The sequence below is a fragment of the Choristoneura fumiferana genome, chromosome 10 (genome assembly GCF_025370935.1).
Source record: "Choristoneura fumiferana chromosome 10, NRCan_CFum_1, whole genome shotgun sequence".
Lineage (NCBI taxonomy): Eukaryota > Metazoa > Arthropoda > Insecta > Lepidoptera > Tortricidae > Choristoneura > Choristoneura fumiferana.
In genome coordinates this window covers 5,328,209-5,398,693 of record NC_133481.1, presented here as the reverse complement: position 1 = coordinate 5,398,693, position 70,485 = coordinate 5,328,209, and the positions used below count along the sequence as shown (strand labels likewise).

The following is a 70,485-nucleotide window of genomic DNA, read 5'->3' as shown; positions in this document are numbered from 1 at the left end:
CGGACGATCGACTGATCAGTTTTTTCTTGCATGACTGCATTTGTTATTGTAACAATATAAGTACAGCCAAATTAAGCGTTAGCAACGTGTCGTTAGATTGGCTTATTGACACGGGCGCATCTATATGTGCCGTGAAACATGAGACGTTGGCGCACTTACATATAAATTATAAGCCCGAAGTGATAGAAATAAAAGGTATTGGTGGCAGTATTTTTTCGGAAGGATCCGTTTACTTAAAATTAGAAATTGGCCAACATAGTTTTTTACATAAATTTTACGTGTTTAAAAATATGCCTTGTAGAGCAGACGGCATTATAGGACAAGATTTTATGTGTAAATTTAAATGTAATTTGAATTACGAGAAAAATACGTTTACTTTAAATACGGCGCATGACTCGGTCGTGCTACCTTTGCAGTTGGGAAGTATAGGTAGTAACAGTTATTTAACTCTACCACCTAGGACAGAATCAATACACTTTATTTCGACGGGATTAGTAGACGACTTATTAGTTCGAGCAAAAGAGTTATGTAAAGGTGTGTTTTTAGCAAGTGTAATTGTAACGCCAGAAAATGGGAAAATACCAATAAAAATTTTAAATACCAGAGATGAGGAAGTGCGACTTAGCTTTTTTACGCCGGAACTTAGTTCTTTACACGATTATTTAATTTGTACATTTGAGAAACCAGGTGTGAATGCGGAAAGAGTAAAAAACCTCTTTTCATTGCTAAATTTAGATCATTTAAATGACGAAGAGAAAATGTCCATTAAAAGTTTATGTGCAAAATTTTCCGATATATTTTGTTTGCCAAATGATAAGCTAGGAGTCAGTAATATTTATGAAACGGCAATTCATCTAAAAAATGACGCAGTGCCAGTATATACCAAGCCGTACCGCCTTCCGAAATCTCAAAATGAGGAGATTAAAAAACAGATCGCCAAAATGTTGCAGGACGACATTATTGAGGAAACTCAAAGCAAGTGGTCGTCCCCTCTTCTTTTAGTTCCAAAAAAGTCAAATAGCACTGGTGAAAAGCAATGGAGAGTAGTTATAGATTACAGAAAATTGAATGAAAGATTGAAGGATGACAAGTTCCCTCTTCCAAACATAACCGATATTTTAGACTCATTATCAGGGTCCATGTATTATTCACATTTAGATTTAAGTCAAGGGTACTATCAGTTGTCCTTGACCCCAGAGAGTCGGCAATATACAGCCTTCACTAGTGATAAACAGTACCAAATGAAAAGATTGCCTATGGGTTTAAAAATCAGCCCTAGTACTTTCAGTAGAGCCATGACAGTTGCGTTATCAGGATTGACAAATGAAAAATGTTTAGTTTATTTAGATGATTTGGTTTGTTTTGGTCGTAATCTTGAAGGTCATAACAAAATTTATTAGATATTTTTGCTAGATTACGAAAAGTTAACTTAAAATTAAATCCAGGGAAATGTCAATTTTTGAAAAAAGAGCTTTTATATTTAGGACACGTTATCTCAGAGAAAGGTGTTCTGCCTGATCCAGCCAAAACTAGTATCTTACAAAATTATCCCCGACCTACAAACAGTGATGAAGTAAAAAGATTTGTCGCATTTTCAAATTATTACCGAAAATTCATACCACAATTTGCACATATTACAATACCATTAAATAAGTTAACTCGGAAAAGCGCGATATTTCAATGGACCAACGAATGTGAAAAATCCTTTTTACAACTTAAGAAATTATTAACAAATCCCCCTATTCTACAATATCCCGATTTTTCACAAGAAAATGAATTTATTTTGCATACTGACGCTTCAGGCCTGGCCATAGGGTCAATGCTATGTAACAAAAATGATATGCCGATAGCGTATGCAAGCCGTTCTCTGAATAAGGCAGAATTAAATTACCCGACCATTGAAAAAGAATTGTTGTCAATAGTGTGGTCAGTGAAATATTTTAGGCCTTATTTATTCGGAAAAACATTTAAAATTATGACTGATCACAGACCCTTAATTTATTTATTCAATATGAATAATCCGTCGAGTCGTTTGCTAAAGTTTCGATTATCTTTGGAAGAGTACGATTACAAGGTTGAGTATGTAAAAGGAGCGAATAATGTGGCGGCCGACGCATTATCTCGCATTGTGTTGACATCGCAAGATTTGAAAGAAATGAATGCACACGTCGTAAGCGTGATGACTAGAAGCATGCATAAAAGGTATAACACTCAGGCGAACAATTCTTCGGTCGATAAGTCTTGCACCAACAATTGGTCTGATCAGCCAAAAGTTGTGGAAGTTCTTAAAAAACCAAAAAATTGTACGGAGTTAATATTTTCAAAAGAAATGTACAACAAATTTAAGAATAGCGGACACAGATGTATGAATGGTCTAATCTATGTAGAAAATGAATTAAAAGTTATAATTAATCCTACATCTCGAGCATGTTCGACGCGAGACGTCTTCGTGAGGGATTTAGGAACATTTTGCGCAAAAATAAAGGTTGATGAGATATATGTAATAAAGAATAGTGATAATATAATATTTATAGAGTGGATAAAAAGTGAGATAAAGAATAATCGTAACTGGCCAGGACCAAGGTTGTGTGTCATAAGAGGAGTTGTTAAAGTAGACAATGACGATGACAAAAGAGTAATCATCAATGACTTTCATATACTTCCACAAGTGGGCATGCGGGCGTACGACGCATGATCAACAATATAAAGCGGTACTATTTTTGGCCAAAAATAGAAGAGGACGTAAGAAGGTTCGTAAAGAGGTGCAACAAATGTCAAAAACAAAAGCACTCTTTACCGACAAAAGAGCCTATGGCATTAACGACTACAGCGAAGTCAGCATTAGATAAGATATTTTTAGACATAGTTGGGCCCTTAGTTAAGGATTATTATAATAATACATATATTTTAACAGTACAATGTGAGCTGAGTAAATATGTGGAAGCGTATCCGTTAGAGTCAAAAGAAAGCGCATCAGTAGCAAAATGTTTCGTTCAAAATTTTATACTACGATATGGCGTGCCGAGAGAAATTGCAAGTGATAAAGGAACTGAATTCATCTCATCCATAATGACACAAGTCTGTAAATTATTGCAAATTAATCAAATTTCATCTTCTGCTTATCACCATCAGAGTGTGGGTTCGTTAGAAAATACCCATAAATCATTAAACGCATTTTTACGCATCCAAACTGATAATAATCCGAGGTACTGGAGTACGTGGGTGCCATTTTGGGTATTTTCTTACAATACTACAGTTCATACGGAAACAAAATATACACCTTTCGAACTAGTGTTTGGGAAAAAATGTCAATTACCAAGTAACCTTCTTTGTAATACAGTAGAACCATTATACAATAGTGATAACTATGCAGCTGAGTTGAAGTTCCGATTACAACAATCACATGTCGACGCTAGGAATAATTTACTGGATAGCAAGCACAAAAGAAAATTATGTACGATAGATATGTAAATCCTATCATTTATAAAAAGGATGATTTGATTCTTGTCAAAAATGAAACCGGAAATAAATTTTCGGATGTTTACTTAGGTCCTTTTACTGTTTTAGAAGATGTAGAACCTAATGTTAAGATTTTGAAAAATGGAAAGGAGGAAATTATTCATAAGAACAGGACAAAAATGTACTTTTGTTAAAACAATAATAATCATAGACCTTATTACTATATTTTTTAATTACAGTGCTAAATAAAATAAAAAAATAAAAAATGTACTTAAGTAATTTTTTTTTTTCAAATTGCCAGGGGAGGTATAGTGTGAGACTACGTCACACTCCCTTATATGTTTAGCGTAAGGTATATATGTAACATGCACTAAGTAAATGAGAGCTGTTATTAAACGCGTGTATTGGAAACAACTCGTCTTATCTGTTACTACCCGATTCCCACATCATAAGGTAATAAGTTTCAATACTAGAATTTGACTATGTAAACCATGGCTATTAAGCTGGATCCGCCCTCAATCACAGGGCCGGCCTTTGACGCTCTGGTCGATTCGTCCTTTTAAATACAAACGTCAAAATGAGTAGTCGTTTTCCCAACTCACGTTTCCCAAATTATGTTTCATTTGCCAGCTCGGGATTTTCTCTGAAACTATATTTTTTTCGGAACTTTTATAAAACAAACCTAACCTAACCTACACTGTAGTCTAGACTTGTGAGAGTTGGGAAATGAAACATTTGGCAAACAATAATTATTCTGCGGGAAGGCGGAACCCATAGTTCATTAAAATGCATTGTTTACAGACTCAACAAGGTCAACTAGTGCGGCTGACCGGCGGAGGCGCGGGCTCGTCCCCGGCCTTCCGGGCTCTTACTACGGCGGTTACGGCCGCTGCTTCCGGTGTGGCGCCCGCGGCCACTGGGCGCCCGGCTGCCCCGCCGCCGCCCGGTAACCCCCGCCCCTAAGCCATTACTACCTCCAAATACTTGTTGGCACGCCCAAGACGCCCGAAATAAAGTCGCTACGGGGAGCCACCAACGCTGCTTCACGACAGCGGCTATGGGCGTCTGGCTGCTCCACCGGCGCCCGGTAACTCCCGCCCCTAAACTATTACAACCTCCTAATGCTTGAGTTGGGAAGCCCAAGATGCCCGAAGTAAAGAGTCGCTACTGGGAGCCACCTACGCTGCTTCACGGCGCTTTTACTTATTCACGATGGCGACTATGGGCGTCTGGCTGCTCTGCCGACGCCCGGTAACCCCCGCCCGTAAATTATTACAGCCTCCGACTGCTCGAGTTAGGACGCCCAAGATGCCTGAAGAAAACAGTCGCTACGAGGAGCCACCAACGCTGCTTCACGACAGCGGCTATGGGCGTCTTATCTGCTCTACCGGCGTCCGGTAACCCCCGCCCCTAAACTATTACAATTTCCGAATGCTTGAATTGGCAAGACGCCTGAAGTAAAGAGTCTCTACAAGGGGGAGCCACCAACGCTGCTTCACGACGCTTTTACAAGTTCACGATGGCGACTAAGGGATTCTGGCTGCTCTACCGGCGCCCGGTAAGCCGGCCCCTAAACTATTACAACCCCCGAACGCTTGAGTTGGGATGCCCAAGATGCCCGAAGTAGAGTCGCTACGGGGAGCCACCAATGCTGCTTCACGACAGTTTTCAAATTTACGATGGCGGCTATGGGCGTCTCGCTGTTCCACCGGCGCCCGGTAACCTCCGCCCCTAAACTATTACAACCTCCTAATGCTTGAGTGAGTTGGGTCGCCCAAGACGCCCGAAGTAAACAGTCGCTACGGAGCCACCAACGCTGCTTCACGACGCTTTTACTAGTTCACGATGACGGCTATTGTCATCTAGCTGCTTTACCAGCGCCTGGACAACCCCAGCCCCCAGCCCTAAACTTACAATCTGCGCTAGTTCCAGCCATAACAGCTCGGCTACGACCAAGAGCGTCGCTAAGTGGGGGCAGAGAGGGGCAGCTGCCCTCCCCTAGAAATTCTAAAAAAGTTGCCAAATGTAAAGCAACCTATGAACTTTGAAATTGAGCCTGACCCTAACGTAGCTTTAGACGCCATCATTTTCTCCACCGCATCCATTGCACCTGTAAATTTGTAAGTACCAATAGTGTCACGTCACTGTTGTGATCGTTTTAGATAGATAGTTTGTACGACTGTGATATTAAATGATAACGATGTTCGATACCAGATAGCACCTTCTTTTAAAATAGCAGGATATTCTTGTTGAAAGTTAAAAAACCACAACATTTAACAATTAACCAGGCTAAAGGTTATATTATTGTTACCCATATAAATCGATTCAAAAGTAAACTTTATTTTACTGGTTACGATGCAAATTTTATATACCTACATAATAATAAAAGCGGCCTGGTTAAGGTTTATGTCGGAACTATAACCCTTGAATAATTGCTTAGAAATTACCTACAAGGTATTTCCGTTGACGATGATCATACGTTTAGAGTACGACCAGCGAACTGGGCAGCATGAAATGACGGCAATAGAATTGGCAACACATTGCACAATTACAAAAATATGGATCACAAATACATTGATTCTAATTAATGAAGATTGACGTAGGACAAAATCCAAAACCTAATAACCTAGCCTAACCCAACCAAAAATTGGAAAACCCCCGACTTTGTCACGTCAAAGTTCAATATCTCAAAAACTGCTAAACCGATTTTGATAAAACATGTCTAATACCTAGACACCTACGTGTACCTTTGCTAGAAAACCTGCTTTCAAATAAAAAAACCGCATTCAAATCGGTCCACCCGTTTAAGAGCTACGATGCCACAGACAGACACGCAGACACACATAGCGGTTATAGCATATAAATTTTATTGTTTTTTTTTTCAAATCTGTTGGTCTCTTTATAAGATGACTTTCTTTATGCAGTAAGTATTGTGCTACTCTCGTGTCACGTCACAAGCTGGTAAGCCTTTCTCTGTCTAATCTTGAATTTTAATCGTTTACAACTCTGTCATAAAAATGTTATAATAGGTACCTAAGTTGTCTTTCTGTTCGTTTACAAGCTTTGATTTATAAAAATAAAAGTCAAATACGTCGATTTGATTTTTAGGGTTGCCAGAACGAGGTTTGCTTTAAATAGCAACTGCCAAGATGCGCTGGTCCTACTCTAGCGCACAATTTTGTGTACAGACTCTTCTCTTTTTTTTGTGTCTTTTCTTGGGATCAGTTACAATTTTGCATTGCATGAGAATAAGTTCCACGTAACACCGAGTTAAACTGCATTTACAAAGCTGTACGCAAATCTGTACACATATATTGTTGTTGTTTACCAAGAATACTCTTTACTGCTAAATTACACATCGCATCGCCGCGTGCCATTATTACATAATTAACCCGTCGAGCGATTTAGGCACACACGTGTGTGCCTAAGGAAACCTGTCGGAATATGCGCCAGGTGCACTCAGTGAGAGTGTCTATCGCAGTTACGGACAAATTTCGCTAGGCGCTTTTTGCACCCCCAAATCGCTCGACGGGTTAAGCTAGTTATTAGGATTAATTTCGTGGTAAAAATGTGATTACAAGTCTTTTGGAAATTAGCTATTTTGATACTAAGATAATTTTTATTGTTAAATTTTTAGTATGGTCAAGGATTTTAATTCATAGCCCATCATGGAACCATTTCACAGTAAACGTCATAGTGACATCGTGTTAATTAACAAAGAAAATCGTAATGACTTTTCCTTTGAAAGGTTCCATAGTGGCTCATAAATTAAAGTCCTTGGCCGTACCTCGTTTAGATTAGCTACTTTAGATGAGACTATCCATATAATGTTATGAATGTAGAAATATACTCTGTATTAGTAAACTTTGTCAAGGAGTTAGTTTGTATAGGTACGCCGTGTTTTTCTTGATTTCCGTTAACTTCGACGGTCTGCTCAGTTCATTGTTGGGACTATCGATTCTATATTTTTTCATAATAATATCACTTCACAGTCATTGTTAAAGGTCAAATTATAAAATTCACAAGCCTGAAGAGTGACATTAAGTTGACGCGTAAGAAAGACTTAATAGCCAAAATGGAAAAAACGGAACCCTTATACTTTCGCCATGTCTCTCTGTCCGTCCGCGGCTTTGCTTATCATGATCAGTGCTAGAAGGCTGTAATTTTGCACGGATTATTTATGTAGCAACTATGCCAACAAAATGGTAAAACAATAATTTTAACAAACATATGTTTAGGGTACCTCCCATATACGTATTACAGTGGGGGTGATTTTTTTCTTGTGTAAGTAACCCTATAATGTGGGGTATCGTCGAATAGGTCTTTTAATCTATCTTGGCCGTGTCCGGCACGCTCTTGACCGGTTTTTAAACTTAGTGTCTTGGAGAAATCAACTTTATTTGACCTGTTGAATGTTCCCTTTTAAGTTAACGGAAATCAAAAATAAGACGTGGTGTACATTGAGGATTAAATTATGGAAAGCAATTTATGTCGCGAACCACAATGTCGGCGAGGCGGCGGCAGGGCCGGATTGACCATTAGGCACAATAGGCAACTGCCCAGGGGCCCCGCTTCAGCTAGGGACCCCGCAAGCGCACTAAAGAAATTTAAAATGTCTTATGAAGTAAAAATTCTATTGTAAAAAAATATGCATCCTTTCGACGCATTTGACTGATCTTGAAGAGCTGATGATCATCAAATGGCTGAAAAGGGGCCGTGAGAAGTTGCATTGCCTAGGGGCCCCGACATGTTGATCCGGTCCTTGTCGGCGACTTCGGTGTGTACAGCATTTAGAATCATAATTTTACGTTGACAGATCATCTGCCATGACGTTCAAGCCGCGCGGGATTAACTAAACTACCTACGTCATTTCTCCATTTATGAAACTGTAAAGTGTTCTGAATATCAATAACAACTACACAGACAGATAATTCAATATCCTAACTTATCCTAATATATCCTAATTCGCTGTGTTACGGCAATAATCTCGATTTATTGGTATTCGAGAGCATTGTGTTGTCTAGTACTTAGAATTTAATTTGATAATTTTAATTTTCAAGATTTGCCTCGTCATTTTTAATGCAAAGTTAATTAAAAAATATATAAATGATTATTTTTAACTATCTTGTTTTCTTGCCTGTTTGAACCGGGTACTCGTTTTTATTATTTTATAATTTAGTCATTAAATCGTTAAGAAGCCATTAGCTTTATCGAAAATGACCAATTAAATTAAAAATATATCAGGGAGAATGAAAGGATTCATTACGTACACGTTTATAGTATAACTGCTGCAAAGAACTAAAGTCGCAGGGTCAGGCAAATCCACAATAACGCCTAGTAAACGAAATTAGTTGGTTAACTTATCGCACTCTTATTCCCATACCTGACTCGTTCTTCGCCGTGGCTATACCCATTTATTTCCACAGTAAACAGCTTTGAATACATTCAATTGTAACAACAAAATTTATAAGATAAAATGAGATAAAAATACAAAGATCAACGAATACTGAAAGAAGTAAATTCAGTAACATTATAATGAAGAGTTTGATCTATAACAATTCAAATGAAATTAGCCTAGAATAAATAGGTAATAAAGATGCAATCCGCATGAAATTATCCCTTTCAGAAACCGCCAGATTATTCTTAAAATGCAGCGCTGCAACTATGCATAGGTATGCATTAAGAATAGATATTGCGCTGTTCACCTTGTTTCACATTAACTTGTAACAAATAAAAGGTCATGTAAAGTAGACCTTTCAGCCAGTAACGTTGTATACCCTTGCCTTTACCCTAATATTCACTAATGCACAGATATCATTCTGATGCTAGGTACTTTTATTATCAGTGTTTAGGTAGCTTTCGAATGGACACTTCATAACTATAAGATTGCTTCATAGTCTAATTTTGTACTTGGGAGACAATCTTCTATTTGCATTTTTAGTTTTATCAAACTGCAAACAACGGTGGTGTTAACTGCTGAATGTGGTTAAACTTATTTATCTAATCGGGACACGCAGTTATTAACATCCATCAAATTGTAAATGGTATTCTAATTAGTGATTTCCGGTTTGGCTCGTCGAATCAATTAGGCTGTTTGGCCAGTGTCAATAGAAACTCTTATCAAAATAGTTCCGTTTTAGAATCTCGTAAAATAAAATAAGTATGATTTTATTGATCACCTACATTGGTACCTACCTAAATATTATTTAAAAATTAATCGGAAATAATATTGATCATCAAATAATTAAGTATATTGGGTTCTAAAATAATAGATGTGTCACTAAAACTGAATCACAATATAGAAATAACTTCCTAAAAATTAATTATAATCACTGGAAAATAATATTGATCATCAAATAATTGAACTGAAATTTGACGATAATGATATACAATGAATGAAATAATAATATCTTCTCACAAATTAAACCAATTGACCCAGCCCCAAACTAAGCAAAGTTTGTTCTATGGGTGCTAAACAACGGGTAGACATACATACATATATACTCAACAACATACAAACATCCAAGACTCAAGTACCTACTACAAACATTTATATTCATAATTTATTGAATCAGGCATTACTTTGCGGAGGTCCATATCAATGAACTAAAAGAATTTCCTTCAACTTGGCTCGGATCTAATTTCAGCAATGATAGTTAATAAAACATGCCTTGACAGTAAATAAATAAAAATCAAGGTAGTTTTGAAGGACGGTTAAAATTTATTAACAATTTGTGGGTAGTTTTTTTTTTGTTTCATAAAATGTATGTGGGTACTTGGGGAGTTACAGTGACAAATTAAAACGGTGGTTGTGGTTTGTTAGTCTAACCATAGATGAGAGCGAGTCTAACAACTGGTAGCATGGTGTACGGTTGTGTTACTCTGAAGATGAGCTCTGGTTGAGTTCGAAACGCGTCAGTGTAGTGTGGTGGTGGTGATAGATGTGTTTGTGTGATTTGTGTGTGTTCTTACAGTGTGGAGGTAGAGGACTTGCATGAACACACATATTTTGCATAAGCTTAACTATCGTAAGGTCACGGGTGAGCAAGTAAATTAGTTTAGTTCAATTTTATATTCAAAAGTATTAGCAAAAAATGGTCGGTTTTGGAACTTCGCTGGCCGCAGCCGCGGCACGCTCGCTTCGCTAGCTCAGCTCGAGTACTGAGTGTCGCAGTTCTACCTAACACTCTTCCTCGCTTCGCTCGTCGTCGTACCTAACCAGACCTGCCTTAGAATAAATAAATAGAATAGGAACCTATATGAATCCCTATATCCTATATGAATAGGTAAAAGCATCGAATTGAGGAACTGATCTATTTATTACGTGACAGATCTATTATTATGGTGATCGAATTTTGATGATCAAACTATAATTTAGGATACAGATTTACATTAATCTGATGACTCATACTTAAGAGACGGATTTGATTAATTTGATGACCAATATATTTCTTAGGGATAGATATAATAATTAGGGTATCGCAGATAAGTGACAAATCTAAATTTAAGTGACAGAAAATATAGTTCCCAAATAAAATGTCCTGCACTATATTTTAAGTTATCATCTTCATTTGTTCCTATTTAATTATAATAAAATATATTTATCTAGGTTGGTAGGTAGATAGATAACTCTCCAGTAGAAATCCTTTAGGACAACTATACACCAACCAGAAATTCGGGCGGCCATGTGTAAGCAGTATTCCGTAGTTCGTACCACAGCGCGGTACTGCAGGGCTACTACGAAACTCGAAGTTCGTGTAGTGCGGTCCCTCTCGCTCTCGTATTAAATAGTATAAGTGTCTGTCAGAGGGACCGGACGACACGAACTTTTGAGTTTCGAGTTTCGTAATAGCCCTGCTGGATTATGACTCCAGGATTCGGCATAATTTTGGCTAATAGGAATGACAAGTCCAACACAGTCGATACGAACTGAAGTGGACCGAAAACCATACTCATTAAGGTCGTGTACCTATACATATTTTTATTACTTAGGCCGTGTCGATATCTTTGCACTTGACTGCACTTGTACATCCAAAACACATCAATAATTTGTCCAATAAATAATTCAGATGGAATATCTTTCACAAATCACTTCTTATTTTTAGAAATATAAGAATATCTAATAACTTGAACTTAACATTTTAAGTAAGTAAAAATTTTAAGTTCATAAATTCGAAATATTAACGTAGCGGGCTGCATTACCCTGGAAAGTAACTAAGTAAATGTACGAGTACACTGTTCGGCATAACATGACGAGTACCATTCCAAAAAGCACCTTATTTAGTTTGCTTTAGGGTTTTCATCATAAATTAAGAGCGTTTATACCTGTTAAGCTGGCAACGTTGCATTTTTGTTAGTTTTTCTCGATTATTCCATAAAAATTTAATGAAAATTAATAATGTTGTATGATAGAACACTTCTTAATATATTAGTTAATGTGTCTACTCCAATAATTATTTGTGAAAGACTTTTATTTTCTTTAAAAACCGTTAATAATCATGAATTCGTTTTTAAAGAATATAAAAGTCTATCACGAATAATTATTGGAGTAGACACATTAACTTATATATTAATTGTTCTATCAGACAACATTTTTAATTTTCATTCAATATTTATGGAATAATCAAGAAAAACTAACAAAAAGGCAACATTGCCAGCTCAGCAGGTATAAACACTCTTAAAGTACTAATCGACTGGCTCAGGCTATTCTTTGTACAGTGAATGACAACAAGTGCAATTAGCACTTATCAAGTGAAACATGATAACTTTAATTATCTTGGATATTTATTATGTTTGATGTCATCGAACCAGACAGTATAAAAAATCACTTCGATCTTAATGTGAAACAAAGTGAAATTGCGAGAATACAGGCAACTCATCAAGTTATACATGTACTATTTCAACTTTAAAGTTTTTAGTGCAACAAACACATTATACTGAATAAAATTGAATACTAATGAAAATAGTTAAGTGCAAAAATCTTTGGTAGACTTACTAAACTTTTGTATGTAGGTATGCAATCACAAGACACAGTTAAATACTTCACTTCAATATTAATTTAATTACAACATCAGGATATAGTTTCACCCTAACACATGTCATCTCATACAATCAATGTAAATCAAAATAGCAATAACATGGTCATAGCCATGTAAAACAATATGCACCAATTATTTGTACAACAACCCTTATTAAGCAACAAGGAAATCAAAATCTTATACTTTAATTTAACCAACTAAGACTGTTTAGTTAATTTTTCTGTTTCAATTATTCTGTTAAAAATATTATGTTCACCCCATTTATGTTTACAATGAGGATAGATAATCTAACAACAATATTTTGTAAGAATGACCAAAAGTCTTAATCATTCTTCTTATCTGCTGGCTGTTCACCTTCTGCTATAGCAGGTGTGCCATTCTGATCCTGATTCTGTTGCAACTCCATTTCACCCGAAAAGCCAAACTCATTCACGCGCTTGTGATCAACCTTGTAGATCCAACGCTGGTACAGGAATATAAAGAACACAATATCTGTAATCAAAAAATAATATTAACGCAAAAATGAAAATTACCTTATAGCATTAACTATGACATTAAAAATACGCACCATCTCTGAAGCACCCAATACGATACATTGTTGGCATTTTTATCACAAATGCAAATATATCATCTATGAATGTGTTGAGGAATTTGTACGTCATCATTCGCCAGGGAAGATGGGCCACTGATTTAAGTTTGTAGTTAATGAATAACTGTGGTGTCATCATGATGAATCCGAATGTCAACAGGTATCCATACATCATGTTGAGAACAAAGGAATACCATCCTTTGTGTTCTTGATATAGCAGGGAGTATACTCCATAGCCAATTAGCAGAGGGAAACAGGCCCAGCTGAGGTAGCGGAACGCTAACATGTCATATTGTCTGGTACTAGATTCCACATAAGACCCTTTGTCTTTGAAGCTTAATGTCGGTATCCCCAATATTCTCTTCTCTCTGTTGATTTTTACATCCATCACCTTGTTAATTTTCCATATCTCAATCAATAAACCTATGAAACATGAAATTCTGACCATAACATTGGTCTCGTTGTCTAAAACATACAACAGCACAACAGTTGATTGGAACACATTGAAAAATACTGATCTAACAGACAGTCCTTCGAGAGATTGCCTGTTGTTCCAAAATTGAATATCATTCTTAAAAGCAAGCAATTCAAATATGGAGTGCAAAATTGAGATAGATATGGTAAGACCCAGCAAGTATGGTGAGGTGTCTAGCAGCAGCTCCTTCACAGTGTCCTGTTCCTCATCCTGTTCCTCAGCTCCCAAAGCAGAGAACATACTCAGCTTGTCTCTCATGGCTTGTGCGGTGTATAACTGCCACTTAAATAAGCTCAATGGCTGGTAAGTCAGCTGTAGATCAAGAGTAGTAGTGGAAACATTTATAGGCACATAATCCCGCATCATATTCCAATAGTCGTTCAGGAACACTGCTGGCTTGTATTGCTTACCATCAGGCAAAAAATAAATAAACTCATCAAGTGGTGGAGGCACACTGCCCTGCATCCAGTTAGTTTGATCTGTCACCAAATTGATAGTCAAGTTAGGATGCCAATGAGAAACTATTTCTTCTTTCATGGTCTCTGCTTTCTTTTGTTCCTCTTCAGATTTTTCCGTTTGGCCAGTAAGTAAGTTGTGCGTCTTCATGTATCGTAATTTTTTATACTTGTTAACCATTTTTTTGCCATATGATATAAAGTCTCCAGCATAAATCTCTTTATCTCTAGGGTCAGGTGATTTTCCTGTCCGAACTACAAAGACATGAAGATAAATGGACCCATTATTTTTTAGAGCATTTGTAGGTTCAATAGTAGTAGAAAATGTATAAGACCCATCATAGTCTGGACCAGCACTCCAGTCTCCATAAACAAGCCCCTCATGTTTCCAAATTAACCTGCCTTCTTCAAATTTTCCTAAAAATTCCTTCTCCGACAAGTAACAATACATATCTAATACAGTCCCATTGGTAAACATATTTATGGCAGGGACGCGAGGAGCCCCTGTGGGGGAGTTCACTTCAGGTTTGGGAGCTTGTGGTTGACGGAACATTGAAGTAATAAAATACACAACCAATGCCCGAATTATCAAAGACTTTGTTATGGCGAAGAAGGATTCCAATTTTGTCGGCTGCATTCTTGCGCGTTGTTCGTCGATCTGAGCGTTTATCTGAAAAAAATTCGTGACGAAAGAAATGGTTAAATAAAATCACCACACTAACAGTAGGCGAAAAAAGATAAAAAAAAAGTAAGACCCTTAAATTATGACAGTTACGAGTGCTTCAACAAGTATTGTAAGTCGTTCGTCGTATTCTGGAAATTGAAGAAACTAGAAATGGTTGAAAAGAAAGGCCTGCTTATATTCATTTGAAGGAATTGGTACTTACATCGACTGTACCAGGGCCAGCATCGTTACTCTCGCTGGGTACTAATCTGTCTTCTGCAGCAGCTTCATTGCCTGGGGATTCCTGTGATGTATCAGCCATCGGGACGTTACTTTAGGAGTATTGCTCTTTTATTGCTCGTCGTCTAAATATTTAAGTCATCAAAAAAAACTAGGTTAGTTTATGTTGCAACTTGCAAAAGTGAGTCGCAAGATCATTGATTGAAGACTGGACTGATTTTTTTACGCCATTGCCATTGCCATGACATAAAAACAGAAATGAATGAAATAGGGATGGCGATGAAATCCACTAACCGAAGAATCGATTTTTAGGGTAAGATATTTGATATTTACTAACTCAACTTTTATATTTTTTTATTAGCTTCAGCAATAAATTCACCTAGTGAATCGATCTCAAACACGATCACAAAATACTACACATTCAACCGATTGAACCAAATCCGCTTATCGACTCCGACGACTCCGGTTCTTTCAGCGATTATTAGTTTGTCTATGGCCGATCCGGCTCTGCAGGGCTACTATGAAACTCGAAACTCGAAGTTCATATCGTACCGTCCCTCTCGCTCTCGTATTAAATAGTATAAGTGTCAGAGGGACCGCATGACTCGAGTTTCGTAGTAGCCCTGGTGTTCGGTCAGAGGTATTGAATATTGAGGTACCAATTCCTCATAATGACTTTTGGATCTGTGAGTCATTTCGGATATACATACTACTGGCGAACCGGCCCCGGAGAGCGGTTCTCAAATTGGTATCATGCTATTCCTCTGCCTCTCGTAATAAATGCTATTAGCGTAAGCGGGACGGGTGGCATCTTTATTGGTTAATGTTAGGTATAAGTTTGTTACATCGAAGTTAAATTGTACCGTTTGTGCCCAAATAAACATTAAAACATATCCGATCCGATTCGACGTGATTTAACGAGTTAAGTGAGTGCTGCAGCAGCAGCGCTACTACGAAACTCGGAAGTTCGTATCGTACCGTCCCTCTCGCTCTCGTATTAAATAGTATGTGTCAGAGGGACTAATATTTTTTTCAAAAATTGCCGATACCGCTGACTACGCTCTTGGCAGCGCCAGCCTCCGCGCCGCCCCACCCCACGCAGCATGTGCCCGACCTGCGCGCGCCGCGCTCCTGCAGGCCATGCAGTATCACACTCATTTATTTACCGACCTTGGGCTTCATGACAACAAAATTAGTACGGGCAATGACTCATTTACCGACCAAGGGTTTCATGACAAGCACATTAAGGTCGAGGGTTTCATTTGGGGGGTTGCAACCAAGGTAGCCTGCATGTTTCGACACTGTTTACGAGCAAGTGTGATGAAAAATCTTTTTGCAAGCTTGATGTCCCAGATCTCTTTTTACAGCAGGAAACTGAACAATTCGGCATTTTTAGCACTGCAGCGTTCACTTGCGCGACTCGAATAGGTCTAGTTTGAGATCCGAGCGCGCCTTGTTTTATAAAATTCGTATGCCCAGTTGGGCCTGTACTTTGACAAAGGGGAACGTGGTGAATGGCTACTCCCTTCCGTAGGAAGCCCGCGTTGCTCTAAGATAGCCATGCATGATCGATATCGAAAATGCTTGCAAAAAAAGGACAAAATAACAGAAGCGGAACTTGAATCATATCCATATCTCATTATATGGATAGATTCGTGGCTTGGTCCTGCAGGGCTACTACGAAACTCGAAACTCAAAGTTCGTGTCGTGCGGTCCCCCTGACACATATATTATTTAATATACGAGAGCGAGAGGGACGGTACGATACGAACTTCGAGTTTCGAGTTTCGTAGTAGCCCTGCTGTATTGATATTTTCTTCTTCTTTCTCAAAAAATCTGATTAATTATTCTGAAGGGCTACTACGAAATTCGTAAATCAAAGTTCGTATCGTACCGTCCCTCTCACTCGTTTTACATTATATAAGCATAAGCGGAACGGCAAGATATGAAGTTCGTATTTTGATAGCATTTACCATCTCTTTGGTTCTACCCTCATTTTATTCCGTGTGGTAGTGTCGTCCCGAAATGAATGACAATGAATGTACGATCTCATCATTGGAACCGTTAAATTCAAAGGTTAAATCAATTAAATACCTACGACTTACTTAAGGGGGTACTTGAGGAGTTACAGTGATAAATTAAAACGGTGGTTGTGGTTCGTTAGTCTAACAACTGGTAGCATGGTGTACGGTTGTGTCACTCTGAAGATGAGCTCTGGTTGAGTTCGAAACGCGTCAGTGTAGTGTGGTGCTGGTAATGGGTTTGTGTGATTTGTGTGTGTTCTTACAGTGTGGAGGTGGAGGAACTGCACGAACATGCATATTTTGCATAAGCTTAGCTATCGTAAGGTCGCGGGTGAGCAAGGAAATTCTTTTAGTTCATCAATTAATCTCGTCTAACCGAACTAAATGTACATACCTAAATTAATTATGTATGCCATTGTATGAAGTGGTACTTGGAACTTTTTCTCAGTTAAGAGCGTGTTCACACAGCGTTTTTGCCGGCGTTTTCGGAAGGCGTCGTCAGGCGTGCACGCTGCGATATCTCCGCGATTGTTCGCCGCCTGCGTGCCGCCGCGTGGACGCCTAGTATTAATGACCGTACGTGGCTTAATCGCCACGTCGACACGACGGCAAGCACGCGGCGAATAATCGCGGAGATATCGCAACGTACTGGCCGCGTTCCCGCTCCGCCGAGAAACCTAGTGAAAAAAGCTAGTGTGAACAAGCTCTAAATTAACACCAGTATTTACTATAAGTACTATAAGTCCATTCAGGATAACATTGGACTCTAGAAGGTCACAGAAGCAGCGGTTCTAAACATTTTTTATGAAGTCGTAGTAATGATGATGATGATGAATAAAAGAAGTAATAAGACGAAGTCATAATTTTCTTTACTTACTTTGCAAGTAGATAAATACGTAATGTAGGTACAAAACAACACAATGTTAATACGTAATTTGCTTCATAATATACCTGCTGAGCTGGCAACGTTGCATTTTTGTTACTTTTCTCGATTATTCCATAAAAATTGAATGAAAATTAATAATGTTGTCTGATAGAACACTTCTTAATTTATAAGTTAATGTGTCTACTCCAATAATTATTCGTTAGACTTTTATTTTCTATAAAACCGGTCATAAACATTAATCCGTTTTTAAGGAATATAAAAGTCTATCACGAATAATTATTGGAGTATACACATTAAGTTATATATTAAGAAGTGTTCTATCAGACAACATTATTAATTTTCATTCATTTTAATGGAATAATCAAGAAAAACTAACAAAAATACAACGTTGCCAGCTCAGCAGGCATAAACGCTCTTAGTTCGATTTATATTTATAACATAATTTAAAAATAAATTTAATTAACTGCAAAACATAATTTAATAACTGTCTTTCGTGGACTCATTCGCTCACTCGTAGTTTCTGAGTTTCTGCTATGAAGTTCAAGCTTTTTTCCATTCCAAATTTCATCAAATTTAATGCAGTGCTTTAGTTTTGAAAAGATAATTATTAATTATTCGTATATGAAGGTCATCACATTTTGATCCAAACTGGCGATTAAAAACTATACATAATGTACAGAATATTGCTTGAGTTCACAATATTATAAACGTTCCATTTCTTGCAGAAAGTTCAGTCAAAGCTATAACAAGCACTTATGAATGTCAAATAAAAAATCTACCACCGCACCGGTTCGGAAAAACCTCTGTTGAGAAGAATCCAGCATGAAACTCAACTGTTCTTTACCTCTGCCTCTTTAGGTATTTTATAGGAAGACGTTTCTGTTTTTAACAAAATAGAAAGTTTTTTTATTGTTTTTAAATTATTATATGAAAAATTGCAAAGTAAATCTCACTAATATTTTATAATTGCGAAAGTTTGTAAGTCTGTATGTTTGTTTGTTACCTACATCTTCACGTCTTAACCGCTGAACCGATTTAGGTGAAATTCGGTATACAGATAGTACAAGTCCCGGGGGAATAGTTTTTATCCCGGAAAATTGCATAGGACCCGCTGGATAGCAATAAACGAATTCTATGTGGACGGAGTCGCGGGCAACAGTTAGTTAATGAATAATTGAAACTAATAGTGACGTCTTCTATATTTTAATTAGAATTTAGTTTAGCCCGTAAACCAAAAAAATAAATTTATTAAATGACTTCCTAAAGCGTGTATTATAAAGAACCTATTTTCCATTTGTCCATTCCTATATTGAAGACTGTAGATAATTTATCTGTATCACCGCTAACTTATCAGATCCACTAAAACTAATACGCTAAACTAATGACGCACAAGCGCCCTTCCCCCTCGACACATTAAGCCCTACTTAAAATTAAAATTCATAATGTTCCCATCACATCCACATAATTATCAAATTTACTATCAGCTATGTAGGAATAGGTAGAGGGTGAAATAAATAAAATGACACATTATTCAATATTTATTGGTTTATTTCAAACACAAAATGAAAGACTGACAGTTAATCGGGCCCAATATGCGTTTGGATACTACCCTGAGTGTTCAGATTCCCAAACCAGCATGAAATTAGTTTCGACAACATTAAACACAACATAAAACATGTTACTAACAGCAATTCACTTCATAAAGTTTTACCTAGAATCTACTAATTAATACTCAGATTTTGTAGCGCACATGTTGAACATCCGACACTGGTTACCATCACAGAGATTTCATTACATTTGAAGATTACTTAAAACATAGAAATATTCTATCTCATCTAGCAATGTAAATTGATGCATGATTTAATGCCTACTTAAATAAGGCTCATCTACAACTTGTGCCGGCAAAATATAACCTTATCGAATGGTTTGTGATAAAAACCTTTCAACTTGCATTCATCACCTTACATGTTCCATGCGGTCTCTGTACAATCTGACATAATAAGGAATATTTTATAGGCACAAGGTACATCCACATAAAACTATGATAACAGTCCACTTAAATGTGATGTCATATCGTCTAAAGATTGTCGTGGAGTCGAACATAAAATTAAAATTTTATCCTTATAAATAAATATTATATCGAATTACATATACATATGGTATGAATGATTTTTTTGGACTTTAGGATAATGGATTAAGCAGCTAAATTTTATGACGAGTAAATCATTACAATCCCGCACACGTTTTAAGGACAAAATATATTTTTCTATAACAATTTAAAAACTGTCACTATCAGCTGATTGAATCCTAGCAGTCACAGGCAGGTCTCATTTCCTGAATATAGTTCTTTAAGCTTACACTTTCATATATATATCCGGCACATTACACACTGGAACGTTGTCAAATATCACATACATCCGGCAGACGGTAATGCCTCAGTGGATGAGATTGATCTCAAATACATGGGAAAATGTATTTAGTTGCAGATGTATACCTTAAGATAATTAACTGCCGGCCAGATAAAATAGATGAAAACGTGATACCACGAAGTAACCTATGACAGGTGTTTCTTTACTGATTAAAACACATATATATTAATTACCTTCTCTTCGTCATGAGACCCCATCACAGCGTGACAAGCGCAAAGAGCCTTAAGCTTTTAGAGCTTCTATCTAAACTTTATCCTTATTAATCTACAAAGCATGTGAACTTGTTATTTTCAAAACGTAATCTAAGCACGCAGTCTACAATGCGAGTGCACATCTAGTTTGCCGAGTTTACAAAACGCTAAGTACAAGCTGTCCTTCATAGCAATAACAACTGGCTAACATATTGTGTCCAAAAATATAAAAATACTATTAAGTAAGCTGTATAAAACCGTACCTGGACAATATCATTATATTAAATATTACCGACGCGTCTTAAACTATTTCGAAACTATCCAAGCCCGCTATCTTCGGCTCGTTTACAACAGGGGGACGTAACTTAACTAATACATAGTTGAGAGCGAGACAAGGTTTTTCCTCTGACTTTTAACGCATTTGGTTAGACCGTCGTCTCGACAGTCAGACCTCGCCCCGGCGAGACTCGTAGACTGACGCTGCGTGTCTTACTCACAGATAAGATAGGCCAGTCAGACTTGTCTAGCCGAGACATTCGAATGAATTTAGTCCCTTATAAAAAATACTGTATATTTTAGTGAACTGTTACCATGGGTGCAAGCGTTGTCGCCGAGTGGAGCACTCGGGCGGGGTCGGGCACCGTCGAGTGTTCCGCCGGGCGCAGGCGACGGAGGCCTAGTCCTGCATTTCCTCGGGCAGCTCGTGCGGATTGAGCAGGCCAGGCACAGACATCTGCACGCGACGCTTCTCTTCCTGGGCCTGCCGCAGCGCGAAAAGCCGCTCCTCCAGGTACAAGTCGCTGTCATCCTCGCCAGTGTACTCCTGCCGAACACGACACGACATTGTTAATAAACACATCGTTAAAGGCATTCCCAAATTATGAACTGTGCCCCCTTGTGTCCCCAGGGGGCATGAAGCACGAAATGGAAAATGTTACGTATTTTGCGATATAACCCAAATGAGCGCTAGTGGCTCACGTACACAGCTCCTTCATTTATAGTTCAATTGTAACTAGTAAGGGGGGGCGTAGTAATTTTAGGAGCTACCCCAATAGCTTCGTCCCGGATTTCAACAGAGAACCCAAAATATGGATAACATGTAGTAAGGGAACATATAAAACACATTAAGGTATTTTATTAATACCTTAAAAGATCATCGTAAGAACCCAAATGTTTTGCCAAGTGCTTTTTATACATTGTGATATATTAAGGTCACATAGACTTTGAGTAAACAATGAGAGACTGTGGCACATAGCATGTTATCTTTGTGTGAGAAAGGGATGGCAACGAAAACTTAATGTCACCCAATGCTCTTCATGCCTGGTGAAGTTTGGTTGTAGTTTACTCTGATAGTCTGCAAATTACTTACTCTTATCTGAACTAAGAAGTCTCTCAAATGGTCTTTGAATGCCGGAATATCCTGGTCCAAGTTGAACAATCCCTCTACAGTAATCTTGATCTGGTTGTCGGTCAAATGTGAAAACGCTGTTTTCAGAAGATTAGCCACATATTCCTGAAACAAATAATAAATTATATATATATCATGGTACACTTGACACCAATTGAAACAACCTACAGTCTGTTCAATATAGGAATGGACAGAAGGAAAATAGGCTCTTTATGGTGCACACTTTAGGACGTCATTTAATAAATTGAAAATACAAACTGAAATATAGATGCACAGAAAAACCAGAAAAATAAGACCATCACTGGGAATCGAACCCAGGTCCTCAAAGACCATCAGTGGTGTAGCGGTATAGCACGCGGTACGGAATACCGAGGACCTGGGTTCGATTCCCAGTGATGGTCTTATTTTTCTGGTTTTTCTGTGCATCTATATTTCAGTTTGTATTTTCAATTTAGGTTTTACGGGATGACCGTAAAAGTAAAAATTTGGAATTGGAATAAAAAATACAAAAAGATTCCAAAAAACCAATTGTCATTTAATAAATTTGATTCTAATTAAAATATCGAAGACATCAATATTAGTTTCATTTATTCATTAACTAGCTGTTGCCCGCGACTCCGTTCACATAGAATACGTATATTACTATACCGCGGGAACCACGGGAACTATGGAATTTTCCAGGATAAAAACTATTCTGTTCTTCACCGGTACTTGTACTATTTGTATACCGAATTTTATCTAAATCAGTCGGATAGTAAGTCTGTTTGTTACTTTATTACATCTAAACCATTGAACCAATTTAGATGAAATTCGATACCTATACAGATAGATGGAGTCCCAGAGAAGGACATAGGATAGTTTTTATTCCGGAAAATTGCATAATTCCCGCGGGATAAACGAACGAATTTTACGCGGACGGAGTCGCGGGTCTCGCGGGTAACGGACAGTTAAATATAAATATTAGTGAGATTCACTTTGACATTTTTCATATCATATGTTAAAAACAATAAAACAAACTTATCCTATTTTGTTAAAAAGAGAAATGTCTTCCTATAAAATACCTAAAGAGGCAGAGGTAAACTTAGAGGTACTTAGGCAAACTTCTGTCTTAATTGTGGTGGTGTAGGGGTATGGCACGCGGCACGGAATGCTGAGGACCTGGGTTCGATTCCCAGCGCTGGTCTCGTTTTCTGGTTTTTCTGTGCATCCATGTCTCAGTTTGTATTTTCGAAATAATGGACTTTTCACTTTGCTACAGATTTTAGTGTTTATCAATAAATAAATGCAACAGCTTGCGAGTGTGTCTGTGAGTATGGCCAATAGTAGATTGTACAACAAGAGCATAAAACAAACCATTCTACCCGAGACATTCATATAGCCACGTCGAGGGGAAAATGGGTTTAATGCTCGAATTTTACACTCTGCTGAAAAGCTATTACATATTGCTATTTCATTTTCTAGCAATCTAAGTGAAAAGGAAATGAAATAGCAACAATGAAAACAATTGTTTACTTTCTGTTTTTTTTTTTTTGTTCAATTGACTTTATTGATTTTATTATTATTATATAAATTATCAGGCAGGCAGTTGCAAGCAACTGATAGGTGCCTGTATCCTGTATTCTTTGTATTGTTAATGTGTTGGTCTAGCCGTTTCTTAAATTTTAGTTTTATATAAATTAAATATTATTAAAAAAAAATGTAGAAACTTTTTAGTTTGTGGCTGTTGACGTTGACACCCTGATGACGTGGTCTTAGAGGAAGATTTTACTTTACCACTAGAGCATAAAAAGTCATTTTATGTCGCCTAGATCCAGCATAAACACGAACTTTAAAGTATGTTTTGGTCTTTCAGTCTAAAACGACGGATTTGAATGAAATTTAGCACACAGGTAGTTCATAACCCGGATTATGTAGGGTAATTATTTTCCCGGAAAATTGATTATTCCCGCGGGTAAGAGATAAACGGATTCTTTACAAACGAAGTCGCGGTCAAAAGCTAGTAAATAATTAAATGACGCTGAAAGGACACAGCTGATCGAATGTGCATCTTGCGCGGCTACTAAGCAAACATCCCATTCGGTATCTCTCGACCCTCATCTATTCAGTACTATGTTCAACAGAAAGAAGTAGTGAAAGCGATTGTGACAAGAGTCTAAGGGGCTGTTTCACCATCCATTGATTAGCGTTAACTGGCGGTTAGGTGTGATGCCGTCTCTATTTGTTTTGTTCGAATAGACGGAGACGGCATCACATTTAACCGTCGGTTAACGCTAATCAATGGATGGTGAAACAGCCCCTATGAATCAGTGCAGACAGAGGGAGTTCAGACATTCCGAGTTCCGCGTTCCTTGTAAGTAGTATCATAGTGGCCACTGTGTGCATTATTGTTAGGGGCTCGGTCGGTACGCTGCAAAGAAATTCGAGCGTGGAACTCGGAACTCTGGACCACTCTCTGTCTGGCCAGGGGTCGGCAACCTTTTGAGTCGGAAGTCAAAAATTACAATTTACAAAATTTCAGTTTTTAAAGAGCCACAATTTTTTTTCTTGGCAACAATAAATAGTACTACCATAAATAAAGTTTGGAACTAATAAGCCGCATGTGGCTCGCGAGCTGCAGGTTGCCGACCCCTGGGTTAGGCTCGATAGATGCGAGACAAGGCCGGAGTCAGTATGTATACCTGTATGTATAGCACGTTGTCGGGAGTAGGGCCGAGAGGCACGGTGACTCGGCCGGCCTCCACCAGCGTGAAGATGTAGGCCAAGATGGTGGCGTGCATGGTGAGGCCGGCGCCGTGCGAGGTATCCGTGACCACGCTGAACACATGCTCGAGGATGTCGCACAGGTAGGTCTGGTAGAAGCTCTGCGCCGCCTGCGGGTGCTGCTCCACGTTCTGCAGCAGCCGGTGCAGGATCTGGAGGCCCGTGTCGGCCACGTTGCGCATGGTGTGCTTGAACGCCCAGATTATAGAGTCTAGGACCAACTTGAACTGCGCCGGCGGAATGCTCAGGAAAGCCTTGAAACAGTTGGTGTTCACCGCCTGCAGCAGCAGGAAGAATTCTGTCCGGTGCTCTGGATACTCCTCGAAGTCCTTGTTGATCATCTCTAGAGTACACTCGAAGACCGCGTCGAAAATCTTCGGCACCTCGGATGTGATGTGCCCTCCGAGTTTGTAGACGATCGCCGCCATGCAGGATAACACTTCGGGCTCTCGCGCGTCCGGAACTGCGGTCCGTTGGTAGTCTAGAAGGACCGCGTCCAGCAGTGGCGGAATGAAATTTTCTAAAACCATGCCATTGTCCGTGGAGCGCGAAACCCAGCCGGAGATGAGTTTCAGGGTTTCCTTCTTGATTATTCTCATGTTCTTGATGAGCGGTTGTTTCGTGACGGCCACTCCGTTCAATGCAATTGCTTGACTTATGTTCTCAGACATCACTTTGTAGACGTTAAGCATATCTAGATATATTCGCCCCAGCTGCACGACATATGGATGGCCGAGCGCGCGGCATGCGCGCACGTTTGTTTTCAGAATACTGACTAACTGTTTAACAGCCTCTGGATCTTTTAAAATGTCAACATTATGCGATGCTTGTGAAATTATATCATCCCATACTTGATTGGGAAGAGACATGTATTTCTCGATAAGCTGCTCTTGGGCCACTTGATCGCAGACTTGCGCACTGATCATGTATCCAACAGCCTCATAGAAAGTATGAACTTGGAGAGTTTGCAAGTCACAAATAATAGAACTGATCGTGCTCAAGATTTCCTCAATGAATGGACATGCTTCTCCGACTTGCGTTGTCACAAAGTGGCGCCGACATTTCAATGCGATTTTAATGAATGTATCACATGCCATGTCTTGAACGCCATCATGGGTCTCATGCATGAATTCGAAAAGTTTATTAACAACTGTTTTCAAAAACTTCCAATGAGCCCTGAGAAAGCGGGGGTACTGGCCCACCACATACATGATGTTGCTAGCAATTATAGCCTTATTATCTTTGCCTTTTTTCTGCTCACATAAACCCAAAAGTTCTTTGATAACAACAACCAAAAATCTCTTTTCATCTTCCTCCATCATTGCTCCTGAGGTGGAACCTATAGCCCAGCACAAGGTATTGAGGTTCTTCCAGGACCACTCAGTGCCATTCACCTGATTCTGTAGTTTCTCTGTCATGATACGTTCAGTGTCTTGATAATCCAAATGGGTCAGGTAGACAAGCGTCTCTTTCATATTTTTATACAAATTAATGGAATCAGTGTCCTTCATAAATTCTCTTACAACTTCACCGTTTTCATTCTCAACCACTAAAACTTCTTCCGGCTTAGCCATTCTAGAGATCATGATGTAGCGCATGCTGCTCAGCACATCAGCATAGAGAGTTTTTCTGCCCATATTCTTACCCAACCCTAAATTAGATGATTGGGAACAGGGGGCAATCTTATACAGATCAGCAGCTAGAAAATTCCAAAATTCCAAACATATTTTGAATATTTCCACTTCCTCTACTTCAGAAATCAACACAAGGTAGCGAAGAGCATTCATCAGCGTATTAGTTAACCCTCGTTTTTCGATTAACTGACAGTGTTCTTTCAAGTAGGTGCACAAGAACAGTGCAAGATTTTGAATGAAAATCTGTTCCTGGTCCCGGCCAGCCGCGTACGCGTCGCGGATGTTGGTGGTGAGCGGCAACATCACTTCTAGCTGCTCCATGGTCTGCACCAGCAGTGCCACCAACTGCTCCTCATAGTTGCTCACAGTCACTCCCGCTATCTCGGTCAAGCAGCTCAATGTTACATTCCGGAACAGTGGCACGCTCAAAAACTTGAAAATAAGTGTACTTATAAGTTTCATTTCAAAGATATAACCAAGGGGGATCCAATTTAAAAATCTCAATAGAGTGTGAAGCGTGGCTTCCACTAGTGGGGCGTTTTGTGAATTCTCAAGCACAAATTGACAGAGCTGGAATATTTGACTGAATTCTGAACACATGGTATCTTTGAGATGTTTTGTCTTAGTCTGAGTGAGTTGGCCAGTGCTGAACACAAATACTTCCTCACTGAGAAGCTTGAGGATTACCATATTGTTTTGGCAAAGGCTTTCGTTGGTCTTTGAGGCACCCACAATATCACTTATGAATGTTTCCCAGTTGTGAGGCCATTCTCTTTTTAAAACTTGAATCAGAATCAGATTAAGCTTCTTTAGAAATACTTTGTTGTTTTCCATGGTAATGGGATCAGAAGAATTCTTGATAATGAGGCCAACAATGTATTTCTTTATACCTTCACATTGATTTCTAGGCAGAACTTTCCATCTTGTTTGTATCACTTGTTCCAGTATTTGCAAAGCATAGTATTTTGTTTCCTGGTTTTGTGAAAACTCCAGTATTGTATCAACCCTAGTCCAAGCATCGGGGTGTTCTTTGAGGGTGGTCAAAATGTCCTGCGCAAGACGCTGCTGCTCACCCACAGTGGAGTAAAGGCACCCCACAATGTTGTCAAGTAAAGTTATGTCTAGCTTTTGGTTAAAATCCAAAAGTTTAGATGCTTGTTGCTCTAAAGTTGTCATTTTGATTTTGAAAATATACTTATTTTGACTTTGTTCCCCTTAGTAATAACCAAATTCAGGTTGATTTATTCACATTCATTCCTCACCTCGTGCCAAACTGAAAAACATAAAAGCAAAATTTAAGAGAACAACATCTATAACCTCCTAAATTACCAATAAACCAGCAAGTCGTAATTTTGTATTTATAATTCACATCAAACAGCAACACAGTCAAATTAAAAACACCATGTTATCAGTTTCGTCTAAAATGTTGTAAAAACTACTATAATAGCTGAATTGAAAATAAGGAGCACACACCCCGTATGACTTAGAACGAATAGGTCCAAGGGAATTAATTATTTTATTTCGGACGCAGATAAAAACCACATTAATTTTGCATACCGTAATTTTGATAGATATATAATCATTATAATCCTTACCCTATAAAGTAATTTGCGGCGCAATCAGTCTAACGCACTTCCATACACACTTCCTTCATAGTCCGTTGTTTTCATGAAGCTTGAAAAAGCGTATGAACATGTAGCAATGTTTTGTCTATGGTCTTGTTTTTTTGAAACGCAAGAACAAAGTGTGAATACTGGGAAAACTAAATACGATAAAATTAAAAAGCAACAAAGTTAAGCATCATACCAAATGAAAAAAATAACAACAATTCTTTATTTTGCTTATGCTTTCATAGAAAATATTGTAAACACCACATGTATCATGTCACGTTGCTTTACTTTACGGTAGCACTAAATATCGCTTTGGAACGAAGTTATACGCTTATCCAGTCGGCTAAATAGACTCATCAATGATTTCTAGTGTTTTTATTTGTCTGGTAGAAGAACATGATTTACGAATGACTGCTTATAGATTTTAAAACCTAAAAATGACCTTGAACTTGAATTACCTACACTTTTTTTACATATTTTTGTAGTTGTGTCATACTCCATTTGAACAACTAACTACGTCATTGTATCCTGCAGTCATTTTTCAAGATTCTCGTCTGCTTTATAATATAAAAATAAATGTACCGAAACGAATAGCAGTTAGCAGTATGGCAAAGCGTTTGTATTTTGCGCCCTATAAACGGTATTTTAGCTAAGTAACACTATTAAATTTTTAGCTTCATCTGTAGTATAGGTAAACAATGTAAATAAATAACTAGGTAGGTAAAAGTAACTAGCTATTATTATTATCTAGCCTGGATTGATGTCCCACTGCTGGGCAAAGGCCTATATACCTTTACCTCATTTACCTATACCTTTCTTTTTCCTTGCTACTTGCTACCTATTCCGCAACCACACGTGCGAAAAAGAACCGTCGGTGCGACACGTATGTTTTCATACAAAAACTCAAGCAAAGTAAAATGTTGTATGTTTTCTGCAATAAAGATCTTAATGTACGCGTGGGTGACGTGTGCAGGAGATTTTTGTCTCACAGTATGTTCATGTACACAGTAGCGTAGCTAGGAGGGGGCAACGGGGCTGCCCGCCCCGGGTGTCATCCACTTAGGGGTGCTACACCACGCCACCCATGCTACTACACCACAGCATTGTACCTACAGTTCATACGTAGACTAACGTCTCATTCAATTTATACAATAGTTAATCAACTTAGTGGTTTGCTGCCAATAATTTGTTACTAAATCCTAAGAAAACTAAATGTATTAAATTCTCGTTGGTAAGTTCATCTAACTCGAATTCAGTTTCTAATATAAAGTTAAATGGTCAAACTATTGAATTTGTCTAAACTACAGTGGGGACCTCACGTCACAGCAATCGCAGGTAGATTGAGCTCTTGCTGCTGCTTTTGCAGTTTGGAAAATACGGCATCTAACCGATGTGGCGACGGCACGGTTGGTGTATTATGCGTACTTTAATAGCATTATTTCGTACGGCCTTATTTTATGGGGATCTGCTGCAGATATTGAGTAAATTTGAAGACGCGTGAATCTTAAATATCTTTTTTTAAGGAAACAGGTATCCTAACCCTGCCGTCGCTTTATGTTTTTGAAATAATCATGTATGTTAGGAAGAACATAGTTATGTGATTTTCCCACTAACGTGTCGATAAGCCAACACAGGGAAGCTTAAAGCTTAAAGTTCCATATTACAGACTGGCTAAAACCAAAAAGTCGTTTATGGGAAATAACATACGTTTTTATAATAAAATTCCAAAAAATATTATAAATGAAACGGATACAAAATTCAGATCTATTGTCAAGAAGACATTAATATCAAAGGCGTATTATAAAGTTAATGATTATATCATGGACAGGGATATTTGGAAATAATTCCGATCCGCATTAGCGATCCCTTCAAATAGCGAACCTACTGTGTTAAAAATAAAGTTGTGTTACATACTTGTGATGTATATGTATACATATCATTTAATAATATTGTAAATCTGTTTAAAAAATATATACCTACCTCGTTGAGTTTCTTGCCGGATTCTTCTCAACAGAGGTTTTTCCGAACCGGTGGTAGATTTTTTTTGACATTGATAAGTGCTTGTTATAGCCTAAATTGAATAAAGATATTTTGACTGACTTTGACAACTCTTTTGAAAGTCGATTATTGCATGTATTTCACATAGATAGGTAAGTACCTATAAGCAAGCAAAGTACTTTATTGATTTTTCTACTTTTGTAGCTAAATACCCAATTCCTCGATTCCCAAATTACCGTTGACTTAATTACGCATTAAACTTAATTGATTACTTATCTATGTAAAGTAAACGAATAATCGCGAACATGAAAGTTCATTGTTGTCCGCTATTTGATAGAATTGATAGAAAGTCACTACTTAGCAATTGACCGTTTTTCCCAAAATACAGTTTAAAAATAGGTATTTTACCTAAATAATTATAGATAGGTACTTAAATTAGATTTATATTTTTTTTATGTTGGCTTCGGTTCCATGAATGTCTTTCAGAGAATCGGGTCCCCGGAGTTTTAACTGCAGTCAATAATAAAATTGTTTGCAGTGTGCCAGTTTTAAGATCTAACTGATATGACTTTGATTTTTTGTTGCCTATTTACTTCAACCTCAGAGAAGTATCGTCAACAAATAATAATAAGCTACATTTCTGTTCTATTACAGCGGGGCAAGTCATTTATTTGCATTTATGGATTATCCAGAAACAGAATGGGGCCCATAACGGATCCCTGCGGTACTTACTACAAGCTTCACCGCTCACCTGTGAGCCACCTGGCTGCGTTCCATTTAAGTCCACTTTTTGAATTCTTTGACTTAGATAAGGCGATAAAAATACTAACTTTTACAATGTGGTATCGTTAGGTACCTACTGAAATGTATAGAATTGCCTAATTAGCATATGGGCCCTTAATTAACTGTAACATACTTAGAAGAGATAGGTAAAAGCGACAAGCCTGTCGAACGCATTTTGCCGCTTCCTTTATAAATAATGCTCTTGTAGTGCCGGTAAAGTGTAACCGTGAAGACGTTTCAAATTATCGTGATCAAAATTTAAATAATGAAGTTTTCTGTACAATTATTTCTTTTGTTCACGCTCCATATATGTGGTTCTCTTAAAGGTACGCTAGGATATCTTAATTAAGTGATGAGAAGCTGTATCAAGCTGTAGCTGTATTCTGCGATATTCAAAGGATACCTACCGAATGGTTATTACATAGAGTTTAGTTATGTAATGTAGTTAAATTTAGACTATTATCATCAAACACTCCTCTCGTGTCATCAAAGTGATACATCTATTTGCAGGTGAACCATGGATGGGAAATGTGAACGAAATAGACTATTTCAATGAAATCAAGGAGGGCACTGGATATGGCAAGGAGTGGATCTTCTTCCCAGACGGCGACGACATACCTCATTTCGTCAATTTATCTTTGCCGGATGTGCTTCCGCTTTCACGAAGAGTTAAAATTAAAGAAATTGAATACAGATTATACGCTAGGTTCGTTTTCTAATTTAATTTTCTTTGTTAGTAACTACTTACTTACACATGGCGAGTGAGGTAAGAAAAGAAGAACGTGCAGTGGAATATAAGAAATGTATATTCAAAAGGATATGATAGGATAAATTCGAACTTCTGAGATCACTTAGCAGAATATGTATACACGTACAGTCAACAACATAAATAAGTGATCACTTTTGTACATTGTCGCTTCCTGTCGGTACACAATTACGTACTTATGGCTTTTCAAACATGATGTTAAAATGACAACATACAAAAGTGATCACTTACTCATGACGTGGACTGTACAATCTATTAATAATCCAATGCCTTAGTTTAATTCGTGCATAAACAATACCCACCAATTACCTCAAAGCACAAAACACTGATAGTTCAGAAGTCAATCCCCATACAAATGCGCTCGAGCAACACACACATAGACACTGCTCACGGACACGATAACTCGGACCGGTTGGGACCAGTGCGAGCGCGAGTGCCATCCGCTTGACAAACGCGTCTGTGAACTTTTACGTGCAATAATGAGCAACTTAAAAAATAAATTTCGCCATAACGAAACAAGTGTGACAAATTTATAATAAAACAATGACATTAAAATTAAAATATTTTAGTTATTAATTTATATTTCCATTCTTCCCGTTTCATTCTCAACAATAAATCAAACAACTAGATACGAGTAGAGTGCCACTACCACGATAGTTTTTTGGTGCATAGCATAAGCCATAGTTGACAACCTTAGAGCGACCGCCGAGCGTAGGTATGAAAAGTGAAGTACATACAGGAGATTGACTTCTGAACTATCTGTGTTTTGTGCTCAAAGGCTATATAAACCTTCTACCTTCTAACTATAATTTTATCGTAAATACAAACTGAGACATGGATGCACAGAAACCCCAGAAAAAGGGACCAGCACTGGGAATCGAACCCAGGTCCTCAGCATTCCGTGCTGCGTGCTATAATCCCTACAGGGAATCTAGAAACGATTTTTTCGTATGCATACACATATCTCAGGTTGCTTATTTCTACTATGCTACTTAAGCAGCAGCACTAGCGACATCTATGTTGCGTCGGCAGACGTCACAGTGCTGCTGCTTAAGTAGCATAGTAGAAATAAGCAACCTGAGATATGTAGGTATGCATAGGAAAAAACCGTGTCTAGATTCCCTGTAGGGGTTATAGCACGCAGCACGGAATGCTGAGGACCTGGGTTCGATATCCAGTGCTGGTCTCTTTTTCTGGTTTTTCTGTGCATCCATGTCTCAGTTTGTATTTACAATATGGTTTCACGGGATACCCGTAAAAGCAACAAATTTGGAGTTGAAATAAAAAAAATACAAAAAGACTCCAAAAATCAATCGTAACTAATATAATTTTATCAAACTCGTTCCCAGGAATATATACGACTACATCCTTTTGGATCAAGAAGCAACTCCTATTGGCGATGCAAATATAGGCAAGATGTTATCAAACAAGCAGATAAAGATGGTTACCCACGGCTGGATGTCTTCGGCAGACAAGAGCGTCATAGTCGGCATTAAAAACGCTTACTTGGCAGTTAAGGATGTTATAGTTATAGGTGTTGACTGGAGTGATACAGCAATGGATCTTTTTTACCCTGCAGTTGCAGGTGAAACAGGAGATGTTGGGACGCAACTGGGACAGTTCTTGAAAGCATTCTGTACACGATACGATGTTTCGGGGATAGGATACATTTGATTGGACATAGTCTTGGAGCTCATGTTATGGGCATTGCCGCATCTGCGTCCAACGTGGCCATTGGCAGGATAACGGGTAAATTGATGGATAACATTAAATAAAGTTTTATTTGCAGAAATGTAGATGACGTTGAAAGTAAAAGAATAACTAAAAAACGTACTTATTTCTGACTAGCCTTAGCCGCGCTTCGCACTTTGGCTTTGCTAATTGAAATTCCGGTATTTCGCAAAAAAATCCGTGGGAATTTCCAAAAAATATCTCATTACGTCAACGTCAATGTCGCATTAACCTGTCCTCTCCCAGAGGCACAAATTTGTGCCCAAATTCCTTTGATCCTGTTATCCTGGGAGATGACAGATTAAAACCCGTGAAAGTTTCTAATATTAGCGGTTGAAATTATAGGATTTTATCCCGATCCCGAGAGAATTCTAGTAGCTTATGCGTTATTTCAGACTTCCTGCTCTCTACATACCAAATTTTGTCCCAAAAATTAGATAGGTACTTCGTCAATTTCATTAACTTAGTATTTCTGTTCTTCTATTTTTAAAACGTGATCATTGATCAACACATAACTGAATTAAGTTTTTAAGTATTAAATAATTTGGAGGATATTTGTTAAACGTTTATTTCTGTTTTAGGGCTAGACCCAGCGCGTCCGTTATTCGAATTTCCGAAAAGGTCGGACTCCTTATCACTGGACAGGTCCGATGCAAATTTCGTCGACGTGATCCACTCTTGCGGCGGCATTTTGGGAGTCCAGAAACCGACCGGTCACGTAGACTTTTATCCCAACAGTGGTGGAGCGCCCCAACCAGGATGCGACAGCATTTTCTATCTTATAGGTAGGTAACAGGTTTTAACTGGTGTAATAAATGCGAGAGGTGTTTGTTTATTTATTTGTGGTTTATCCACCCACCCATGAAAGGCTGCAAGCGGTTTGAAATGAAAATTTGGGGAATCCTTATTACGACAATTTTATTTATTTAGTATAGTCTCAATCAAATATAACGATAAAATTACAGAGGCCTGCAGCCATAGCAGATCCCACAGATATTTTGCCGAGTCGATAACCAATCCTACTGCTTTCCCTGCTTGCCACAATGACAATTGGAACAGTTTTCTAACGGGAAAAGAATGCAGCCACCAGACTTCCATGGGAGAGAACGTCGATCATCAGGCAACAGGACAATACTATTTGAAAACTAACTCAAAACAGCCGTATGGAATGACCAAAGTCTAATATACCTTCTTCTTTCTAGTTTAGAACAGCTCAAAAACTAAAAATAAAAGGGTAAAATTGTGTATAAATCTTGTATAAATTCGTTATTTTTTCCTTCCGTTTTCTTAGTTTTTCTTCTGTTTTATCCGGTTAGGTTGTCACCCTGATTTTTATCTTAAACAAACGCCAAAAGATGTCCGTGGTTTGTAGTTTGTTACGTTACGTACGGTATAGTATACCCAAAGAGTATTGTAATGTATTGTATAGGAACCTATCTAGTGTCATCCACGAAGACGCATGATTTTGTCAAAATTAGACATTTAACGACATTGCCACGGCACGCGTCATCGTGAACTCTATCTGCAGGGCTACTATGAAACTCGAAGATCGTGTCGTGCGGTCCCTCTGACACATACTATTTAATACGAGAGCGAGAGGGACCGCACGACACGAACTTCGGCTGGCCCTATACCACGAAGTACAAAACTCGAACTTCGTGTTGCCATCTCGCTTCCCTATATATATACTGGATACTGGTCTTTGGTCCCGCTGACGCTTGTCATTTAATGCGCGAGTGAAAGAAAGAAAGGAACGGTGCGATACGAACTTCGATTTGCGAGCTTCATAGTAGCCCCCCCTGTACGATGCTTTGATTGACAGCGGGGCTACTCCGTAATTCGAAGTTCGTGTCGTTCCGTCCCTCTGACACTTATACTATTTAATACGAGAATGAGAGAGAGAGAGACAATACGATGCGAGCTGAGATTTTCGATTCGAATTTCGGAGTAGGCCCTCGGATTTGATTTGAACGTGGTTGATGTTTTGTTTCTTGGTAGGTTAATAAAGGTTACATTTTTATAATTTTTAATGCTACTTACTCTCCGCCACTCTCCGGTGATGGTGATTTCTTTCCTTTATAAGTTCTTGTTTATATTATAAATTTCAAGACTGGTTTACGGTAAACAAAACGAAAAGCTTATGTGAAAAGGAAATTACAGCGCAAGAAAGAAACTAAAAAGGCATTGGGAAAGCACATTCATAATATTATTAGTATGAATAGGAAAAGAAACGTTAATTATATCAAACCAGAAGATCCAGAATTTCTTAAAGTAATAAAACGGCAAGCAGGCTATGACGATAGAAATCGAAAATTCGACGAACTCGAAAACGCAGAGGAAGATTTTGTCGAAAATACGGAAAGTGAAGAGCCTCAAGTCGTTGTCCTTAAACCAGGAGACCTTACGGCCGAAGAGGCCGAAATTGAGAAAAAAAGGCTAGAAAAAGAAGCAGAAGAAACCAAGGCTGATTTGAGTCAAAGGGTTATATTCAAACCAAAGCCTAAAAAGGTATCAGAGAATGATAAAAAGAAAACTTCAACAAAAAATGCACCTTCCAGTACTAAAAAACAAAGTCAATTACTATCATTTAATGATGATGTAGATGATAACACTGAAGACAGTGATGACAGTTAACATTATATGGGACAATGTTATTATATTTTAATTAGTTAAAAAACACAAATGCTTTGCTGGGCCAATTAAAATTAATTACAAACAGTAAATAAATACCTCTTTGGTTTTTAATTCAATATTTTGTACTTTATGTTGTTTCGGATTTTATTACATATTTAAGTACTTAATTTTTTATTATAAATTATTTTATAATAAAAAGCCCAAAGCTCAAGGCTCAAAGTAAAAATGTAATATTGTCAACCATTTAGTGTTTTACTCATTAAAACCTTAGCTTGGCATCGGCAACCCATTGAGACAGGGCAGCCAAAAGTTAAAAGTTAAAAATATTGAACACCACAATGTAGTAAGCAATGTAGGAAACAGGAAAATGGAAAAAAATAAATTCAAGGTGAAGTTAGAGATTGCTTTTAATTATAATTAGTGATCCTTATCAACATGCACTTTTTGTAGCAAAATATGGTCCAACAAAAAAACAAATACATAAGTATTTTAAACTTTACATTTAATTCACAAATATGTTTATATACATATTTATAATCATTTATCTAGATTTGGCTGTCAGTCGTTCACGTCAATTAGAAACAATCCATTTTCATAACTAAATGACCTTTCTACTTTAACGGAAGTCACAGGAAGGTAATTTAAGTATTTAAAATATTGCACGCAATTTGTATTGACGCCCTTCGGCATATCCACCTCTTTGCCTTCTATCACCTACTACACGACTTTTTCAGTTCTGTAACCGAGATTTTGTTTCAGGACATTTTTTAGTTAAAAACAAACATATTTATACTGTCCTTTTTCTTTAATATTGACACTGCAAATAATACATTGCATGTCTTCATCCGTCGTTATTAAATCCGGGTATTGTGTCAAATCCATACCGTGAATGTAAATACTGTGATCACACATTTACTTTATTAGGACTTCACTTGTAATACTTAAAATATCAACTCTAGTTATGATGTGCATTTTTTTTTATTCAACTGGATGGCAAACAAGCAAGTCTGTCTCCTGATGGTAAGAGATTGGATTATTTAGATAACAATAAACACTTTGCATAATGTAATTAGATTTTCAAGTATAGTTGTATTTTTATAACAGAAATGAATCTCATTTGACACTAATTTGACATTTAAAAAAAGATTTTGTACTGTAAAGTTCTACCTAGAGGTGTAATCCTAAGAATGAAGGTATTTATTTTATAGTTAAAAACAAAAGTGAATATTCAAACGTATTTGTTTTTTCTGTCAACCATACCCTTTGCCACGAAAAGTGCATGTTGATAATGATCACTAATTATAATAGAAGTAAGAAAGAAGTAAGATTTTATTACATTTCTCAGCTTTCAAATAATAATATATATAAAAATAATAATTGAATTGTTTTGTTGTGTTGTTGTTGTAATTGAACTTTGCAAATAAATATTGGGCTTTTTATTTATCATTAAAATAATAAATGACAAGTGTTTTTGGAAGCAAATCATTATTTTTTGCTAAGGATATGACCTCGGAGATATGATGCAAAGGGTTTTGAATTGAACTTGAGAAAAACATAGCTTAAAACTTGAGCCAATATTCACCTTAACATAAAATTTAAAAAAGTTTACTTGGTTATTTTTATGATATTGAAATGCTTCTCCCATTTTCTTCAAGGCTTTTTCTTTTCTTAAGTTTTGTGCTAGATCCATTGGGAACTACTTCATGTCTGTAGTTCTTCTGAGAGTTATCAGCTTCATGGACATACTCCAACAATTTGCGAAGCAAAAACTTCCGTTCATCCTTTACAATAAGAATACTTTCCTGGATCTTTGCAACTTCATCACATAGTGCAGCATTTTCCTACGATCACAAAAATTATTTGATCATGTCATTATAGCTGAGCTTGTTATATGGGTTTGAACAGAAATCAGCATCAGCTATAATGGTCATAATTGAACAGCAAGTAATGATTTCTATAAATGTTTAATAGGCGTTAGTTTCAGTTTGTAGTATGTATGTAAAAATTACAAACTGGAAATAATAAATTAATTACAAACTAAAGATGATACTCTTCTTCCAGGGATACAATAAAAAAGAATAGGCTTAAGTACAAGAAAGTATAAATACTTACTAATATTAGGCTTTTTATACGCCTTTTTATAAATTTATATTTTTTCCGGTAGCGATTATTTTGTTTTTCGCGGAGAATATTATTCATAGTAATGATGATGTGGTGTGTTTTAATTTGTTAAAGACTTTTGAGTAAGTAAGTTAGTCTTGTAGATTACATAGAATCGTGAATGAAATTTAAGTTAAATTTATAAATTTGTTATTTATTTTCTTTATTATTCAAAATAAATTAGGCAATAATACCACTATTGCCATTATACTATCTGACTGACAACCAGACAAATGTCATTTTTTTTTTTTTTTTTTAGAAATATGGCGCTGTCCATTGGACAATTGGCAATTTTGCTAGTGTCTAGTAGGTTTGAGCCCTATGTCCCTGCTGAGGGACTACAGGAATTCATCATCATCATCATCATCTAGTAGGTTTTGCCGTTATACGGTAAAAAAATCTCTTTTTATGAGTGAGAGGTAAGGTACGAAACGAACTTCGATTTTCGAATTTCGGAGTAGCAGGGCTACTACGAAACTCGAAGTTCGTTTCGTGCGGTCCCTCTGACACTTACACTATTTAATACGAGAGCGATAGGGACGGTACGATACGAACTTCGAGTGTCGTAGTAGCCCTGCAGGCACAGTGTAAGAAAATGTAGTGTAAGTTCCAACTTCACTAGTTGGCAAGATGAAAACCATTTTCTTATTTTTAATTTTCAATACGTGTTAATTAGAAAACATTATCAGAGCTACCAATATAACAAAATATTAGTAATGGAAAATACAGATAAAGAATAGTGCAAATAACTTGCAGTTGCATCATAATTACAAAAATACTTTACCTGTGGATGGGATGCAGGCCGGCGTTTATTTGGTTGTTTATTTATTTTATTAAAAATTGATTACAATTTTGTTACTAAGAGTGCAATATAATGCGAAGCAATAATGTCCGAATTATCTGAATATAAAAAAGTATTTCCCATCGATAGTATTCAAAAAGTTTACGATTTGTTCGAGGGGCAACTACGCAGCGAAAATGAACCAGATTTGGCTTTATTTTCAATAATTGTTGGAGCAGTTGAGAATAATTTGACAAACGTTAAGAACTGTGACAAAGATGTAAACTTACCGACAAATAAGTTTGTTAAAATGAAGTTTCCTTGTGTGGAATGGGATGAGGTGAAGAATTTGCACGAGCGGTTCGTGGGGCTGATGCGGAGTGGAGTGGACGGAACGCTGCTGCGCGGTGAGCATACTTCGCGGGAGCTGGTCAAGCGTGTGGCGGACGTCGTGTGGAACTCTTTGACCCGCAGCTACTACAAGGATCGTGCACACTTGCAGTCCATTTACAGCTTCTTGACAGGCAACAAACTGGATTGCTTTGGTGTCGCATTCGCAGTCACGGCAGGGTGCCAAGTGCTGGGCAAGCGAGATGTTCACCTTGCCTTGTCTGAGGATCATGCTTGGGTTGTATTTGGAAAAGATGGTACGGAAACTGCAGAGGTAAGCTGTGTTCACAAAATGCTTGCATGGTTGCTGGCTAGAAGAGTCTCAGTGTAGTTTTGTTCTACCTACTATACTAATAAGATACCATCCTACTAGAAAACTTTTTATTTTATTCTTATTATTTATATTGTCAGGCAGGCAGTTGGAAGCAATTGATAGGTGCCTGTATCTAGATGCCTGTTCCTTGGTCAAGTATTCTTTGTACTGTTAATGTGTTGGTCTACTTGGCTTGCTTGATTTAATTTATCTACAAAATAACTTCTTTCAGAAAATGTGGCTATTTTCTCAAACCTAAATTTTTTTTCTTTGTCTATAACTGGGTAGAAAACCAAAAAAATCTCACAACGATAATTATTCACATTGATCTCAACAACACAATCATAACATGATCAACATTAGTACAATTCTAAATTTAATTCCAAATTATCTTTTATTGGTTAGGTAACCTGGCATGGAAAAGGTAATGAGGATAAACGTGGACGCTCTGTGGGCGATGGAGTGCTGGCTCGCTCCTGGCTGTATGTAGCGGGCAAACCCGTTGTGTGCACACGGGTTATGGAGCTTGCGGCTCTGGTGTCTTCCATCAACCCTACACTCACGCCAACTATTGATGTCCATGAAGTAGCACAAATGCAGCACAAACTACTCTGGTTGCTTTATGAAAATGGTCAGTAAGCAGATTTGCATAAATGTAATGAATAGAACTGCTGCTGTTTGCTTGTTTTAGTAAGAGACTAATTGGGTAGTTTCCTGGCTAAAAAAAAAATATAACTAAGTATTTATTTTTCATCAAAAAATATAATTCTTTGGATACAATATTCTTCCTTTCATCAATTAACCAAAAATTTACAAAGATGTAGCACTTTAAAGTTCACGCCTGTGACATCATGCCATGCTTAAAAGTGTGGCATAGAGAGACATCATATGGAACTATAACTGGCTATCCTACTAATATTATAAATGTGAAAGTTTGTGAAGATGTTTGGATGTTTAGATGTTAGAATGTTTGTACTCAATCACATCTTAATTGCTGAACCGATTTAGATCAAACTTGGTACATAGATAGAAGGACATAGGATAGTTTTTATCCCATGCATAGTTCCTGTGGGATAGCGATAAACGGATACTGCGTGGATGGAGTCGCAGGCAACAGCTACTATCTACATAATTTTTAGGGTTCCGTACCTTGAAAGGAAAAAACGGAACCCTTATAGGATCACTTTGTTGTCCGTCCGTTTGTCAAGACCCTTTTTCTCAGGAACCTGTGGAGGTATCAAGCTGAAATTTATATCAAATACTCAGGTCTACTGTCCCTTGGAGCTATGAAAAAATCAAACTTCTAAGCCAACGCAATAAAAAGATACAGCCGTTTATGCCGCAAAATTCCGCAAATTTTCGAAACTCGCAAGGGAATTAAAACCCGGAATGAATGGATACTTCCCGTGAACTCAGAATCTTGAATTTTGGTACAAAGCAACGTCTTATAGCACAGATAAAGGAAAAATTGCGAAAACCTTAAATTTTTAGTTACATTTTATAATAAAAATATTTATACGGAACCCTCGTTGCGCAAGTCCGACTCGCACTTGGCCGGTTTTTTTTGTTAAACTGACTAAAGAAAAAATATTTGTCCAAAACTTTCTGATAATCAACTCATGGACTAACCCCCTGTTTCACCATCCATTGATTAAATTTATTTGACAGATAAATGTGATGCCGTCTCTTTTTGTTTTGTTTGAATAGGCTGAGAGGGCATCACATTTATTTATAAAAATAATAATTCATTCTATCTAATCTATTCTTGTTTATTGTCTCTCCAGTAAACACTAGTTTATGAAAATTATTACTTTAAATACAGGGTGGAAATATGTAGAATTGAAATATCTTTAACTTCATGTAAGCTGCAGATTCAAATTAATGTGATTTATATAAATATGTTTCAGAACCTAATTATTTTCTGTTGCAGGTCATCTAGATGCATATCCAATGGCACTCGGTAATCTGGGGGATCTTGATGAGTACATAAAAATATCAAACTGCTCTGATCAGTCAGAAAACTCATCAGTATCGGAAGACACAGTTGCTCCCAAAAGTGCCACCAGACCAGACTCTGCCGCCTTATATACTCAAGCCATTCGATCTTCAAGGACACACTATGAAGACAGACATGTGTATCCATACACTTTCCAAGGAGGATATTATCATCGTCATAAGATGTATAAAGAAGCTTTTCATGCTTGGGCGTGCGCTGGTGATGTTATTCGACAGTATGTGGCTCTTTGATTATTATTTTAATTCTAATGAAGATTAACAACAGCAGTCTAAGGGTCTCCCTACATCTATCGACGCGGAATCGGCTTAAGCCGACCAAAAAACGCTATATGTCCACGCAATAAGAGCGAAAAAGACGTCTTTCCGTCGGTAAACGACGTATCGCGTCGGTCGGCCGACCTGCTCGACGTCTTTTTCGCTGTTATTGCGTGGATATAAAGAGTTTTTTGATCGCTAAGGCCGATTCCGCGTCGATAGGTTTGGGGAGACCCTAACATATAACTACAGACAGCACTTGCCCCTATGTATCACAAAAGTAGTAAATAAAAATAGTAAAAAGTTAAATGTAACTTCTGATTTGTACCATCAGCCAAATAAGTAAGTGGTCTATCAATTTTTAAACAAGTTCCTATCAAATGAATATGACTGTTTAGGTTGACAGACACGTCTATCCTCCTAACGCTCAGTCCTTTATAAAGGACTTACTGTTATTTGAACATCAAACTCTATCATAAATGACATAAAGTTTGATCGAAAATAAAAACTGAAACATAGATGCACAGAAAAACCAGAAAAAGAGACCAACGCTGGGAATCGATCCCAGGTCGTCAGCATTCCGAGCCGCGTGCTATACCGCTACACCACCACTGGAAAGGAGTACAGACACGAATTTCCCCTATGCACCACATATCTCAGCTTATTTGTTTCTTATTTAGTCACTTAAGCAGCGACACTTTCAGCACTCCATTGGAACTACTCTGCCCCTCCCTCCCTCCCTCCCTCCCTCCTCCCCCCTCCCTCCCTCCCTCCCTCACCCCCCTCTCTCTCTCTCTCTCTCTCTCCCTCTCTCTCTCTCTCCCTCTCTCTCTCTCTCCTCTCTCTCTCTCTCTCTCTCTCTCTCTCTCTCTCTCTCTCTATCTCTCTCTCTCTCTCTCTCTCTCTCTCTCTCTCTCTCTCTCTCTCTCTATTGTTCTTTTCTTGGTTTTTCTGTGCATCTATGTTTCAGTTTGTATTTTCGATAAGGGTTTTACAGGATGACCGTAAAAGTAACAAAATTTGGAGTTGAAATAAATGTAGTCTGTTAAAAATACAAAAAGACTCCAAAAACCAATCTTAATAAAATTTGATGTTCATATTCCAAAAATTTTACTTGGGCGTTAGGAGCTATTGGCATTATTGTTTTGTGACATGCACACGATTATCAACTTTAGGGTGGTAGACCATATAAATATTTATTTGGCTGATGGTACAGTCACCAGAACCAATATCTGACACAACAAGAGAGCATAAATATCTGATACGACTCTATTTCTAGGGCCGGAAGGACGTGTCAGATATTTTTGCACGCTCCGCAGTGGCAGATATTAATGCTGGTGACTGTACTTGCTATTAGGGTTCCGTAGCCAAAATGGCAAAAACGGAACCCTTATAGTTTCGCCATGTCTGTCTGTCGGTCTGTCTGTCTGTGTCTGTCCGTCCGCGGCTTTGCTCAGGTCAGGTACTATCAAATCAATGCTAGAAAGCTGTAATTTTGCACGAATATATATGTAAACTATGCCGACAAAATGGTACAATAAAAAAATATTATTTTATAATGGTTAAGTTTTCTTGAGAATTATTAGTAGTTTAAAAGTAAATAGCAGCCTAAGGTATAAAATATACCTAAACTTGGAATATTCCGTACAAAATACGAAATCCTTAGAGAAATATTAGTTAACTTTTTCGTAATGGCTACGGAACCCTATTTCGGGTGTGTCCGACAAGCTTTTGGCCGGTTTTTTTTTATTTTGGAGTTATACATAATAATATTATCTTAGAAGTTTCTTTACAATTGAATTTGCTTTTTCACTCTGTTTAACACTATGGATTTGAAGTCCGAAATAAATGATTTGTATTTTTTTACAGTTACAACTATTCTCGTGATGATGAAGAAATCTACAAAGAATTTTCTGAAATCGCCAATGAGTTGATACCGCAATTAATGAAAGTTGAAAGTTCGGGACACTCAGCGCGGTCTATTCTTAAAGACCCTGAATGCTTCGCGTCCTTATTAAGGTACTATAGGTAAATTTTTTTGCGGAGTTTTAACGGAGGTTTATTTCTCATTTCACTATCTCAGCCAGCGCGCAGCGGGAACGCGGTCGGGGTGGAAGCGGGCGTATGTCAAATAACACGACAGGAATCAACCTGTCTCATTGCTTGGACGTACGAAATTGTAATGTATATGTTTGATTGAACCGCGATTTTTTAAGTGGTTTTGTACAAAGTAATTGTTTATTTAAGTCACATGCACGATGACGCCGAAAACAAGTGAGATTTGGCAGTTTTTTTTAGAAATTTTTGAGATTTTTGAGTTGAATAAAGCATAAACTACTATTTTTTCCACATCCACTTTCACCTACACATCCGCCTCCGTTAACCTCCGCATCCGCGGAGGCGAAACTAGTTGCCTCCGCATCCGCCTCCGCTAAGACAGCCTCCGTTACAACCCTAAGCCAGACCTTCGTTGTAGAATAAATATTTTTTTATAAATGGTACTACCATTGGTGTGCACTTTATTAAATGTCAATTCCAGGTTCTACGATGGTATTTGCAAGTGGGAAGAAGGCAGTCAAACCCCTATCCTCCATATCGGCTGGGCGAAGCCACTAGTCAGCACGATATCAAAATTCGACGCTGAAGTTCGCGCGCAGGTTCATATAATTTGCAGTCCGGACTCCGATCAGACAGAAGAGCATGGACAGTCAGAGTCTACAGAGAATAAAGAGGAGGAAAAAGATAAGTGGAATAATAATTCAGATAATACAGAGATGACAGTGCGGGAGCAGTTGACGGCAGCAGTGAACAGTCGCCCGCGGGTGACGCTTTACAGTCACAAAATGGCCGCTTTAAAGCCCCTGCTGTTAGCAGAGAGGTTGAATACACATGCGCTGCAACTGCAATTGACGGCGCAGAGCCAGTTGCAGCGGCCACAGGCCCCGGTAAAACGCCGGGACGACGAAGACGCCGCCGCTCCAACTCCGCGCGCGAAACGAGCTCGACGTGAGCGCTGAAGCATCTTCAAAGTATGCATCGCGTTTCGAAACATCACAGAAACATTTAACTATAGGTGTGCTTAGCGGGCGAAATAAATTACACTTACACCGTGTTCAGCACAACGCTATTTAATTAAACACAATATAACAGAACGATACACAAGCCGGAAAAAGTCTAAAGCGATAAGTCTTAAGCGAAAAGAGTTCACATAAACACAAGAAGCAAAGTTCACAAGCAACAATTATTATGAACGCGAGTGTCGCGCGGTAGGTAGCTGCGGAGCAAAAGCAGCGTGCATCCGCCGTCGCGTCTCAGTTAGCACTGCCGCCCGCACCTCCTCGTCGCGGGCGCAAGCCGTGGGAACAGGTTGCCGCTTACGTAATCACCTGGCGCGGTGGCAAGCGCGCTGCTGACTTAACCGACCCTGTCAGGGGAGGTGTTGTGTTTGTTGCACTTTGAAGTTTTGCTCTGGACGCCACACACTCCCCCGCCGAGACCGTTGCATGCTACGGTCGATAGTAGTCTGGGAATCGTACACTGCGGCCACTTCGTGTTATTATTTTGGAGGTTTTCGTAAACGAAGTCGTAGATGTAGTATTGGGGTTTACGCTACTGTTATTGCTCTCCTTCTCCTCCCTGGCCAAGTACGCGGGCTTCAGTCTGTCTATCGTCACTGTACTCTTTCTACCCTTTATTTCTAGTTTAAAAGTTTTGGGACCCTTTTCCAATACCTTGTACGGGCCCGTGTATGGAGGATCAAGTGACCCTGTTGACGGTCCTTGTCGTAGGAAGACGTAGTCAGCCGTACTTAGGTCTTTTGGCAGGTAAAAAGTTGATTGAACGTGGCGGCTGCCGGGTACTGGAGTCAGTTTGGCGATGTGATGACGCAAGCGTGCTGCGAAGTCTGAGTAATCTACTGACTTACCCGTTGTGGGTGTGAAGAACTCTGCCGGAAGACGCAGCGGCTCTCCATATACGAGTTCTGCTGCTGAGGACTTAATATCTTCTTTCCAAGCGCTCCGAATTCCCAGCAACACCAGTGGTAGGACCTCTGTCCAGTGTGTGCTTGTGTGGCATCTGATTGCTGCCTTCAGCTGTCTGTGGAGACGCTCAATCATCCCATTGCATGCAGGATGGTATGAAGTGGTAGGCCTGTGTTCAGCTCCGAGGATAGATGATATACTTTTAAACAGCTCCGATTCGAATTGTCTCCCTCTGTCAGTGGTAATTCTGCTCGGGCAGCCGAAACGGGCGACCCAGCCGGTAATAAAAGCTCGGGCACAGGTCTCTGCTGTGATGTCGGGCACTGGATAGGCCTCAGGCCATCGCGTAAAGCGATCGATGACCGTGAGGCAATATCTGAAACCATGAGAAGTGGGTAATGGGCCAATCAAGTCCATGTGGACGTGGGAAAAACGTTGAGAAGGAGTGGGAAAAGAAGATATAGGGGAGTAAGTATGACGGGATATTTTATTTTTTTGGCATTCTGCACATTCCATTGCCCATTGTCGGCAATCTCTTTTTATTCCAGGCCATACGAATCTCTGCGTCACTAACTTAACTGTCGCTTTGACGCCAGGATGGCTTAATCCGTGCAAGGCATTGAATATTGTCCGTCGGAATGTGTTGCTGACAAATGGTCTTATGTTAAGTGTGGAGACGTCGCAATAGATCTCGCAATTTTGGTCAGGCGCTGTCACTTTTTGAAGCTTTAGTGATGTTAAATTGTCTGACAAGAATTTTTGTAATTCAGGGTCGTCGTTTTGTGCCTTGGCAAGTTCCTGGTAGTTGATTGGAACCCGTATTTCTTCGACCCTGGATAGCGCGTCTGCCACTACATTATTTTTACCTGCTACGTATTGGATATCTGTACTAAATTGTGAAATAAAGTCGAGGTATCTGAACTGTCTTGGGCTGCACTTGTCTCTTCGCGACGTGAAGGCAAACGTGAGAGGCTTGTGATCAGTATATATTTTAAATCGCCTGGCCTCGACCATGTGCCGAAAGTGCCGGATTGCATCATAAATGGCCAGCAATTCCCTATCATAAGGGCTGTAATTTCTTTGTGCTGGGTTCAACCGTCTTGAAAAAAATGCTAAGGGTTCCCATAGACCAGGTCGCACTAGCTGCTGTAGAACTGCCCCCATGGCTGTATCAGAAGCATCTGTGTGTATTGCGAGCTCAGCATCAGGCTTCGGGTGTGCCAGCATTGTCGCCTGGGATAATCCTGCCTTGCACAGTTCGAGGGCGTGCAACATTTCTGGGGTCATCTCGATTTCTTGCGATCCCCGCCTTTTGGGTCCTGTCAGCACGGCATTCAAAGGCGCTTGTAAGGACGACGCGTTGGGCACGAATCTTCTATAAAAATTGAACATTCCCAGAAAGCGACGTAATTCCTTTATGGTCCTGGGTTTCGGGTAATCTAGTACTGCTTGTACTTTCGTTTGAAGAGGACGTAAACCGTTTGCTGATACTTCATGTCCCAGGAAGGTTATAGTGCGCATGCCAAATTGACACTTTGTTGAATTTATCAGCATTCCGTACTTCGTTAAACGCTCAAATAGTGCCCTCAAGTGCTCGCGATGTTGTTCCTCATTTTGAGAAAATACTAGCAAGTCATCGATGTAACCGTAGCAGAACGGGAGGCCAGCTAGAACTTCGTCAATAAAACGTTGAAATGTTTGGGCTGCGTTTCTCAGTCCAAAAGTCATATTCGTGAACTCGAAGAGGCCAAATGGTGTGGTTATAGCCGTTTTTTGTATATCTTCTTCGAATACTGGGATTTGGTTATAAGCCTTGACTAAGTCTAGCTTCGAGAATATTTTGCTGCCGGCCAGATTGTGCGCAAAGTCTTGGATATGTCTTATGGGATAGTTATCTGGTACAGTACGCGCATTAAGTGCTCTGTAATCTCCACATGGCCGCCAACCGTCATCTTTTTTCTTAGCTAGATGAAGCGGAGACGACCATGAACTTTCTGAACGGCGAGCTGTTCCGTTGCGTAGCATGTCCTCGAATTCCAGCTGTGCGATCTTCAAACGATCGGGTGGGAGTCGTCTGGGTCGGCTCGTTACAGGTGGACCAGGTATTGTGCGGATATGGTGCACGGTCTGGTGTTTCGGCATTTTATGTGTTCCAGCTGGACGGGTAATCTCGGGATACTCTCGCAAAATGTGATGGTACAAAGTTTCGCCTGAGACCGCCTTAATAGAAGTTATGTCTTCCGCTGATCTTTTTGCTGCCGCGGAAACGGAGAGAGATGACAGGCCGTCGATTAGGCGGTGCTTCCTACAGTCTACTAGTAAATTGTAAAAAGATAAGAAGTCGACGCCAATGATGGGTTTTGATACATCCGCAACTGTAAATCTCCATGTGAATTCCCTTCGCAAACCCAAATCCAGTCGCAGTTGTATAGAGCCGAAAGTAGATATTATTGTTCCATTTGCGGCGATCAATTGGTAACTGGTTTTCGTGCGGGGTTCTTTTAAGGCCGAACGTGGGTATACGCACAGGTCGGAACCTGTATCAACCAAGAATTGAAGTTTGGAGTGTTGGTCTACGACGAAAAGGCGGCCCGGTACGGTGTGGCAGTCGCTGGCCTCTACTTTCGACTGCCCTCGAAGTTTTCCGATGCTGGATAGCTACACGGTCTAGTGCACCGAGTGGATTTGTCTCCGAAACGATAGTGATACCAGCATACTGAAAATTGACGCGAGCCAGATGTTGATTGATTTTGCCCTGGCTTGTTTAAGGGAGATCTTCCTTTGCGGCGGCTATTGTAGAGAGTTTGCGGTCTGGGTTCGCGTGGCTGGGTGATAAATTGAGTTTTTAATGCTGCAATCTCTTTTGTAAGTTCAGCCATTTGTTTTGTCATTTCGTTGACATACCCACTGGCTCCGCCACCGTCCACTGCACACACTTGCGCACTTTGAGGTGCTATATCGTGGATTTTGTCTGCTAGCTCTGCTAATTCATCTAGCGTACCTTTTTGTGAAGCAATAATAGCTTGTATGTTGTTGGGCAGGCGACTGGACCAAACCGTTTTTAAGAATTCGTCAGTGACGGTAGAACCTCCAAGTGTGCGAAGATGCCGTAGGAATTGGGACGGTTTTCTATCCCCAAGTTCTTCATGTTTCATTAGTTGAAGAGATTTTTTATCTTGAGACACCGTCAGTCTTGCTATCAACGCTTTTTTGATTTTATCATATTTATTTTCATTTGGAGGCGAACTAATTATGTCCTTAACTTCGACTGCATATTGATGATCTAGTTGCCCGACGATGTAATGGAACTTAGTGGTATCTGATGTTATACCAGACAGCGCGAATTGACTTTCCATCTGCGCGAACCATAATTCCGGTTCTTCTGCCCAAAATGGCGGTATGCGTATTCCCACTTTAAACAAAGCACCCGGTTCCTCGCTTGCATTACCGGTGTTCGGTTTCTCTGAATGTTGCGTTCTGTCCATTGTCGGGGTCACCAGTATAGGTGTGCTTAGCGGGCGAAATAAATTACACTTACACCGTGTTCAGCACAACGCTATTTAATTAAACACAATATAACAGAACGATACACAAGCCGGAAAAAGTCTAAAGCGATAAGTCTTAAGCGAAAAGAGTTCACATAAACACAAGAAGCAAAGTTCACAAGCAACAATTATTATGAACGCGAGTGTCGCGCGGTAGGTAGCTGCGGAGCAAAAGCAGCGTGCACGCCGTCGCGTCTCAGTTAGCAGCGGCCGCAGGCCCCGTCGTCGCGGGGACGACGAACACGTTGCCGCTTACGTAATCACCTGGCGCGGTGGCAAGCGCGCTGCTGACTTAACCGACCCTGTCAGGGGATGTTGTGTTTGTTGCACTTTGAAGTTTTGCTCTGGACGCCACATAACCATTATCAAGGATTGTCCATAGCTTCGTATTCATATGAACAGCCTCAGATCGATAGCAGCCTTGACTTGGAGTAGGCTGAGGCTGGATGATGTTGTGGGTTTGAACTGCTCACACAGCTCGGACTGAGGCTCTTTGGGCGCGCCAAAAAACAGACAAATTTGAACTTGGATCGCGGCTACGAATTCACCTCATAGCGCGGCGTACCTCAGGGTGAGGCAGATCTCTACTTGCGTTGAGTTGTGGCGCTGGTTGAGGCAGCTTGCACGGTCTGTAGCTGCTCAAGAGGATACGCGGCTTATGGTTACTTGGTTCGGGCAAGTTTAATTTTTGTGTAATATTTTATAGAAAACGTCAGTAACCTCTTGTTTCCTTGTAAAAAATTTTTTCCCTCGTAAATTCCGTGTTTTAATTACAACAGCAGAATTCGGTTTTGGTTCTCTAATTTTTCCCTGAATATATTTTTCCCAAATCATTCATTTCCCAACTGTTTCATATGGATTACCGTTTTTTTATCTGTAAGTACTTCAGGATTGGTAATTGGTAACTAACCTAACCTATAAATAAAGTTCTATGGGATAATCTTGAAATATATCCTGAATAGTTTAAAGTATCAGAAAAAAATCGTTCGTCTACATGTAACAGTTGGGAGTTTGGGAAATTATTTTCGGCGAAAATGAAAAACTGGCGCGTGCGTTTACGCGTGACGAAGTTGATGTCTTTCCAGAGATATTTTATCAGTTTTGAGATTGCCAGCGTTTTATAAATTATGATGAATATTCTTGGAGCCTACGTTAGCTGACGCCGTTTGGGTGGACGCCTATTGAAAAATAGTATGAGCAACGCTAACTACATGCGTCGCGTGTGACGGATTTTGCCAGAACCCGCACCCGCAGGCGTGGGTCCGCTCCGTGCGCTCGCGCCAGCTAGCGTAGGCCCTTAAACCTTCAACTGTATAGGCGGTGCTATCATAGACGGCCTCTATACATACATGACGAGGTATGTTTACAAACTTAACTAAATTCATGAAATCTTATTTTTACCCGAATGCCCAAAGGAGGGTTAAGTATATGTTTTTCGAGCATATGTATTTTAATAACATGCTGTGATTAACTGAGATTGGTTGATATAATAATTAATGATTTTGCTTTAATAATTATGTTCACGAGTCTATAATAAATAAGACATTCAAATTTAATGATTCCACAGTAAGTAATAGAATTTTTCCGAAATCATTAATATCAAGGTATTTACTTAATTCTATTATAATATTTAAGATGTTGAGGTGGCCTTTTTTAGGACTGTTGCAAACATGTACAAATCAATGGAACAAACCAACAGTCATTGAAAAAAAATTTAAGAGGTGTGACAAACCTCCAACAAATGGTTTTTATTTTTTTTCCATAAACAAGGAGGAAATGTACAAGTGTACAAATCAGTATTATGACATCACATTACAATTTTATTCCTTTAGTTATTATTTATTACTTGGCTCTACTCTACTTATTATTTATATTATTATTATAAATCATGTGTTACATCTTCGAGAGGTGCTTGAAAAGAGTTGAAATGTACAAATTGAAATACAAATAATACTTCATAGTATTATTGTTGAAACTAAAAATTATAATAAAGAAAACAAATAATAAGTATTTTTTGTGTAGTATTTGATAGACTTTTAGATGTAATTATTAATTATGTAACTAAATTGTTTAACTTGCATTTTGTGATGCGAATAAGACATATAGAAAAAAAGCATTATATTTCAAGTATACAGAGTGTTTTACATGATTTGATTAACTTATATATTTTGCGTCGAATAACTGACTTAAATAAACTTTATAAGGTCAGTACACAGATTAACCCCTCAAGATACCGCATACAAGGCGGTTGATGCGCCCATCTCATTCTATATTTGAGTATTATAAGTGAGGCGTAGCGGTATTGCAAGTTCAGTATTGACCAACATTCAGGGCCGTGTACATGTGCTTATTTTAAAAACAATTTTGGCATGAAAAACATTAACAATGGTTAACTGTGCAGTGAGATTGTGTGGAAACTCCACTCGGCTAATAAGTTAAATTTAAAAAAAGACGGGATTACATTTCACAGGTAAGCCAATTATTAACGAATTTAAAACAAAAACTTATCACAAGTGGAGTTCTACTTACGCTGGTCATTCGATCGTAAACAATCCCTTTTCTCTCTTTCACTCTCTGTGCTAAATTGTATAACTGTCACTGTCTAACGTCGGCACGTGTAATGCTAGTTAGTGTTGAGCTAATGAACGCTCGAGCTCGTATGGAGTATGTTATAACTGGCAATGTTACAGTGAAAATGTTTGTTAAAAAATAAGTGTCGTGTTTACTACAATTGCAAATCTTAATTATTTTATCGTAATGTACCTATAGGTACCTTCTCGTCGGGTTTTTCTACAGTAAAGTACCTAAAAATCCACGCAAAATAACGGTTGTTTTTAGGGTTTCGTACTCAAATAGTAAAAACGGGACCCTATTACTAAGACTCCATTGTCCGTCTGTCTGCCTGTCTGTCTGTCACCAGGCTGTATCTCATGAACCGTGATAGCTAGACAGTTGAAAATTTCACTTATGATGTAGGTATTTCTGTTGCCGCTATAACAAAAAATACTAAAAACAGAATAAAATAAATATTTAAGGGGGGCTTCCATACAACAAACGTGTTTTTTCCCCCGTTTCTTGTTCGATATCAATATCGACAACAACTAAACGCTTGGAATATTAACTGAATGTTTAGTTGTATATTCACTTTAAAAATAAATATTTAAATTAAAATAAAAATAAAAAATATTTAATCTATCAAGAGCAAGTAGTAGGTACCTAACTAATACTTAAGTGTTCGTATCGATAATTTTATCGATAGTAATCTAATTATGTCAAACACTATTTTCTAGCGCGGCACGAGTTCATTGCACTCGCAACCTTGAAATGGCCAATCACAGCACGACGTTACGTCTCCCGCACTTCTGACTCTACCGCCTAATTTGGTGAACTCTAAATAGTACAAAATTTAACTAAAGCGGTATCTTGAGGAGGTAATCTGTGGTTCAGTATTATGAATAACTACACACTACAGTTTTGTAATTCAATATTTGCTGGAACTATTTAACTAACTTAAATAAGTAATGCAATTAAGTACTGGTTCTTGGAGTCAGGACGTCCTATAGATAATTTACGATATAGGAATTATGTTAGTCCATCTTACTTAGTCTGTGATTTTTATATTAATTGTATGTATTACATTACGATATATTGTAATAGACATTTTATTAATTCTACATGACATTCATATTAATATTTTGGCTGTGGCCTGTGATAAAACACTCTGTATTTTATACAGAAACGCTTTTGAGGTTTTTAAAGCCTATGCAATACATAAAATGAAGACTTGATGAACTTTGTAACAAACTTTACGCTTTCCCTTTAAGTAGTCTACGTATAAAGTAAAGTTTCAATATTGGTTAGTATCTTAAAAATATTGTAGAATTAATGTCAAAAGTGTTTCAATGTTTAGAAGGAATATATGTTTTTAAAGGGATTTCTAAATACTTGATGCATTGCATTGATAACTCTAAAAATAGACTAGTTTCCTTACGGCAATCAAGTAGTTCGAACATTAAGACTGCATAATGTGTTTGCTTACGAGTAATTAAATATTCTTAACAATTTTTGTATATTTGGGGTAAATGACTTGGTTGCTGATGCTTTACGCGTTTTTCTAGTTGTACATTGTTATTACTACTTGTTAGCTTACGATGAAGATTTTGAAACTATACTAGCAGGCAGGGAGCTATGCAGTAAATTACCACATGATTCAATTTTTTTGAGCTTTTGGCTCCTGGCTCTTAAATCAATTGTTGGGGCACTAAGCATTATGGTACTAACACCTATGGTACTATAACCTTTTCATCTGTGTTAGAGTCACATGTAAATCAAAATCAAAATTTTATATTACCAATAATAGGCCAAATAAGCAATTATAAAGACGAGTTCTATGCCCAATGTTTTAATTAAGTGGCTCTCTACGTAAACATAAGTAGTCTAACTGTTAAGGATCCAACACACTTAAACTCAAAAACAGTTATTTGCTTTGACAAAACACTAAATACTGAATCAAACACTATCAGGGCACTGCAAAAGAATAAAAGTTAAATTAACCTTATTAATGTCGCTTGATGGCGGACAATAACAAACGGGAAAAGGATAGGATGGCCCGCATGGCCCATTGTGTAATAGAGCCTATAGTATAACGTCTACTACTAGGTTCGTAGTGGGTTAATACAATCGTTGTGCGCATACGCATTACGCATACCTTTAGTATATCCCTTGTTACTATGTTTTGAGATCTTTATCTATGTTGTGAATTAAATAAGTGATGTGCTGTTACCTGAGCAGGCATTTCAGTACAAATGATGTTTTTTTATGTTCATATGCTTATTTTGAACTAAGCAAGAATTAAGCATAATGCTTATGTATTTGATCTCCGATCAACAAGAATACATCGGTATCTGCTGCAAAGCAGCTTATTGCTATTAAGATTTTAGTTCCTACAAAAGTAAATAGTATTTTGTTTTACTGAGTTTAATGTTTTCTACAATGTTCAGCAATCGTTGCACTGATTATGAATTTTAAATTAACCATTGGTGTACTCGTATTTGCGAAGTTTTCGAATTGAAAACAAAAAAAAAAAACACAATTTTTAATAACAAAAACAAATCAATGAATGAAATGAGCATGAGAATAAGTATGAACTTTGTTAAACTTGTACAGTCGAGTACAAAAATATGGACTTATTTAACCCATCAAAATATGTACCACCGACTCTTATTCCGACACCGTAACATACATATTTTTGAGTGGTTCGAACAAGGGCGGATCCACCGTTGTGGGCACGATGGGCATGCCCACACACAACCCTAATAGACTTGTGACGACACACTTTCAAAAGTTGTTTATGAGATATGCAAAATTGTTCGTGAGCGAGTCCTACTCCGACTCGCACTTAGCCGACTTTCGAGTGGCTGTGACCACAACCTTTTTTGAGGGCTGGATCCGCGCCTGGGTTCGAGTAGATACATATCTTTGCACTTGACTGTAGGTACTGTTTAACGAAAATAGAAAAATGAACACGCTGTGCCCTGCTGTCCGCACTGCGAACCACTGTTTTTTTTTACCTATTTGTTCACACTGAGGATAAGTAGGAAAAATCCTAATAGTCCAAACTGAACTACATTTGCAGTAGTACGCCCCCGCGGCAATAAGCGCGGGCTGCTGGCCCTATATACGAATTGCAAAATTCGAACTTCGTCTCTTGCCGTCCCGCTGATGCTAATTTTATTTAATACGAGGATGAGGGACGGTACGATACGAACTGCGATTTTCGAGTTTCGTGGTAGCCCCCCTGGGTTTTTCCCACTTGTTCGCAGTACGCACAAAGAGGCGCGAACAGCTGGTAATAGCTCAAATACACTGGCAAGTTCTTATCTACAGTGGAAATTTATGGATAGTTACCTACCTCTAACGTTACATATGATAGATGTCAGTTATATGAGGTATTCATTTTTATTTTATATGTTTCGCAGTGTGACTGCGTTTTACGAAGTAATTGTGATTATATTTGCATTTATAGATTTAAAGGTGTTAATAATTCTTCATTACTTATAGTTTTGTTGCGGCTGTAGAAATGTAGTGCATAATTAATTAGATATGAGCCAGGTCGACATAATAAACCGTATTTTGCAAGTATTATTATCTTTAATTTATCGTCACTGTCAAAAAACCTGCCAAGAGCGTGTCGGACACGCCCGAAATAGGGTTTCGTAGCCATTACGAAAAAATTAAGCAATATTTTCTAAGGATTTCGTATTTTGTACGGAATATTCCAAGTTTAGGTATACTTATTTTATACCTTGGGCTGCTATTTACTCTTAAACTACTAATAATTCTCAAGAAAACTTAACCGTCATAGTTTTCCTTGTAAGTTTGATATACTTACTACCATCCTGATTTTTTTTAAATTTTCCCACCCACCGGTTTAGATTTGGGGGTGGGGGACACGCTCGATTGTAATGAAAATTTGCACCTATCGACTTTACCTATAACCTAAAATATAAAGTCGATGTTTGCACTTTTAAGTTGAATATTTTGCAAACAAATCACTGAATCATAAAAATCGTTTTAGCAATCCCCTAATGTTTTTAAGACCTATCTGACGATACCGCACACTACAAGTTTGGATGAGAAAAAAAAATTGTACCATTTTGTCGGCATAGTTCACATATATTCGTGCAAAATTACAGCTTTCTAACATTGATAGTCCCTGAGCAAAGCCGCGGACGGACAGACAGACATGGTGAAACTATAAGGGTTCCGTTTTTACCATTTTGGCTACGGAACCCTAAAAAGTACACAGGTCAAGTAAAAATAATGTTAAACATTTTCTTTATTACTCACTCTTTAGTGATTTGTAGCCAAAGAGCACCTCACAATGATTCCATTAGGCCCAAACACGGCATAGTTACATTGTTTTAAATAACAGTTTCGGTGCCTACCTTCCGGCTTCAGCATCAGATTAATTATTTAAAAAAAACTAACAAAGTTTGTCGTCGCTTTGACGAGTTCCGTTTAAAAGTGCCAAAATCGCTATAGGTGTGCTTATAAAATTTGAAGGGTGACCTCGATTTCTCTAGGATCGCATCTTTAGATCCTGATGACTTGTTGACAATGGGACCACCTTGAAAGTATGTTCTTTAGAACAAAAAAATAATTTTCGGTCGGCGGAATTACAACAAACATACAAAAAAAAACAGTTAAATTGAGAACCTCCCTTTTTGAAGTCGGTTGAAAATTAAATGAGGGCACCATTTTTCTTCTAACTTCTTACTTAGCATAAAGTTTAGCATAGCTTAGCATAATTCTTGAACATGGCAACTATTTTGTATGTAAAATTTCAATTCTTTTTTCATCTGCTTTCCGCTATTTTATTCGTGTTTTAGAATTTTAAGATGTAAGATGGATTATGGCGATTTAAGACGAGCAAAATATGCCGTTAATTAATGGAGCATTGAGCAAGTTGTATGCGTGAGTTCTGAATCAAAGATCTTATTACGATTACGAGCTAAATTTGGACAGAAGTTTAAAAAAAAAGTTCATTGAACTGTCAGTCAACTGTCACGTCACGTCATCTTTCCTTTCTTAAATGCAATGCACCTTAATGCTTATGATTTTTGTTCCGTCGTCAACGGAGAATATTTTGTTTATTTTGAATAAAAATAATACTTTTAACCATTTTCTGTTTAGAACAGGTATTTTATTTTCACAATGCTAGCATGCAATCAGATACATACTTAATATGTTCACCAATTTTTGTAAAGATCTCGCTGCGCAGTGTGTAAAAACAATTGTTGATCGCAGTCGCTGTGGTCTTTGGTAAGGACCGAAAATATCTAAAAATAAGAAGAGCTAAGAATATTTATTTTTCCTTGTAATTTTTACAGATGAAAGTGTTTTGTTTTCCTATTTTTACAGCGATAAAGCTGATGGGTCTCGTTTGAGGTTTGCTTGCGGGCACTCCGCCTGTGGTGATTGCGTGGCAACGGCAAGAGAGTGTCCTACTTGCTCACCATTCATGGATTCAAGCTCGTCAAAACCTGTATCTGACGAGCCCCAGACAGAACGAGTGAAACACGCTTCTGAACTCCTCACTTCCTTTCAAGATGCATTCCAAATAGATGGTATTGTTTTGTTTCTATAAATTTATAAGTACCTATCACAAAATATTAAATACTAAGGTTAATTTTCTATTTTTAGTGTACCAGAGACAGAGGATTTCTGATCGATTAAAAGTGGAAAAAGAGCTGTTCCCTGAGTGCATTCAAGCTCCTTCTAAATATTTCAATAAAAGAAAGAGTTTAAACATATCAAAAAAAGGCAAAGAAAACAGAAATAGTACTTTCTTTCCTGGAGAGGAGATTTCATCTTCAAAAGCAGTAGTTATGAATAAGTCCCGGGACTTTGTGCAAGCTTGGCTGAACAATTCCAGTCCTCCATCCAGGTCACCTCTAAGTGACCTCAAGGTCAACACTTATAAAGAGAAACACATAACTCGGGCTGCTGCTGCAAAAGGTAAACAAAATCACAATGAAGTCTTTAAACCAACAAGGCAATCTAAAAAAAATAGATTGCAAATAAAACCACTTTCAACATCTACTCCTCAGTCGAGTCTTGAACACTACCTGAAACCTGTTGACAGAGGCTCAGGCAAAAATGCTTGGATGAATAATAAAAGTCTGAAGCGCAAACTTGATAACAGTTCAGAGCAAGCACTGGATAAGAAACAATGTGACGAGAGTGGGATTGTAATTGATGATTGTTTCACAATTGAGGATACTCAGGATCAGATTATTGATAAAGACAGACTTGCTCTGTTAGATGTTGAAAATGCAGATAAGCAAGACACACAATCTGTGGTAGTAATTGAAGATACTCAAATGCAGCAAGCTGTGAATTCTGAGGAAGCATCAACACCTGATGATAATTGTGTGAAGAATATTAAAGTGCCTTTTTATCTTAAGAGTTACCTCCATAAAACATGTAAGCAATGTATTAATAGTGGCTCAGTTCATTTAATGAAACCAGAGGCAAATGATACTGAATGTAAAAGAAATTGTGATGTATCTATAACTGTGGAAAATAAAAGTTTTATAACTACAATTCAAGTAGTTGATTGCAAACAAAGCAAATATGACAGAAAACAGTCCACTGCAGTACAGACTGACGTAAAAGAGCCTTTCTTGGGGTTTGATAATTCAGAACATAAATATGACTCAGTAACCTTGATTTCAAAGATTCAAGACTATATTCAAAGTGAGGCTATGTTCACTGAAGACAATGTTAATGAAGCAGATTCTCATAAGACATCTTGTACTAATGTTGCTCCTCTTAATAAAGGAGATTGCACCAAAAACCATCATAATGAACAGTTGAGTTTTCATTTTACTATTAAATAACTAGTAAATGTTAAAATTAAATACTTACTTGGATTTCTTATTAGGTACTGTATTCAAATGAATTATTCCAGTTTTGTTTCATTTTTGATTACTTTTTGCAGTTGAAAACTGATTTCTGCTGATATTTCTGAAGATATTTAGTACATTGTACAGTAGAGGTCAAAGATATCATTAAACTTTAGTACCATATTGCTGTCACTTACGTTTGATATTTTGTATAAGTTGTCAGAAGGCTTACACAGAAGGTACTAAAGTGTAAAGATATTTTTAACCTTGACTGTACCATAGTACCCATATTCAATTATGCCCTAATGAGGACTACTCTTGAATTATCTTACTTCAAGATTAATAAAACAAAAAAAATATTGATTCTGATGTTTTTTTAAATTAATTTAAAAAAACGAGTGTTAATACTTTTTAACCGACGAAAAAAAACGGAGGAGGTTCTCAAGTCGACGCGTATATATATATATAAAATACATATACATATATATATATATATGCATATATATATATATATATATATATATATATATATGTATTTTATGTATGACCACGCTTAATTCAGTGTTGAGGTCTTTTGTTATTTATTTATTTATTTTTAAGTGCAAATTTAATAATCACTTGAATATTTTACAAATAGGAAGTGCCAATAGCCTCGATAATAGACTAAGGGGTTGTTTCACCACCCATTAAGTTTATTTGGCGGAGAGATGTAATGCCGTCTTCGTATATTCAAACAAAACAAACAGAGACGGCATCACATCTATCCGTCAAACAAACTTAATCAATGGGTGGTGAAACGGGGTAAATTTATTTTCAACTTTTAATGAGCATATTTTTTGCAGCACTTTTGGTATCCTCACTGAAATTGGTGGAGCTGGTTTCCAAAACAAAAGGAGGAAAGGTAAACGCGGCGCGACCCCAGATAGTAACAATTCTTCAGACAAAGAAAATTTCGATCCTAATAGGATGAAAAAAAATGGTGGAACGAAGAAAAAAAAACAAAAATAAAAAATAAAATCTCTAAGGAATTTTAAATGCCATGTAGATGTCTTAAGTTTTAATGTCAATATAATTAAAATATTTTTTTACATTTTATGTGTCTTTTGTTTTTATTATTAAAAAATGATCTAATTTTATTAACCTGCTAATCTAATATTTCTGTCCAGTTTATCTTTTAGTAAGACATTGTGGCACAGACTGGCTTTGTACAGCTTTGTACCAACAAAATGAGCCATTATGGTACTTGAAATCAAGAAAGATTTATTGTTTATCGCAGAATCTAGCTAGTAGATATTTTTCTTGTAGGTACGGCATTACGCTTCATCTGACAGTGCTGGTGTACTAAGGTGTGCACAAAAAACAGGGCCTGTATTTCCATGTCGGTGTTATCCGGGCCGGGAAAGAGTGTCACCCAAAAGGTGAATTTCCATATAAACTGTTTATTATTTAAATTTCGATATAAAACTAAAAAGGTTGATGTGTTCATATATTTGACGCTATGACTGTATGGATATTTATGCTCTCGACGGTACACAACCGTAGACACAGATTGCTTGCATAGAATCATTGTAGCAACGATAGCGGAGGAAGTACCAACCTACTCTGTTGTGTGGTGACAAAGGACTGTCGTAGAGGTAAGCGACATAATAAAACAATTGAGTATAGAGGTATGAGTGTATTGTTGGAAATTGTACTACAAGGGTGGGTCGGATCACCACCAACCGGACGAGCCACCGCCAGACTTCCAGCCGCCGCCGCCACCGCTGGGCCAGCCGCCGCCGCCGCTCGACCAGCCGCCGCCGCCGCCTCCAGATTTCCATCCGCCGCCACCACCGCCGCTGGACCAGCCGGAGGAGCCGCCACCAGACTTCCATCCGCCGCCGCCACCACCGCTCGACCAGCCGCCGCCGCCTATTGGATGGAAGAAATGGTAAACTTAGTTTTTAACCCTTCGTATGACTTAGCACTGATCAACGTTGTCGCTGTTGTCGCACATGAATTCGAAAACTGTCGTAACTCAAAATTTGAGGCGAAAAAAAATGCTCGATTTTTCTGTATACGCAACTCAAATAGCCCCAAATTATGACTTACGATGCCAAAGCTAATATCAAAATTCAATAAAATATTGCTCTTGTGATTTTTGTACCTACCTACTGTTAGTACTGATACTGCTTTAGCATGACAGGAGTAGCGCAGATCATACGACGCAACAAGAGGGGTGTTATGTTCAACCCCAATTTCTGTCTGCCTGTCTCTGGCATCGTAGTTCCCAAACATGGACCGGTTTAGACGCGGGTTTTATTTATCGGAAGCTTGTTTAATGGAGATGGTACTTTGCTAAGTTTCTTTAAAATCGGTTGAGCCGTTGTTGAGATATTAATGTTTGAATTGGCAATGTCGGGAGTTTTTCAACTTTACTGAGTTGATTAGATTATAGTTTAAAACACTGCGTAAACATCCCATCCCTTATTTCACCCCTTCAGGGGTTGATTCGCAATATCTTTCCATTTACCGTTTGTAGCCTGGTCGATCTTTGTCGGTTTTTACAAAAGTTTATCCCATGAGGGGTTGATTGACAAAAAGCGATGTTTGTAGCGTTCCTGTTTACTGTTAAAAGACATCAACGTTTGTCGAGCCGAGCAAGTCTTTGTGGAACTATTCTATACGGATAAGTAGTTGGGCAAGTTGGTTTAACTTGTGTGAACTCCAAATTCCTTTGATTTTAGGACTGATTCGATGTTGTTTATAGTGTGTATGTATTTAATAATTATTAGGTTTTTAAAATGGTTAATCCAGCTACACACTTAGCTAATTCAGTACGAACAATAAGGGACTTGCTAGGAATAAAATTAGTAGGTAAAAAGCTTGTAATTATTAGAGGATGGGTACACGTTTTTGTGTTGATCGTCTGTTAGAAATATTAAGTAGGTATCTACTTAGGCATCTATATAGGGAACATCTTAGGTTTTTATCAATTAGTAAATATCTACGTACACATTTTAGCTCTTAGCTTACGTAGGTGACCATTAACAGTAATATTTGTGTAGGTACCGATTATGTATATTTGTTTACCGGACAACGGACAAAACCTTGAACCGTGGCCGTAGTTACCTATCGTAAAACTGTTTAAACTGTGGGTAAATCTGTTCTGTATTCGGAGTTTAATTCGCGGTGTCGCAATCTTGCGCGGGTCGCGCGGGCGAATGGATGACCCGCGACCGTGTGACGGACAAACGTTCTCTAAAACATTAACCATTTATTATTAAGGTAGTTACGTCTTTATTTAACGTTGCTTCGCTGAATATTAAACTGTCAAAATTCATAAATGCGTTGGCGAATTAGTACCTCGCTTTAACATCAGTAGGATGTAGCGTGTAATGGTTTACCATTGTACTCGTATTCTATCGGAAAAGTTCATTATCGTGTTTTCTCAATTCGCTTCAATAGCCCATTGTGCAGCCGTATGTTTTTTATTTTTTCATATTAATGGATATGAAAATGTCACTCATTTAATACAATACTTGATTGAAACTTTGGGTGCCGTCGTATTCTGATTGAGATAGACTTTTCCTGATGGAAATACATTTCGCACTATATTTATCTAATAAGCGGCCATAAGAAAGAAAGTATTTAAATACTGTGTTTAAGTGTTTAGCTATACTCAGTGGCACAAAATTGGCCCACCCTTCATACAAAATTACCAATTCTGCATACATTTGAGCCGCTCAGTATATTATTTAGTAGAAGAAAGAAGGCGGAGAAAAAGAGAGAACTTACCATGGCCGCCGCCGCCGCCGCCGCTGGTGATGATCTTAATGATTTTCACCTCTGAAAAAAAAATACTTTGTTATGTTCTTTGAAATGGGCAGGCATTTAAATACATAAATTAATAAATAAATAAATATCACGGGACAATTCACACCAATCGACCTAGTCCCAAAGCAAGCTTAGCTAAGCTTGTGTTATGGGTACTAAGCAACGGATAGACCCGAGATCAAACATCCGTATTTTTCATACAAATATCTGCCCCGACACGGGAATCGAACCCGGGATCTCAAGCTTCGTAGTCAGGTTCTCTAACCACTAGGCCATCTGGTCGTCTAGTTACTTTAACTATGGTATCGCATAGTTGTTAAGAGGAACGAGCATTCTAGTGCTAGATGCTTGTTTAATTTAATTACACCCTATTTCTGAAAACTATAAAATCAACTTTTGAAAAGTTTTAGGTAAATACTTAAAAAAATCACTCGTTCTATACTACGGGCTCTACACGTTCTACACGGAACATACATTTATAGGATTTAATTTGTGTATCGTTATTCGTTAATTAATAGTTAGTTACGGAATTTACAAAAAAAGCTACTAGATACCTACACGGTCAAGGATTTTAATTCAGGCAGGAGTCACCATGGAACCATTTCACAGTAAACGTCAAAGTGACATCGCATTATTTCATCATCCCGGCCTATATACGTCCCACTGCAGGGCACAGGCCTCCCCTCAGAATGAGAGGGCTTGGGCAGTAGTTCCCACGAGGGCCCAGTGCGGATTGGGAACTTCACACACACCATTGAATTGCTTCGCAGGTTTGTGCAGGTTTCCTCACGATGTTTTCCTTCACCGTAAAGCTCTTGGTAAATTTCAAATGTAATTCCGCACATGAAGTTCGAAAAACTAGAGGTGCGAGCCGGGGTTTACCGGGGTTTGTTTTATCACATTATTTAACAAGGAAAATCGTAATGACTTTTCCTTTGAAAAGGTTCCATGTTTGCTCATGAATTAAACTCCTTGACCGTACCTATAAGCTCAGGGGTTAAATAAGTTTGATATAATTTCATTTTAGATGACAGTGCTTATTATTTGCTTTGTCTTCGGAGAGAGCGATATAGTCGTAGGTATAGAGATACTTACGTATCGCATTATCAAGCACTGAGTAGCAAGTCAATCGGACCAAAAAAACATTGAGTTGTAAGATTTGATTAAGTTCTTTACATTGATGTTAGTTATAAATGAAGCTAATTAAAAAAAAGGTGTTAAAACTAGAATTATGTTAAACATTCTGATGGTTACTCTCTTGTATAATAAAATGAGAAGTTAGCTACATATCCATATAGCTTACTAATCATTCTAAGGGAGCTAAAACCCCTGTTTCATCACTCTCTTTCAAGTTCCTGTTATCTTATGTTATCTATGATCCCGTTTCTACATGTTGTTTGAATAAACAGAGATGGCATCACATAAGTATCTGTCAAATAAAATAATAGAAACTTAAAGAATCATTTGCTGTAGGTTGTTCCATTTTATGCTGTTATTCCTTAACAAGTTCTTACCTTATTCACTTATAACGGCTCTAGCGCGAAAAAAGATCGCAATAGCGCTTTGACGAAGAAACTACCGCCGATAATCCAAGTAAACAGAAAGTGGTAAAATGGCTCTTAAGCTTCCTTAGGTATCGGTGCCGGCATACAGAGGCGAAGAACGTAGTCTATGCAAACAGCGGTATCATATCATTACCACTCTCATGGAAACCGCGTCAAATTGTTTACATAGACGACGTTCTAGCGATGTCATCAGCGCTTTTACAACGGCTGCTGACGGCTATAGGCGTCCATTGGGTCGATTCTAGGGTAGGTAGCGCCAGTTTACGCTGCAGCAATGCGCGCCCCCCCCCCACAGCAGGGTAGGCACTGCCTACTCAATGCACGCGCATGCCGGCACCCTTATCCTAGGACATCCGAGTTTTAGTGTTCATGTGATGACTTACGGCCGCCGCCTCCGCTGCCGCCACCGGACCAGCCGCCGCCGCCTCCGCCGCTGGACCAGCCACCACCGCCGCCGCCAGACTTCCATCCGCCACCGCCACCGCTCGACCAGCCGCTGCTGCCGCCGCTGGGCCAGCCGCCGCCGCCACCGCCGCCGCCGCTCGACCAGCCGCCGCCACCGCCGCCGATGTAACCGGCATGCGCCGCGACGGCCAGAGCTAGTAGACACACGAATACCTGGAACAAAGATAATGGTAAGTTTATCTTGGCAATTTGCAGCAGTTATCCATTTAGCAAGCAGGGACATTTTCTACCACGTTTGGATGTAAAATCACGTTTTGTTTTTGGCTACGTTCTACAGTTGAAACCAAACGCGCACACAAGGCGAAGCGTAGTTTTATCCGTAGGTACCTACCTACTCACTTTATTTGTTTTTAATTTCTGTCTTTACCTTCTTTTTATTTGCTCTCAGGTCTAGGTACTATTGAATTACTATTGTTTGTATAAGGGCTACAATGCAGTCACGTGATAAAATAGTACCTATAGGTTTTTTTAAATTAGGTTTTAATTCTTGAGGTAGCCACGGCTCGATCAATCACCTTACTGATCGTAATTACTCGTATCTAGCAAATCTAAAGCCCCACTCATATTAAATATATTGACCCGGATAACTCACGTCATCACGCGCGTGTTGCAGCAGCCGCTGAGTCGCGTTGCTCCGAAGACGAAGGGCTACGGATTAGCCCGAAACATGTCGAGCTAAACTCGATTTAAGACGTGAGTTGTCCGGGTATGTAATATAAATCTAGCCTTTTCTTTTCGCCACACAATACGTAAATAGGCTTACGAGTATGTTTCACAAAAAATACCTTCTCACGTTTTTTATAATTTTTCAAGCGATGCGGATCATCATTATTGTGTGATTGTTACCGCGTGATATATCTCAGAAAAAAAAATGAAAGTAAAATTAAGAAGTGCGCGATGAATGGACGATATTAGGTAAGAAGGTTGTGCGGTACTTAATGACTGGAATGCTTTTTCTCGATTCGATTTATACAAATATAAGGTGAATAGCTAATGAGAACATGTAGTGAGTTACCTTCATGTTGAAGCTGTGCGATGATTGCTTGCTTGGGGGTCGGTGCTCTCGCGTTATATACTGGATGGAACAATCTCCCACTCGCGGGTGCTGCGAGGTCCGCCGTTACGAGCGGAAGCGGTTCCGCGCCCGCTGGCGCAACTCGCAGCCCATTGTCCCTGTGCGAGCGAGCCGCAGTGATGAACGAGACAGTTGTCGCCACATAAACATATTGCACTTTGATTTTATGAAGGAAAATACTATTGTGTATATTAGTGAAGAAAAGCAAATCGTGAAAGTGACAAAGATGCTGTACCTACTTACACCGTGTTACGTATTCGGATATGGCAAGTTTATGTAATAACTACCTATTTATAATAGGTACCAAGGATTATATAGGTACCTACATACCGATTGTGAGACTCCGGTTCTTCAGTTAAAGGACTAAGATAAATTATTTTCCATTGTTAAAAAGGCTTCATTACACTGAGAAAAAAACTTTGCTTAAAATTAAAAACTCAGTTTGTTAAAGTCGTAAGTAATAACTATTTTTTTAGTCTTCAACACAAAAATTGTGCTATCATTACTGGTGTAAGCTATGGTTTACAAATAACAATGTTCCAAATAAAGCGGTCCATTCCATTGCAGTCCATTAAACCTAGGGCTCGAAATTATAGGTATCGATTCTTCTCCATATATACTTACCACTATTATTACTACCGTCCGTGGTAACCCATGGCGCAAGGGAACTCTTCAGCCAACTGGCAAAGGGACTGGTCGACGCCACCGGAGACAAGAGGGCTGGCAGCTTCCTCGCTCAGCGTCTTTTTTAAGGGGCCTTTTTTAGATTTATATTAGTTTTTAATTATTATTATTAAGTTTTTAATGTTTAAATCATTTATTGTGAATAATGGATCTTTTTTTTTTTAATAATAATATTATCGCTGTGTTCAAGTTAAAAAAAAACCCATTAAATTATAGACTTATATGCTTCGGTTTTAGGAATCTGTCTTTGCTTCGGCCTGAGTTAACAGAAATCTGTCCCCTTCTTTCCTGTCTTTTCTCAGGGAATTGCCTACATAATGAGGGTCATTTCTGTCACGCTCGTGATTGGATAAATATCTAAATGAGCCAATCGCAAGCAAGACTGAAACGTCAAACGGACCTCACGATAGTAACGCCATCTAGCGATATTTCGCCTGTTGAAAAACCCTCATTCGTAACTATCGTACTCTTTTTCAAAGGGACGGCAATGCATCCGTAAATCAACTTTATGTTATGGGTACCTATGGGCGGCGGTCAATTTCAATCAGGTGACCCTGCTCCTTTCCCCCCTGCCCCCTATCATATAATTTAAACTAACCTAACCATAAAAAAAAATTTAATACAAGATTTTTTTGGTGACTGTACTTTTTGTTGATTGTACTTACTTGAATTGTCACCCAAACTACATTTGCATACCAAATTTTAAGTCGATGCTATTAACCGTTGAAGATCCGAGTTCCATCCTGCGGAGACGATCCTGGTTGGACTACCAGGATGTCACTACTAGGTTATTGTATTGTCACGCGATTATAAGTATTCCAAATTTTAAGTCAATCTGACTACTGAAAGTTGGTCAAAGTTAACTTGCAAGATTTGATTACAAACAGACAGACAGACAACGGGACAGGTGAAACTAAATAAAAGCTTGTAAATACCGTCCCTTATAGCAAGCGCGTGACGTATATTAGGCAGCTGCTAATCATTATGTTATCCTTACCCCCAAAATTCAATATGATAGGGTCCCTATGAAATCTACGACCAAATTAATCATTTATAATTTGAAAAATCTTTATAAAAGCGCCAATATCTCGAAAACAATGACTTCCCATAAGGTGAAATTTGCATCCCTTATATCTTTTTACTAGTATGAGCTCTATCAGTTGTTAGTTCGGCGCCGAGTTCAGAGACACCTTGTATACCCGGCAGCGACTTCACACATAATGCAACGCAACGCAACACAAATCATGGCATGGTTTGTTAAATTGTCGTAACGTTGTTGATTGCATGTAGATGTGTCCCCGCGCTTTAGACTGCCGTGAGCCCGTGAAAATCATCGGCATTGTCTGCACCTCTTCATTCCACATTCATAGAACGTACCACAGGGTCCTTTAACCTAGAATAATTGCTCAGTAGCAACAGTTCTAATGTGTCTATTGTGTGCGTAATCCGACACTCAAGGGATAGGAGCTAAAATCTCGTAATGTTAGCTCGACACATTAGTTACACATCGGTGGGATGTTTTGAAATTAGTGCTTATGGTAACAGTACAGTAAAAAATCTCTGTTCCGTGAAAGGAGCTGTTGCTAAATGCACAAGCGTGTAGCAGATGAGGGGCCTGTTTCATAAAGCCACAACTTGTTATTTCCATGCGATTTTAGTATTTGTAGAATGTCGTGTACTTAAAGCGGGAAGTGTGCAGTTACTATTTAATAGATAAGCTTAGGACCGTGTTTCACCTATTAGAGGCCCAGAGAACATGCTCCATTCGGTAAGCCTGATTTTTAGGTGAGAGTGAAGTAGCTATAGGTTATCGTTTGGTAATGAAGTAGGGACTAGGGAGCTCTAATGCATCGCGGGGCCCTGGGCACGTGCCCAGTGTGCCCAGTAGGAAGAGGGGCCTGCATGGGTAACCTAAATGTTGCAGTCGCTATAGCTAAAAAATACTAAAAATCTAAAATAAATGATAGCTTTTGCCCACGACTCCGTTTACAATATGAATGTTTATTGTTAACCCGTGGGAACTACTCAACTCTCGGGATAAAACTACCCTATGTCCATCCCAGGGTCTTAAAAATATTTTCATACCAAATTTATTCAAATTGGTTCAGCGGTATACTCGTAAGCGTGAAGAGGCAACAGACAGACAGACATACTTTCGCATTTATATTAGTAAGAAAGTAAGGATTAGAAGGTAAATATCTATTTAACAGACTTTAAATTTGGTAGACATAATTCCTTCGGGATCATAAGAAGCGATTTTTCAAAATCCCCACGGGATAGAGAGCTAGTAATTATTTTAATGGAAGTGAAACCGCGGTATAGCTCAAGCTTGAAGTTGAAACACATAGAGAGCAGCACCGCCTTCGCGCCGCACCTCTAGCTTGCTTGTTAGACATTAGACTATACTTGCCTGTTGCCCGCGACTCTGTCTGCGTAGAATTCGTTTATTTATTTATTTCTGATAACATTACATCTATAATTACAGCTATCCCGCGGGAATTATGAAATTTTTCGGGATAAAGAGATCCTTTACCGGGACTCAAACTACCTGTATACCGAACTTCATGTAAATCGGTTCAGCGGTTTAAACATTATGAGTTAACAAACAAACAGACTTACAAACTTCCGCATTTATAATATTAGTGGGATGGGATTTTAGTGGGATAGGGAAAAATTACTATAATTTAAATATGTCCCACCACCTGAAATCATTCGTTTTGAGCCTATAGATTAAGTTTTGGTCTTGCTTCGATCGAAGGTCTTGAGGGACCTTTGGCAGATGATGATGGCCACCGAATACGCCTCGTGGTTGTAGCTTTGTGAAATAGGGCCCAAAGCGCGAACGTCCAAAACATCAGTCAAATGAAAGCAACTTGCGACATGTAGATTCAGCGCGACGCCAGCGCTCATTGAGTCACTGACCTAATCTCGACGAAAACTTATATCATTCCAGATAACGATAGACAGATCGTCCCTATCATTCCCCGCTGACCAAGCCATGCCATGCTTTTTTAGCAGGGATCGGACGGATTAGGGTAATTGTTTGCAATAATATGGACATGCCTCTAAAATTAATTCAATAATTGATTAATGAATAAATTTTTAGTCTAAGCCCTCAAAAATAACTGAAACGTGTTATTTTTATTTTCCGTTAACATTCATTCAATGAACTGAGCCGTCTGTCGAAGTTAACCGAAGTCGAAAACACGGTGTATTTTATACCTACCAAATGTAAAGTCAATTCGACCACAGGAAGTGGATCAAAACTAGCTTGCAAGATTTGAAACAAAGAAATATACGAGATGAACTTAAAAGCTCGTAAAAATCATTCTCATTGAATTTCGCTGTAACTTTGTCGTACTGCTTATATCTATGAATTCTATGTATAACTCTTTATTGTACATACGAATAAAACACATGAAACTAACAGTCAACAAGAACGAGATGTATAAAGGCGAACTCATCCCTTAAAGGGATCGCTTCCAGGTACCTTTGCAATAATTGTAATATGGAAGGGTTCTATGTGATTAATATTAGGTACTCACATTAGATTAGATTTCCAGTTCAGTGTTACATCAGGTAATTTTAATAATTTTGTTTTTTTTCTCAGCCGGAAATCGAACCTGACAAGGCTAAGTGATTTTCAGTCTTCATTACCGCGATTACGTCAATTATTATAATATCCAGCTCATCTTAAGTAGGTAGATATTTTATTTTTAACACGTACTTAACATTGAGGTTAAAGGTAGCGCGGTCATTTCGTTCATATCACAACCTTGTGTGTCGGAACCTACTTATTACTGGCTGAGTACTTACTGCGGCGAAAACATCGTGGATGAACGGTTAAGAACAGTGGCGGATGGCTCAGTAGTGGTAACCCTGGCTTGCTTCGCCACGAAGCCGGTTCAATCATCATTTTCGTATCTAGGGTTATTTTTCAGGAGGCCTGGCCTGGATTTTTGTGTGAAGAATATCAAGATAAATAGAAGTATTATTATAGAATTCCGAGTCGGTACCCCAACAACCTGGGGTGGGCACTAGACTATAACTGGGGTGGGCACGGCCCAACCCCCTTAAGGGCCCCATACACGGTAAGATTCGTCTGTACGATCCGTCGCTTCAGACTAGTTAGGTACCCTTAGTGTAAGTTTTCGGTTACAAAATACGTCTCGATCGCGTTCGCGTTAAAATCTCAATTTGTATGGAAACACGAACATCGCAAACGTTCCGCTAGAGGCGCTGTTCGTGTTTGC

The 70,485-nt window shown here is 38.4% G+C and overlaps 8 protein-coding genes and 1 long non-coding RNA gene across 12 annotated transcripts in view; 5 read left to right on the top strand and 4 right to left on the bottom strand.

The window, feature by feature from the left end:
* The window catches only part of LOC141431683 (uncharacterized), a 3,606-nt gene extending 911 nt beyond the window's left edge, over positions 1 to 2,695 (top strand). The window contains exon 2 of the mRNA XM_074092861.1: positions 2,577 to 2,695. Within this exon, the coding sequence (XP_073948962.1) occupies positions 2,577 to 2,695 (119 nt within the window). The remainder of the gene's footprint in view (positions 1 to 2,576) is intronic.
* Positions 2,696 to 12,492: 9,797 nt separating this feature from the next.
* Positions 12,493 to 15,122, bottom strand: LOC141431898 (putative lipid scramblase CLPTM1). The gene is made up of 3 exons (XM_074093185.1): positions 14,904 to 15,122; positions 13,066 to 14,686; positions 12,493 to 12,989 (listed from the first exon to the last, which is right to left on the bottom strand). The coding sequence occupies exons 1-3, from the start codon at positions 15,000 to 15,002 to the stop codon at positions 12,820 to 12,822; spliced, it is 1,890 nt and encodes a 629-aa protein (XP_073949286.1). The 5' UTR covers positions 15,003 to 15,122; the 3' UTR covers positions 12,493 to 12,819.
* A 4,235-nt stretch (positions 15,123 to 19,357) lies between these two features.
* On the bottom strand, positions 19,358 to 27,957 carry LOC141431897 (exportin-1-like). 2 transcript variants are annotated; one of them, XM_074093183.1, is made up of 4 exons: positions 27,848 to 27,957; positions 24,537 to 27,525; positions 21,820 to 21,963; positions 19,358 to 21,273 (listed from the first exon to the last, which is right to left on the bottom strand). In XM_074093183.1, exons 2-4 carry the CDS (start codon positions 27,426 to 27,428, stop codon positions 21,127 to 21,129), a joined length of 3,183 nt encoding a protein of 1,060 aa, XP_073949284.1. In that variant the 5' UTR covers positions 27,429 to 27,525; positions 27,848 to 27,957; the 3' UTR covers positions 19,358 to 21,126. The 2 variants fall into 2 exon arrangements, with proteins under 2 accessions (XP_073949284.1, XP_073949285.1); XM_074093184.1 differs by lacking the exon at positions 27,848 to 27,957 and adding an exon at positions 27,726 to 27,805.
* A 2,284-nt stretch (positions 27,958 to 30,241) lies between these two features.
* LOC141431894 (lipoprotein lipase-like) lies at positions 30,242 to 34,420 on the top strand. The gene is given in 7 exon segments (XM_074093180.1): positions 30,242 to 30,286; positions 30,515 to 30,969; positions 31,154 to 31,349; positions 32,759 to 33,060; positions 33,063 to 33,158; positions 33,722 to 33,925; positions 34,106 to 34,420. Coding segments are annotated over 6 exon segments (1,077 nt in total). The 5' UTR covers positions 30,242 to 30,286; positions 30,515 to 30,908; the 3' UTR covers positions 34,324 to 34,420.
* A 96-nt stretch (positions 34,421 to 34,516) lies between these two features.
* Positions 34,517 to 36,171, top strand: LOC141431895 (uncharacterized protein KIAA1143 homolog). Its single transcript, XM_074093181.1, has one exon. It carries the CDS (start codon positions 35,355 to 35,357, stop codon positions 35,772 to 35,774), a length of 420 nt encoding a protein of 139 aa, XP_073949282.1. The 5' UTR covers positions 34,517 to 35,354; the 3' UTR covers positions 35,775 to 36,171.
* A 1,024-nt stretch (positions 36,172 to 37,195) lies between these two features.
* On the bottom strand, positions 37,196 to 38,162 carry LOC141431896 (uncharacterized). Its single transcript, XR_012451769.1, has 2 exons — positions 37,887 to 38,162; positions 37,196 to 37,615 (listed from the first exon to the last, which is right to left on the bottom strand). It is a non-coding gene; the product is annotated as an uncharacterized lncRNA (long non-coding RNA).
* Positions 38,163 to 38,626: 464 nt separating this feature from the next.
* Positions 38,627 to 44,777, top strand: Mnn1 (menin 1). Its single transcript, XM_074093188.1, has 5 exons — positions 38,627 to 39,379; positions 39,824 to 40,049; positions 41,349 to 41,649; positions 43,559 to 43,708; positions 44,229 to 44,777. Exons 1-5 carry the CDS (start codon positions 38,822 to 38,824, stop codon positions 44,704 to 44,706), a joined length of 1,713 nt encoding a protein of 570 aa, XP_073949289.1. The 5' UTR covers positions 38,627 to 38,821; the 3' UTR covers positions 44,707 to 44,777.
* A 4,774-nt stretch (positions 44,778 to 49,551) lies between these two features.
* Positions 49,552 to 59,720, top strand: LOC141431902 (uncharacterized). Of its 3 annotated transcripts, none has more exons than XM_074093192.1 (4): positions 49,552 to 51,687; positions 57,141 to 57,346; positions 57,423 to 58,593; positions 59,470 to 59,720. In XM_074093192.1, exons 2-4 carry the CDS (start codon positions 57,241 to 57,243, stop codon positions 59,633 to 59,635), a joined length of 1,443 nt encoding a protein of 480 aa, XP_073949293.1. In that variant the 5' UTR covers positions 49,552 to 51,687; positions 57,141 to 57,240; the 3' UTR covers positions 59,636 to 59,720. The 3 variants fall into 3 exon arrangements, with proteins under 3 accessions (XP_073949293.1, XP_073949292.1, XP_073949291.1); XM_074093191.1 differs by lacking the exon at positions 49,552 to 51,687 and adding an exon at positions 56,784 to 56,917; XM_074093190.1 differs by lacking the exon at positions 49,552 to 51,687 and adding an exon at positions 56,784 to 57,041.
* Positions 59,721 to 60,287: 567 nt separating this feature from the next.
* LOC141431903 (uncharacterized) lies at positions 60,288 to 65,579 on the bottom strand. Its single transcript, XM_074093193.1, has 4 exons — positions 65,489 to 65,579; positions 64,392 to 64,626; positions 62,405 to 62,455; positions 60,288 to 60,538 (listed from the first exon to the last, which is right to left on the bottom strand). The coding sequence occupies exons 1-4, from the start codon at positions 65,492 to 65,494 to the stop codon at positions 60,339 to 60,341; spliced, it is 492 nt and encodes a 163-aa protein (XP_073949294.1). The 5' UTR covers positions 65,495 to 65,579; the 3' UTR covers positions 60,288 to 60,338.
* Between the last annotated feature and the right edge of the window lie 4,906 nt (positions 65,580 to 70,485).

Excerpts from the sequence above, each read along its gene's own strand:
- LOC141431898 (XM_074093185.1), bottom strand. The coding sequence starts at position 15,002 with ATGGCTGATACATCACAGGAATCCCCAGGCAATGAAGCTGCTGCAGAA. Across the intron at positions 14,687-14,903 it reads CTGGCCCTGGTACAGTCGAT|ATAAACGCTCAGATCGACGA; the intron begins GTAAGTACCAAT and ends AATTTTTTTCAG. Across the intron at positions 12,990-13,065 it reads TATTGGGTGCTTCAGAGATG|ATATTGTGTTCTTTATATTC; the intron begins GTGCGTATTTTT and ends TTTTGATTACAG.
- LOC141431897 (XM_074093183.1), bottom strand. The coding sequence starts at position 27,428 with ATGACAACTTTAGAGCAACAAGCATCTAAACTTTTGGATTTTAACCAA. Across the intron at positions 21,964-24,536 it reads ACAACGTGCTATACATACAG|GAATATGTGGCTAATCTTCT; the intron begins GTATACATACTG and ends TATTTGTTTCAG. Across the intron at positions 21,274-21,819 it reads ACTTCTTAGTTCAGATAAGA|GAGTACACTGGCGAGGATGA; the intron begins GTAAGTAATTTG and ends CGTGTTCGGCAG.
- LOC141431895 (XM_074093181.1), top strand. The coding sequence starts at position 35,355 with ATGAATAGGAAAAGAAACGTTAATTATATCAAACCAGAAGATCCAGAA.
- Mnn1 (XM_074093188.1), top strand. The coding sequence starts at position 38,822 with ATGTCCGAATTATCTGAATATAAAAAAGTATTTCCCATCGATAGTATT. Across the intron at positions 40,050-41,348 it reads CTGGTTGCTTTATGAAAATG|GTCATCTAGATGCATATCCA; the intron begins GTCAGTAAGCAG and ends TTTCTGTTGCAG. Across the intron at positions 41,650-43,558 it reads GCTGGTGATGTTATTCGACA|TTACAACTATTCTCGTGATG; the intron begins GTATGTGGCTCT and ends ATTTTTTTACAG.
- LOC141431902 (XM_074093190.1), top strand. The coding sequence starts at position 56,965 with ATGTTCACCAATTTTTGTAAAGATCTCGCTGCGCAGTGTGTAAAAACA. Across the intron at positions 57,042-57,140 it reads CGCAGTCGCTGTGGTCTTTG|CGATAAAGCTGATGGGTCTC; the intron begins GTAAGGACCGAA and ends CTATTTTTACAG. Across the intron at positions 58,594-59,469 it reads AAAAACCATCATAATGAACA|CACTTTTGGTATCCTCACTG; the intron begins GTTGAGTTTTCA and ends TATTTTTTGCAG.
- LOC141431903 (XM_074093193.1), bottom strand. Across the intron at positions 62,456-64,391 it reads CGGCAGCGGAGGCGGCGGCC|AGGTGAAAATCATTAAGATC; the intron begins GTAAGTCATCAC and ends TTTTTTTTTCAG. Across the intron at positions 60,539-62,404 it reads CGGCGGCGGCGGCGGCCATG|GCGGCGGCGGCTGGTCGAGC; the intron begins GTAAGTTCTCTC and ends TCCATCCAATAG.